The sequence below is a fragment of the Megascapheus bottae genome, chromosome 5, assembly GCF_031878675.1.
Source record: "Megascapheus bottae isolate mThoBot1 chromosome 5, mThoBot2.hap1, whole genome shotgun sequence".
NCBI lineage: Eukaryota > Metazoa > Chordata > Mammalia > Rodentia > Geomyidae > Megascapheus > Megascapheus bottae.
The window spans coordinates 81,607,599-81,676,593 of NC_143513.1; the positions used below are offsets into that span (position 1 = coordinate 81,607,599).

The 68,995-nt window shown below is 51.6% G+C and overlaps 4 protein-coding genes across 9 annotated transcripts in view; all 4 read left to right on the forward strand.

Moving 5' to 3' along the window:
- The window catches only part of Repin1 (replication initiator 1), a 4,923-nt gene extending 4,839 nt beyond the window's left edge, over positions 1 to 84 (forward strand). For all 6 annotated transcript variants that reach the window (XM_090333508.1, XM_090333509.1, XM_090333510.1 and 3 more), the window contains one exon: positions 1 to 84. This exon is cut by the window's left edge. In XM_090333508.1, the coding sequence (XP_090189634.1) occupies positions 1 to 24 (24 nt within the window). In that variant the 3' untranslated portion in view covers positions 25 to 84.
- Positions 85 to 10,799: 10,715 nt separating this feature from the next.
- Positions 10,800 to 21,629, forward strand: Znf775 (zinc finger protein 775). The gene is made up of 2 exons (XM_090333512.1): positions 10,800 to 10,882; positions 19,389 to 21,629. Exon 2 carries the CDS (start codon positions 19,487 to 19,489, stop codon positions 20,816 to 20,818), a length of 1,332 nt encoding a protein of 443 aa, XP_090189638.1. The 5' UTR covers positions 10,800 to 10,882; positions 19,389 to 19,486; the 3' UTR covers positions 20,819 to 21,629.
- Positions 21,630 to 30,389: 8,760 nt separating this feature from the next.
- LOC150063787 (uncharacterized) lies at positions 30,390 to 35,692 on the forward strand. The gene is made up of 4 exons (XM_090333518.1): positions 30,390 to 32,550; positions 32,769 to 32,899; positions 33,026 to 33,905; positions 35,199 to 35,692. Exon 3 carries the CDS (start codon positions 33,057 to 33,059, stop codon positions 33,666 to 33,668), a length of 612 nt encoding a protein of 203 aa, XP_090189644.1. The 5' UTR covers positions 30,390 to 32,550; positions 32,769 to 32,899; positions 33,026 to 33,056; the 3' UTR covers positions 33,669 to 33,905; positions 35,199 to 35,692.
- A 16,132-nt stretch (positions 35,693 to 51,824) lies between these two features.
- Gimap8 (GTPase, IMAP family member 8) lies at positions 51,825 to 61,015 on the forward strand. The gene is made up of 5 exons (XM_090333520.1): positions 51,825 to 52,040; positions 53,179 to 53,809; positions 55,360 to 55,405; positions 57,053 to 57,676; positions 59,370 to 61,015. The coding sequence occupies exons 1-5, from the start codon at positions 51,976 to 51,978 to the stop codon at positions 60,047 to 60,049; spliced, it is 2,046 nt and encodes a 681-aa protein (XP_090189646.1). The 5' UTR covers positions 51,825 to 51,975; the 3' UTR covers positions 60,050 to 61,015.
- Positions 61,016 to 68,995: the final 7,980 nt, after the last annotated feature.

The window sequence follows — 68,995 nt, forward strand, 5'->3', positions numbered from 1 at the left end:
CACCAAAAGAAGCACGACGTCTGAAGGGCCGCCCGCCGGGGCGCGGCCGGAGCAGGGGGACCGGGCCTCGGGCCGGCCGGCCAGCCAGCCAGCCGTCGGCGGCAGGAGTTTCCCAGGGTCCCCACTAACCGGCCCTGTGCCCCCGGAAAAGTAGCAATAGCAGCTCTATTTACCCTTAGAGCCCTCGGCTAGAGGAGCCACCAGCAGGAAGGGAGCCCCCTGTCCTCTGGTGTTAACGCCTTAATGTCCCAGTCTTCACTATGAGGTCCTTCAGGTCACTTTTGGAAGTAGGTGTGGTAGAGTCCTTAGGAAATGAGTGTTCAGGGAGGGAACCTGCTGACCACCTTAGGCCGCAGGGCTGGGCAGGGGGGCAGCAGAACGAGGAGGCAGGGCTGCCCTTACTCACCCCCTTCCCAGCTGCCTCCTTCCTAGTGCCCGGGCGAAGAGACCCAGCCATGGATTGTAGTAGGCAAACCAGTGATCCCACTCTCGTCCTCCCCAGGCCCGCCCCCAGGCCATCCTCTTCTTCTTGGTCCGTTCTGGCCATTATCCAAGGTCTGTCCCTGACACACCTTGTCTGAGTCCTTCCCTGGCTGCTTTATCTGAACCCCAGTGCCCTCCGCTGGGTCCACTGGACAGGAGCAGCGCCCTGCTGCTGGAGGGTTAGCCAGGCAGGGCCTGGGTCAGCTTCCATTCCACAGCTATCAGAGATTGGAGGCCAGCTTCCATCTGCACTCCTGGGGTGGCAGGGAGCCCCTGGTTCTGTCCTAGGGTGACTCTAATGATTAGACAGTCTCCCTTATAATGGTCAAACTCTCCTTCCTGTGATTTCTACCCACTGGGCCTTGTTTTGTCTCTGGATCAAAACTGAACAACCACTCACCTTCCTTTTCAAACTAGAGAATAAAGATTTGGTTTTAGAAGTGGTGGCCTGGGAGTGTTCCTTTGTTGAGGGTTGTGAGGTTGGAGGGAGGGGTGGGCTGGGGTGGGGTAGGGGATGTCCTGGACAGCCTTATACTTGTCCCAGCCCTTTCCTTGGAAGGGACCAGGACTCACTGGAAGCTGGGATAATTCTCAGGGTGGTGGGTGAAGGGTTCTGAGAACTCAGAACACTCTCATCTTAGAACCAGAGGCTTGCTCCTTTCCTTGTCATTTGATTTTGAAGGGCAGACCAGGGCCACCGCTGTCTTTTCTTTTTTCCTGGGCCTTGAACTCAGGGCCTGTGCACTGACCTTGGACTTTCTCAAGGCTAGTGCTCTACCACTTGAGCCACAGCACCACTTCCAGTTTTTTTGTTGTTGTTGGTTGTGGGGCTTGAACTCTGGGCCTGGGTGCTGTCCCTGAGCTCTTCAGCTCAAGACTACTTCCTTACCGCTTGAGCCACAGCACCACATCCTGTTTTCTGGTGGTTAATTGGAGATAAGAGTCTCACAGACTTGAGTGCCTGAGCTGGCTTTCAACCTTGCTGTCGTCTTTCAGAGAGGTGAAGTGATTTAAGGAAGCCAGAAAGAATTCAATGTCTTTTAACATGGCTGACAGGTACAGCTGGAAGTCGAGGAGCACACAATCTCAGGAGATGTAAGTACCAGGAGACTAAAATAATAATGAAAAAAAAAAGGACTAAATGGTGACTGGTTACAAGATATAGAGACACTTTTTTCTTTTTCTTTTTTTTTTTGTAGAGAAAACTCCTTTCTCTCACTCAATGACCTGAATCTAGAGAAGATGAATATAGGTATGAAAAAAATAAGGGTAGGTGGGGCTCAGTGTGGGATAAACACCAGACTCCTGTGCGTTTGTAAGGTTATGGGATTACTCATACCTGTGTAGGCCAAGGAAAATTGTCTTTTAGAGCCTGGGGCAGAAGACATGGTCTCAAGAAAGCCTTGCTCACATCTGTTCCCTTTGAAGATCTTGTCTTCCATGGAAGAAGGAAACTTGATTAGCAAAGAGCTGGTGGATTTCTGAGAGGAAGGATGGACGAGAAAGGATACAGGTCGTGAGGCATCTGGGTTAGTGGAGAGGTTAGGGAAAGGAGTGTCCTGATCTTAAGAAAAAAATCATTGTAGCCGAGTGTCATGGCTCACCCCTGTAATCCTAGCTACTCAGGAGGCTGAGAGCTGAGGATCAAGGTTCAAAGCCAGTCCGGGTACAAAAGGACCTGAGACTTTTTGGGGGGTGGGTCATGGGACTTGAACTCAGCCTGGGCACTGTCCCTGAGCTCTTCAGCTCAAGGCTACTGTAATGCCCAAGTCTCAGGACAATCACCAAGGAGACCACTGAGAGTCAGACGCTCTGAAATGCAAAAGCAAGGCTTTATTCAGGCGGGCTGCAGCTCGGGCCTCTGTCCTACACCCCGACATAGCAGAGCTTAGGAGGAAGCCCCCAGCTGAAATTTTACAGGGCTTTTAAAGGCAAAGACTGCAGATTTACAGCAACACAGCACCCAGGTGTTTGAGTGAGATAAAGTGGGGGTCAGGGACATTCCAGGAGCTGACAGGAAGTTCCACGCTGGTTGAGTCGTAGTCAGCTGTCTGAGGTAGTTTTGTGGCTTAGAAAACAAATATCCTTGGATTTTACGTGAATTGTAATTTTAATGCAGACAGGTCAGTTCCTAGAACTTATGGACACCACAATCCTGTTTCTTTAATTTATGGGGGCTCTGGGTCACTCATAGTTTAATGTAAACAGCAAGATGGTTGCTGCTTCAGAATGGGGGGTGCTTCTTAGCTCCTCATTCCCTCCTCTGATTTATGAGACCTGAAGCACACCCCTGTGATTCAGTCCCCAAACTAAACTCCAGCAGCTCTCTGTCCGGAAGAGGTATATACCTATTTTGCTGTACCATCAGTTGTATAGAATTCAATCTGTCTTTCATAATTGTACCAATCTATTCAGAATGCAGGGCCCAAATGTCAGTAACAGAATAATAATCACCAAGGGTCCCAATAGAGTAGATATTAGAATAGTAAGCCAAGGAGAATAATCGAACCATCTTTCAAACCAGCCTTGTCTTGAGTCATACTCTATAGGATTTCTGCATTACATTTACTAAGGAATTCTTATTATGGGGTAAATAAGTAGAAATATACTTGGGTGAAGGCTTGGGACCCAGGGTTGGTTTATCAGTGGGCTTGGCAGTGGGTGGTTTTGGCTTTCATGCTGAGGTGGGACCCATAGCCACGTTCGTTATAGCTTTAGCAATTAGCTTGAGAGTAAAGAGAATGCCCGTGTTTCCCATTGGGATATATCCATCTCTTCCCAAATAACATCTATAAAGCCGGAGACCCCATGTTTTACCCAATCCCCAAGTCTGGTGCTTTTTTGTTTCTTGATCTGTAAACTTAAGCTTGATCTTTGGTCCAGTCCTAGTTATATCTACTAGGTCTCCCCCTTTTGCTTTCCAGTCTGTGGCAAAAGTCTCGCATCCCCAATGGGCCCAGTAATATTCCTGGGGCCCTCTGTGCACAGGTTGAATAGCCACCCCCGCCCTTGGGGCAGACATAGAATACACAATATGCGCATCTAGGGGGAGGGAGGTTACCGTGGCCAAGCCCGGAAGTAAATGCAGGTTTGGTGCCCTTTCCTAGCTGGCATAAATCAAAACTTAGGTCAGGGAACCAAGGGAGCTGAGGTCCAGTAGAGACTGGAGGACCTGTCGCCCCCCAATCACTGGATTGTCGATTACCCATGTCCAGTTAAGAGGGGTGTGAGGGTTGGTATTAACATTAGTCAAGGTAGCAGGAGAAAGAGGTAAAAAGAAAATAATCATAGCAATTATAACATTCAGTCCAACTTTCTCTTCGCGAGACGAATATGAAGCGGCTGGGTTGGATGCTTGGAGATCTCCCATGTTTCCCCACGGTAGTCTTCGTCCAGGGCAAAGGGGTCAGCTGGTCTGGCGTGGGAGTAATGGACCCAAGAATGTCAAAGGCCATTTCTCTGGGAGTCTGAAAGTCCAGGATCCTCACCCAGTAGCTGTTCCTGCTTCCTTCACAGTGGTTGGAGTGCTGGGAATCACAGTGTAGGTTCACTTGAGTGCCAGGGTACTGGAAACCAGACGATGCACATGTCCCCAGATCAACTTGCAAGGCCGGTAAGGACTGGATTGAATCATGGTTAACAGTGCCAGCCGAGATAACGCATGGCTTGGAGGGCCAACAACTGTTATCAGACTTGGGCAGACAGCATTCTTTGGTTTGGATGGGCATATAGCGTGCCTTCCCTGTTCTGCACCCAAGAAAGCCCTCACAACTGGGAAGCATGCTTAACAATCCCTCAGGTGGACACAAAGAATGGTTCCACATCACTGTACCAATCCTGACCCAGCTTGCATCATGGCTAACTCATTGCATACCAATTCTACTTGTAATCTCCATTCTTACAATATGCTCATACCATCTACTACATACAGGAACCCTAGGATTTGTCTTTCTCCCTTTTTGTAGAACAAAGAAATCATTTTTTTTCTACTCCTCTCCCCAAACCTTTACTAACCTTTCTCTATTTTTCATTTGACTGTAGCCCTCATTTACATTTGCACCTCTCACCTCTAGACTGTTCAGCACTGGATGGAAAATTCCCTTCACCCATCCAGAGTCACCATAATGGCTGCAAAAACCTAGGGGACCTTGAACTTAGCACAGATAGAATGTCCCACGACCAAAGGTTTAGTTCCAATCCCCTCAGGAAGCAGCTGCGGGGTGGTGGTGGAATCAGGCAGGACAGAACGTGTGGCAGCAGCCTCATCTCTCAGCAGCTTCAATGGAATGTCACACCTCCTGCTGGGTCGCCGGCAAATTTCTGCACAGACTGGTTAAAGAAGCATAAACTAAGGACTGACTTTGATGAATTCTCCCAATGATTCCCTGGTTTGCTTTACCTGAGCACATTCATTTTTGCAGGATGGCACCCCATTGGTTTTTAGGACAGTATAGGGTTGAGATTCCAAAGTAATACCAGGGTGACAACTTTTGGTAACCAGATTTCCTTTAAATGAGGCTAGGATTCCCTAGACAGGCACAGAAGACTTGAACCTGTAGCCATTTCACACAAGTACAGTCTCCACTCTTGCACATCTGTTACTACTCTTTCTTATGCCTCTAACTTATCCTGTCTTATTTTCCAAAAATAACTCTGGTCCCTTCATCTTAAGGGGGTTGAGGGGCGAAGATCCATCTTCTGTAACTTCTTCAAGATGACTCAGGGACGTTGTCTCTACACCTAGCCAGGGACCCTAAAAGCTTAGCCTATTTTACCAAGAGGTGGCCAAGATCACATATCAGGAGCAATATTTTACTCCAAATTGGAGATCATATAAAGCATTTAACAACTGCACAAACTTTTTCTTTGGCTATAACAGTGTCGCTTACTCAGTACCCATTTGCAAAGGCATTTTCCTGATTGTCTGGAGAGCTTAATCTCTGTGACTCTAACTATGCTTCAGTTGCCAGTGTAGGTCTAGACAGACCAATAGGGACACGGCCTCAGGTCCACAAATTTTCCTGAATTTGTGGCTGGTGTCAATTCAAAATTCGCTCAGTTAGGGCTTTGAGCAAATACAGGGGGGGCGGTCAGGATTGGAAACTACCCATTATTACAGATGTTTGACAAGTTCCTGCCCAGTAGACATGGACATTAGTAAGGCATGCTTACAAACTATTCTATGACCTGATTAATTTTGAATGGCCAAACACAAGTGACTGTAGGATCCTCTAGGATCTGACATCATCTCTGCCATCCAAGCAGTGGCTTACTGCATCTGGATGCTTGGAGTGTCTCTTCACACAGGGATAAATGTCCCAGTGGCATTTCGCTTGGTTGGTTGCTGGACTTGAACTCAGGGCCTGAGCGCTGTCCCTCAGCTCTCCAGCTCAAGGCTAGCACTCTGCCACTTTGAGTTTCAAAGCAACTCTGCCTTACTAGCACTCTGCTGCTAGATTAGACACCACAATCTCACAGGGACTTTGCTTTGCCTGGGCAGGCTCAGAACTGTAGCTTTCAGATCAATGAGTCCTACAAAAGGCCACTTTACTCTAATTAGAAGCAACAAGGTGGTCAACTCAGAAATAGTCTCTAAGCATGATCGTACCTGGAATTTGGTAAGGGCCAAAATTACATCTGAATAAGGATCTGCTGTCCTCCATGGGTCAGCTGGGAATTGCTATAAAGAGACTTACAAGGGCAAGCTAAAATAGCAATTAAGCAATCATTTTGGTAGTCCTAATTTTCCTTATTTCTCTTTCTTGAAACAAACATTTAGGACTTCACTTTCAAATTTTGTTCAGAAACCCATTTCTAATTTTCTTTAAAACCTTTACTGATGTTTGCTTAAACACTTAACACTTTAGCCTTTATTTGCATTTGAAAAACCTTTAAGGGCTCAAGGCACTCCCTTTGCCTCCAGGCCTCCTTTTTAGAAGAGGCATTTTTTTTTTTCTCTGCAGTTTAGGTTACTGCCCTAGAACTCCAACAACAGTTTAAACTCAAATGAACTTTTCCTTAATGCAAGAACTACAAACATCACCAGTGCATCAAAAGTCCAGACTTAGTTTGCTTCTTTTTCTAAAATTCATCCAATTGCGAAGTAGCATGAAACCAAATCATAAGGAGATAAACTGTTAAACATTCCTTTTAAAACCCTTTTCCCAAATTTAATACATTTTAGGGGGTAGTTTAAGGAATACTAATCACATCACCCACATTTTACCATCAGATTTTCAGTGTCAGTTTGCAAGGAAAAAGATAGGATGAAGATGGCCCACTCTGCCAAGTTTAGATGAACAGCCTTTGTGCCAGCTTAATTTTTTTTCACCATGCTTGGACCCTCCCTAGGGCCTGTCCCACCATGGAAACCCAGAGCTGCACCTTTGCCAGTTCACCTCTCACCCCCAAAGATGGCCACACAGGAGTATCCTAAGTTTTCCCTGTCCTTTCTCTTGGCATTTGATTACTAAACAGTTATTTATTTATTTATTTATTTATTTATTTATTTATTTATTTTTGCCAGTCCGGGCTTGAGCTCAAGGCCTGAGCACTGTCCTTGGACTTTCTCAAGGTTAGAGCTCTACCACTTGAGCCTCAGTACGACTTCCAGCTTTTTTTCTATGTACATGGTACCAGGGAATCGAACCGGGGTATTCGTGCATGCTAGGCAAGCACTCTACCACTAGGCCAAACTCCCGGCCTACTAAACAGTTTTAAAAAACAGACAGGCAAAGTTCCTGACATTGATAAACAAATTCACATTTAAATTTCTGATACTTGTCTCCGAACTTTAACTCAAGGTAATAAATTCCAAATTCCCTTACACCTCTGTGCTAAACAGGATACGATATTTACAATGTAAACAGCTCTATGCACTACAATACCAGATTTTTTAAAATGCAGATTTCAGAACCTTTAGAAAAATCCTATTAACCAGTTCCCCTTTAAAATAATGCAATAATCCTCTGAAACATTGTAATACATTCAAACCTAATAATTTTCTTGAAGTTTAGACTTAGATTTATCCAGTTGCCTTTGTGTTTCAAGTATGAGCTCATCCATTATTTTACATAGCATGCTGACAATTTAACCTTGAACATGTTCACTCACACCCATTCATACACACTTTCATACTCAAAGATCTTAAAATGCGCAAAATTAATATCGGCCATTCATTTTCCGGAAGCTTTAGTGTCAAGAGAGTTTTACCAATCATATTCTTGCAAGTGAGAACCAGGTTTAAAACAAAACTTTTTTACAAGAGAATTTAGCTGGAATTTATTTTTCCAGGGCTCGTTACAACTGCAGCCATGCGGGAGCAGCCATACCAGGCCCAAGACTTAGAAATGTTCAAATAAATAACAAAGACATACACACACAAAAATCACAGGATCCATATTTAGGACTGGTACCAATTTTGAAAACAAAACCAGACAAAACAAAACAAAAACAAAAACAAAAAACACCTAACAAAACAAGACAGAAGCAGAGGCCTTTAAGTACCCCCAAATTTTGATGTCATGCCTGGCAGCAGTCAGAGTGCAGAAGACACCTCAGGACCCTGAAAACTTTCGGGGGGCGCCTCTCCCGTGGAGACTTCCATTCTTTGGCTGCCAGCTGGCCAAGGCCATCCTATCTGCAAAAATTGCTATCAGCGGAGGCAAGAGTTTTTGGTTTCCTTAACCTTCCAGTGAGCTACAGTCACGTCTAGGGGCTGGATGGGACATCACCCATGGCTATCAGTCTCGTCAGTTGTTCAGTCCACAAAATAACAAGGGGTAAGACAATTCCAACAAAACAGAAAATACAATACACACAGGCCTGAGTCTTAAAAGACTTACTAGATGGAGATCTCCCAAGTTGGTCTGCTGACTCCTGTGGAGAAACAGGAAGAGCAGACCCAAGAGCAAGTGGGCCAGTTGAGGCTCGGTTAGGACACTTCCTGGTCAGTGCTGGTCAAAAAACAGACTGACTTCCGTCCTACGAGTATGAGTATGAGCAGAAGGTCTGGGACGTCTCCAAGTTCTTCCAGGGTTGCGGTACAATTGCGTCCGCTTCGGCAATCCCTTCGACAAATACGAGAAATACGAGTCGGAGCGGCCGTCCTCAAGCGAGAGTGAGACAGACAGACAGACAGACAGACGACAGAACAAGACAAATCAACAGCGCTGTTTCCTTACCTTTGGGGTCTGGGGTCTCGGGCGTCTCTGGGGGTATTCAGGACGAGCCCCCAACTGTAATGCCCAAGTCTCAGGACGACCACCAAGGAAACCACCAAGAGTCAAGGAAACCACCAAGAGTCAGACACTCCGAAATGCAAAAGCAAGGCGGGCTGCAGCTCGGGCCTCTGTCCTACACCTGACACAGCAGAGCTTAGGAGGAAGCCCCCAGCTGAAATTTTACAGGGCTTTTAAAAAGGCAAAGACCACAGATTTAAGGCAACACAGCACCCAGGTGTTTGAGTGAGATAAAGTGGGGGTCAGGGACATTCCAGGAGCTGATGGGAAATTCCATGCCGGTTGAGTTCTAGTCAGCTGTCTGAGGTAGTTTTATGGCTTAGAAGACAAATGCTATCCTTGGATTTTATGTGAATTCTAATTTTAACGCAGGCAGGTCAGTTCCTAGAACTTATGGACATCACAATCCTGTTTCTTTAATTTATGGGGGCTCTGGGTCACTCATAGTTTAATGTAAACAACAAGATGATTGCTGCTTCAGAATGGGGGGGCATTTCTTAGCTCCTCACTACCACCCTACTCCTGGGTCAAGCCTCCCTTCACTCAGATTCTTTTGTGCCTAGGCTGGCTTGGAACCTTGATCCTCAGATCTCAGCCTCCCAAGTAGCTAGGATTACAGGCCTGAGCCACCGTGCCCAGGTGACTTGAGACTCTTATCTCCAAATAAACTCAAAAACAGGAAGTGAGGCCTCACTCAAGGGTAGGGTGGTGGCCTTGAACTGAAGAGTTCAGGGACGACGCCCCGGTAACCTTTAGCTGAACAGCTCGGAAACAGAGCCCAGGCCTAGTTCAAGCCTCATGACCCATGAAATATAAATAAATAAATAAATAATCATTGTAGAGGCACTAGTGGATCATGCCTGTGATCCTAGCTACTCTGGAGACAGATCTGAGGAGTGCAGTTCAGAAGAGCATAACTCAAGGCCCTGAATTCAAGCCTCAGTACAGGCACAAGACAACAAATATATATATATATATATATATATATATATATATAATTTTTTAAGGGACAATACCTGGGTATAGGTAATGGTGTCCTCATAAAAAGTGAAGAGCCACGCAAAGGAGACCCTAAAAAGTTGAGGGCTAGTGACATATGGACTTCTCCGGGGGAGGTATTGCTGGTATTGAGGCTTGAATTCAGGCACTCATCATTGTACTGGCTTTCTTTTTCCTTAAGGCTGGTACCCTCAGCTTTTGGTGGCTAATTGGGGATAATAGTCTCATGGCGTCGTCTGCTTGGATTGGCTTTGAACCCACATCCTCAAGTCTCAGCCTCCTGAGTAGCTAGGATTACAGGCTTGAGCTGCCAGCCTCATCTTCTATAGCACTTTGCAGGCAAAATGGCTGTCAAGCATGCAGGTGTGGGCCACTGGCCCTGGCCCAAAGGCAGTGTCTAAGCAGCTCTGGGGGATCCCGCAGGTGACAGCCCCCGCTCAGCAGAAGTGAGGGCCTCCCGTCCCGTCCCGTCGAGGGTCTTTCCTGGAGGGCGCCGGCGGCCGGCTCTGCTCGGGCCCGACGCCGGGGCCCCCAGGGTTTCTTCCAGGGGGCCGGTGGCCCCTGCCACGCGTGCACCTGCCGGAGTGCGTGCGCATCACCGCGGGGTGGGGGGAGGTGGGGAGGGCCACACCCCGGTGTGCGGGTCAGAGGAAGGGCCGCGCCGCGGGAAGCCGAGCGAAACCCCCGGAGAAGCAGCAGGAACTGAGGTTCACCCTCGCCTCCGGTCACGGCTCGGGTCTGCTCGGGTCTGGGGGGTGCGCGGGGAGCAGCCGCAGACAGCTCCGAGCGGGGAGCGGTGCCCCACGGAGCCTCCGCCGGCACCCCGGCCCGCGCGGCCCGCACCCGGGCCGGGGAGGCCCGCAGAGCCCCGCGTCCACCGCACGGGACCCCGGCCCGCCGGAGAGGTCACTCCCGGCGCCTGGCGATTGGCTCGAGAGAACAAAGGAGCCGCCCCGCGGGCTCTTCTGATTGGACCGAGCGGGTCATCTGAGTCACGCAGCCAATCCGCGGGCCGGGCGGCTCGGCGGACGGCCAGGCCCGCCAGCCAATCAGGCCCGCGCGCCCGCCCCGCCGGCCCCGGGACTGGCCGGGGCGGGGAGCCCTGTGCCCGAGGCGCCCCTGGGGCGGCCGTTCCGTTAACCTTAGCTTCCGAGTCAAAGGTATTTATTCATCCCCGCCCCCTCCCTCCGGGCCCTGCGCGTTCGGGGAGGGGAGGGGACGGGCCGGGCGACGATGGCCCGGTGCCCGGCCCCGCCGTCCCACGGCTCCGGGGCGGGTGTCCGAGCCCCGTGCGCCCCCCGCGCCCGGACCCCAAACTTTCTCCGCCCCCTGAACAGCGCAGCGCGAGCGACCCCGGCCGGGGGGCGGGAGCAGGGGCGGCGGGGCCGCGAGGGCCGCGAGGAGGACCGGGCCCGCGGGAGGGGGCCGAGGGTCGGCGGCGCGCGGCCCCCCGCGCCGCCCCGCGCCCGCCCGGCTCTCGGGGGCAGGGGCTCCGCGGCTGGCTGCAGGTGATCAATGAAGGTGTGACCTCAGGAGCTGGGAGGAGGAAGCCGGGGCGTGTGGAGGGGCGGGGCGCCTTCCTCTGCAGTGGGGCGGTGAGAAGTAGAGGGGAGCCCGCAGAGCAAGGTGGAATCCAGACTGGGGTCCAGAGGCCGAGGGCGGTCACAGCCGGGCCCACGGTCTCATTCACGTACCGCAGGACGACAGGACGTGGTTGTTTTCTTCCTCTGAGTGCCAAGGTTCCATGGTTCTTCCCTGCTTCTTCTTGTGGTGGACTGACATTTAATTCCCTTTACACCCATGTCTAGGAAGGGCCACTGCAGTCCCGGGCCCAGGAAGGGATTTGTTAACAGTCTGGTGCATCCAAAAAGATGTCCGGGCGAAGTGGATCCCTGGTCTGGTCTGAGAAAGGACAAGTTGTACAAGGCCCTTTCAAGATTTGTCATGGGGTGGTGTACACTTGGGTGCATCAGGGAGAGAGGTGGCCAGGTTTTGAATGGTCCCACCCAGACATTTTTTACCCAAATCGGTGTGAGGGAGTTCGTAAGTAAGAGTTGTATGTCCATGTTTCAACGTCAGAAAAACCGGTTTGTGTCTTTGGTGGCAGATGGATTGGAGAGGAAGATAAACCATAAGACTGTTAGTCATCTAGATGAGAAGTAGATCTGAGCCCGGATGTGGCCTCTAAGAGATCTTGGCATTCAAGTAGTGCATGTAGGGCTCAGTGGCTGTTGAGCTGCTTGCACTCTATGGAAGAGAGAGGCAGCAAGGTTTGGAGATGCAGAGTGGGTGATGTGAAAGCACAGAGAAGCCATCTGGAAGGATCCACGCCTGCCTGATGGCTGGGGAGGGGAGGGCTCACCTGGTTAGGCTGGGATCTCCTGGGGGTGGGAATAAACAGCTCTGCCAGGTGAAGGGCCCTGCAGTCAGGCTGTGGCCAAAGCTCTGCCCCCCCCCCCACAAAGCTCCTCAGAGCCCCTATGTGGCTTCTCAAGATCCCAAAGGAAAGTCTGGGGGTGGGGGAAGGTGGGGAAGCCCTGAGTGCCAGGCCCTGAGTTCAAACCCCAGTGTCATACCAAGGTTGGCCATGGAGAACTAAAGCTACAGAAAGCAAACCATGGCTGAAGGGGTTTGCTGGGTGTAAGGAAAATGGAGAATGGAAAAGGAATAGGCTGGACTCAATTGTCAACAGGTGGGGACTATTTAGAAACAGCGAGGGGCGCAGCCCTTCCCTGGGGATTGGAGGTTGTGCTGGGGACTGGATTTGGGAGTAGGCCTATATAGGGCTTAACAAGGAAAATGAAAATGTGGGTTCTGGTCTCTTGGGGGCCTGTTCTGAGGGGCTGTCATCACCTGGGGACTGAGGGTAGTTTCTGTCCAGGTTGGAATAGCCGGCTATGGACCTTGTCCCAGTGCATCCGCTGTCTTGCTTGACCCCGGGGAATTGGGCCAGACTCAGTTTTGTACCGGGCAGCCGTCAGGCGTTCTCATGGGATGAAGCTGCGTTCCTGCAGCTTTGCATTTTTTGGTGAATTTGACTGTTTGGATGTGATTGAATCGGGTGTGTTTGTGTGTGCATTTGGTGTTTATATTGGTTTCCCATATGCTTTCGGTCATCTATTTAAAGTGAAAATATCACTGCTACTAACTGAAAAAAAAATCCTTTCCCAAGCATAGGCAATCAGCTCTTCCTGGGGGATTTGTTGTAAGAGGCAGAGGACAGGGGCAAGAGGTCCCCTTCAGAGACCTCCGCTCGTTTAACTGATCACTGCAGCATGCACTGAGCACGTCCTGTGCCTCACATCCTGAAGCCAAGGTTCCAGCCTTCCTGGCAGTTACCTCCAGAAGACACTGGTGACCGCCGTCCATGACAGCTGGGCTACTAGCCACACGTGGTTGTTGAGCATTTAAATATGGGCAGTCAGACTGAGAAGCTGAATGTTAAATTCAACTTATCTGGACTTAAATGATTCTGAGGATCTAAAAGCCAAGCTTCTGAAACTGAGGTCCTGGTAGTTTAAGATTGTCTTGGCTACCAGGGCTGCCTCAGCAATCATGCACCTTCTCTTAGAAGGATACCATTGCTTGTGTGCAGTGGAGGGGTGAGATCAGGACTGGGGTTAGGGCTCTGCTAGTGGATTAGGCTAGCTTTGGTGTGGAGTTGGGGGTGGGGGAGGGGGAGGGGCTGGGCATCTGCTTAGCACCTGTGTGGAATTTGCTTCCTGAGTTGTTTTGTCTACTAGATAACACATTAGGACGGGGTGAGGAAGGGCTATCAAAGTGACATCGGCTGAGCCATGACAGTAAGAACTAGAAGCTTGGTGTGGAGGGCCTGCAATGTGGAGTCCCCAAGTGTGGGGACTGTCCTGGGCATGTCCAGAGTGTGTCCACAAGAAAACATTGCAAGTATCAGGAGTATGAGTGAAGAAAAGTAGCTGGAAGGCACACTCTTATTCAGAATGAAAACCTGGGAAGGGCACCAAGCCTTCAGCTGGGCTGAAGAGAATGTCTCCCCCCAAAGAATGTCCCCCTTCATCTGCAGAAAAGCCAGTTTAGTCAGGCAGAGGTCAGGGCTGGGGGTTTGTTCCCTCTGGGGGGAGTGAAGATTGGGATCAGGAGGAAGGGCTCTTTGTTCAAAGATGGAGTTGGGATGGGAGAGCAATCTTAAGTCACAGGATGGGGGTTTTAACAGCATCTGGCTTCACAGATGCATTAACACTCAGTATGGCCCTTGGTGACAGGCTGTCTCTTTGAAGGGTATGTTTGGGGAGGAGAGATGATTCAGCCAGGTTGGTAGCCAGGGCAGTTCTGGCATTTCTGTCAAGGGGGAGATGAGTGTTTTTATTTTGGCCAGTTCTGGGGCTTGAACTCAGGGCCTGAGCTTTGTCCTTGGGCTTTTCTCAAGGCTAGAGCTCTACCACTTGAGCCACAGCACCACTTCTGCCTCTCCCTCTCTCTCTCTCCCTCTCTCTCTCTCTCTCTCTCTCTCTCTCTCTCTCTCTCTCTCTCTCTCTCTCTCTCTCTCTCTCTCTCTCTCTCTCTCTCTCTCTCTCTCTCTCTCTCTCTCTCTCTCTCTCTCTCTCTCTCTCTCTCTCTCTCTCTCTCTCTCTCTCTGTGTGTGTGTGTGTGTGTGTGTGTGTGGTACCTCGGAAGGGAATCCAGGGCTTCATGCATGCTAGGCAGGCATTCTATCACTAAGCCACAGTCCCTGCCCAGAGATGAGTGTTTTAATTCCGGTTATTTGACATCAGTGTCTTTACATGCCAGCAGCACAGAGCTGGAAGTAGATCCCCAAAGACAAGGCCTGCCTCTCCACTTCTGTGTTCTCCATGTCCTCCTTACTTTTCACTGCACCCCGTCCTCCTGTTGACACTCCCCCTTCCTACTTGGAGGTTGGCTGCCCTCGCTGTCACCCTGGCACCAACAGCACTGTAGCACTGCTCTGGGTAGGTCACCAGGAATTAAAGCCCACCAGCTACCTGAGAGACACTGGGTCTTAACAGCTCTTGGGAGGCAGAACACCACTCTGTTGTGGCTTGGGGGCCCAGGTGTGTGGCTGGTGCTGTCTTGGTCCTTGTCCTAAGTTTGTGGCTCTAATGCCCTTGGTTTGTGCTCCCATAGGCCTCTCAGACTGTGGACTTCATAGCGCTCTCTCTCCCCCCAACCCTCCGCCTCTCTCTGCTGGTCCTAGTGTTAGGGCTTGAACTCAGGGCCTAGGTGCAGTCTCCTAGATTTTCCAGGAATGTTGGACACTCTATGTCTCTGGCACTCTATTACTTCTGGCTTTTGTTGTTGCTGTTTTTTGTTGTTGTTGTTGTTGTTTTGCCAGTCTGGGCTTGAGCTCAGGGCCTGAGCCCTGTCCTTGGGCTTTCTCAAGGTTAGAGTTCTACCACTTGAGCCTCATCACTATTTCTGGCTTTTTTTTTTCTTCTATGTACGTGGTACCAAGGAATCGAACCCAGGTCTTCATGCATGCTAGGCAAGCACTCCACCACTAGGCCAAACTCCTGGCCCTGCTGTTGTTCTTAATTGGATATAAGCAGCTCACAGACTTTCCTGCCCTGGCTGGCTTTAAACAATGATCCTCAGATCACAGCCTCCAGAGTAGCTAGGATTGCAAATGTGAGCCACTGGAAACTGGCCCGAATCTCTAGATTAGACATTAAGTCCAGGCAGTAAGTATGAATGCTGAGTCCACATAATGGGCCCGGAGGTAGCCTCTCTGGTGGGCTGTACTTCCTCTTCCGCTGCCCCCTCTTCTCAGCCCCCAGCAGGCTTCAGCTGCCAAGAAAACACCCTAGGAAGACCTGACAAAGCATTGGTGGGGGGATAGTTGAAAATCAAATCTACTTCACACCCTGGGACCCTGGGAAGGTGAAGGTATTGAGAAAGAGAACTGGGTTTTTTGAATGAGCATTAGAAGAATGTGGTGACATCATGGAAACCTACAGAGACTGCCAGCCAGGGGGGCGGGGGGTGGGGGGCGTGCCTGTTAGAGCTGACAGGATCCCTCATTGCACACATGCCTGGTGACTGTGGCTTGTCCTCAGGTGACATGCAGTTCATCCCACGCTCATCAGGTAATTGGGTGACCACCTGTTCCTTGTCCCTGTCCAAAGGAAAATTAACTCCCATTTTTATGAGGCTAGGCACATCGGTGAGTCCGGATCCTCCGGTCCTGAGATGTGGGCCCCCTTCCTCTAGTTTACGTCGTAAGTAGATGTTCTCTGGCCCTTGAACTGTAAAACTGACTAGATGCTTGTTTAGCTTTCCACAACAATTCATGTGTCTCAAAAGCCCTAAGCCAGAACTTTCCAAAAGGAGGCGTGTTTTCCTTCTGTGCTCAGAGAAAATGATTTTTCGTTGGAGTCAGCATGTGCTCCCACACCTGCCCCTTGCTTGTAGGCCAGTGGGCGTAGGGCCCCAGAATGAATTCGGGAAGAAAGCTGAGGTACCCCATGGGAGAGCCCCTTTTCCCAGCAGCACAGGTCCAGACTTGGACTCTCTTTGGGGCACTCCCCACTGACCTGGCCATGCTGAGGGGATACAGGTGGGTGAGACCAGATGCCACCTGTAGGAGAGGCAGTCTCTACCACAGCTCTCAGCCAGGCAGCGTGCCTATCCATGCCATGCCCACTTAAGGCACAAATCACACATACTCTCTCCCAGCTGTGCTGCAGGTAACACAGAACTGGTCAGGAATGTTCCAGAGAGGAGCACAAGGTATGGATGAACTGGGACTGGCCAGCTGCCATGTTCCCCGTGGCAGGGGCTGGCTGTGAGATGCCCTGGAAAGATTTTGCTGGCTTATATATGGGGGTTTGGGAAGAGGGCCCAGTGATTTAGGAGATGTGAGAGCAGGCCTTCCTTCGAGATCTTTCTCTGTGTGTGTGTGTGTGTTGCTGGAGATTAGATTCAAGGCTTGCACATACTTGTGCAGCACTTTACCACCAGTTCCATCCACAACTCCAAGTAATTTTTTTTTTTTTGCCAGTCGTGGGGCTTGATCTGCAGGGCCTGAGCACTGTCCTTGGACACTTTTTGCTCAAGGCTAACACTCTGCTCTTTGAGTCACAGGACCACTTCCAGCTTTTTCTAAGTATGTGGTACCAAGGAATTGAACCCAGGGCTTTATGCATGGGAGGCAAGTACTCTACCACTAGGCTATGCTCCTGGCCAACTCCATTTTGTGTGAGTGGGTGTGTGTGCGTGTGTACTGGGGGCTTGAACTCAGGCCTGGGCGCGGTCCCTTAGTTTTTGTTTGTTTGTTTTTTTAAATCAAAACTGGGGCTCTACCACTGCTACTGTACTTCTGGCATTTTGGTGGTTAATTGGAGATAAGAGTCTTAGGGACTTTCCTGCCCTGGCTGGCTTCAGACTGAGATTCTCAGATTTCAATCAGCCTCCTGAATAGTGAGAATTACAGGCATGAGAGCCACCAGCTCATGGGTCAAGTTGTATTTTAGCTGCTAGAGCAGCATGTTAATGTACTTCTGTGGTCAACCTGGCACTTGCAAGTGGGATAGTTGGTTGGACCAAGCTCTGCTGTCCAGAAGTGTCTTCCAGCTACCAGAGCTCCCTGGGGTCACCAGGAGTTCAGGGCTCAGCAGCTGTGCTGGCTCCGGGGACACACTGTAGGAATTTTTGGTATTTCCAGCCAGGCAAGTGCTACCTGGAGTGGAAAGTTTTCACACTTACTCATGTGCTCTTGGCCAGAGCCTTGCACTCGGCTGGGGCAGCCTGGCACCTGTGGGCAGTGCCCCCAGCTCTTGGTACAGCCCCCTTGTATGGTAGAGCTGCTGAGTGTCTCTGGGTCTTCTACTTGAAGGACCTGGTCTGAGGGCAGGTTCAGATGGCCAGGGAGGCCTGCCCCTCCCCAGTGCCACGGGGGTTTCTGTTTCCCTCCCCTCTCGCAGGGGAGTTGCTCCTCCCCATTGCCACCAGCCCCCCAGGAGAATTCCCCAAGACCCAGACAAAAGTCAGGCTATAACTGGGTGAAAGATAAATGTTAGCAACAAGCCCCAAAGGGAGCTTTTTGGGTGGAAGGAGAGCACCGTGATGGGTGCAAAGGGAACACTGTGTGTTATATTCCACTCTTGTTTTCTTGAGTATGAACTTTTTATTGAAATATGACCCAGGGCTTGGGGCTGCACATACATCACAAGCTCGATAAAATCTTCTGAAGTGAAGAAGCACACGCCGCTGTCACTGACACCCATACCAAGAGAGAACACGGCCACCCTTCATTAATGAAAGGTGACGCTGCCAAACAGAGGAGGTATTCCCTCACAGTGGCTCCTGCCGTGGAACAGTCACGGACCGACATCTAGACTCCAGGAACTCCACCTGTCAGATCTGGTCATCCCCCTGTGCCACAGAGAGACATGGAGAATGGTAGAGAAAGGAGGCTTATTACATCCTTGCATGGGAAGGCAGCACGTTAACCCATCTTCAGTCATTTTCAGGAGGCAGACATGAGCTCTAGGGTTAAATGGACAAAGAATCAGGGGCAGGGAGTGGATGGTGTGCAGTTAAACAGACCCAGTCATGTGCATGCATGGTCGATCTATCAGGAGGGGCCTTCTTACATACCTGGTGTCGTGGCGGTCATGTCGACCTGTTTGCTGTCTGGATTTCAAGATAACTTCAATTTGTCTCCAAGACAGAATGGCTCAGGGTGAAGGACAGAGCAACAAAATGGGTACTGGGATATCAAGCTGCATCCTGCTTTTAATTCATGGGCCTAAGTAAGTAGGGTTTTTCAGCAAACACAGGTTTTGAGCACCTGTTAGAGTATGAAAATGATTCTTTCTTTCTTTCTTTCTTTCTTTCTTTAGTTTATTTTTTTTTCTCACTATATTTGATTTCTGAACCCTTTGTCTTGTATATAAGTCTATCTGATTTGGGGAGGAGATGGGAAAGCAAAGAAACAGTGGGACAAAGGCTGAACCAATTCAGCAGTAACAGTCACTGGGCACTATGTTGGAAATGAGCTATACAATTTGGGGAGGGGAGGGGAAAAACTGGGAGAGAATGAGGGAGGGGTGACACTGTTTAAAAGGAAATGTACTTAATATCTGACTTATGTAACTGTAACCTCTCTGTACATCATCTTTACAATAAAAGTTTGTTAAAAAAGAAAATTGGCCAATTGAGCACTTGTGGCTCACACCTATAATCCTAGCAACTCTGGAGGCTGAGATCTGAGGATCGGCTCGAAGCCAGCCCTTGCAGATAAGTTTATGAGATTCTTATTTCCAATAAATAACTCAACAGTCAGAAGTGGAGCTGTGGCTTAAGTGGTAGAGCACAAGCCTTGAGGGAAAAGATAAGGAACAGTGCCCAGGCTCTGAGTTCAAGTTCCAGTACTGGCCCACAAAAACAAACAAAACAAAAAAGGGGGGAGAGGGAGAAAACAAGCCGGCTGAGGTCTTCCCTGGGGTCGGGTGTGCCCCTGGGTGATCCCTCGGGAAAGCCCACCCTCAGCCTTACAGAGACGACAGAGGGTCAGGCTGGAGGGATTCCATTTGCTTGGCATCCTTGGATTTTACTTTTCTTGAACTGAGTCCCCCCCCATCCTGCCCTTATCCCGTCCTTTCTGCTCTGCCCAGCGACTCCCCAGATCTCTTCCCTTCATAGACATATCTCTGCTTCCGTTCTTTGCAGCTCTTCTCTGCCCTTCCCGCTGCTCTTTGGCTCACCCCGGAGCGCCGTGACCTCTCCGTCTTCCCCTCCCTTTGCCTCTGGCGGGAGATGAGCCGGGGATGATCCAGCGGGAGAAGCTGCCGCAGACGCCGGCCCCGCAGGCCGAGCTTGCGGAGAAGGACAAGGAAAACATCTTCCAGCGGCCTCGGGGCGTCCGGCCATGCCCGAGTCTGGGGCGGCCTCGCGCGCCGCGGGCCCCGGAGCCCGGCGGGCCACGGCGGGCCGCTCCTGAGCCGCTGAGCCCCGCGCCCTCCGCCGGCGAGGCTCACTTCGTGTGCGTGGACTGCGGGAAGAGGTTCAGCTGGTGGTCGTCCCTGAAGATCCACCAGCGCACGCACACCGGGGAGAAGCCCTATGTCTGCGGCAAGTGCGGCAAGCGCTTCAGCCAGAAGCCCAACCTGGTGCGCCACCAGCGGCACCACACCGGCGAGCGGCCCTTCTGCTGCCCCGACTGCGCGCGGCGCTTCAGCCAGAAGCAGCACCTGCTCAAGCACCAGAAGACCCACGCCCGCCCCGCGCTGCACCCGTGTCCCGAGTGCCAGCGCTGCTTCCGCCACCAGGTGGGCCTCCGCATCCACCAGCGCGCGCACGCCCGGGGCCGCCAGGGTGCGCGGGCCCCGAGGCCAGGGTCCCCGCGGGGGCCGCCCGAGTGGGCCTGGCTGGGGCTGTGCCGGGACTGGTGGGGCCGGGCCGGGGCCCGGGGCGCCGCGCAGGGCCGCTCCGGGGCGGGCGAGCCGCGCCAGTTCATCTGCACCGAGTGCGGCAAGAGCTTCTCGTGGTGGTCGTCGCTGAGCATCCACCGGCGCAGCCACACCGGCGAGCGGCCCTACGCCTGCCCCGAGTGCGGCCGCCGCTTCAGCCAGAAGCCCAACCTGACGCGCCACCTGCGCAACCACACCGGCGAGCGGCCGCACCTCTGCGCGCTCTGCGGCCGCGGCTTCCGCCAGAAGCAGCACCTGCTCAAGCACCAGCGCACGCACCTGCCCGGGGCCCATCCGCGCGGCGCCCGGCCCGAGGCCGCCCCACCCCGGCGTCCCCAGCCGACTCCGGGGCCGGCGGGCGCACGATGGAGCCCGGCGGGGCCCGGCGAGCAGCGCCAGTTCATCTGCAACGAGTGCGGCAAGAGCTTCTCGTGGTGGTCGGCGCTCACCATCCACCAGCGCATCCACACCGGCGAGCGGCCCTACGCCTGCCCCGAGTGCGGCCGCCGCTTCAGCCAGAAGCCCAACCTGACCCGACACCGGCGCAACCACACCGGCGAGCGGCCCTACCTGTGTGCCGCCTGCGGCCGCGGCTTCCGCCAGAAGCAGCACCTGCTCAAGCACCAGCGCGTCCACGGCGAGGCCGCCGCGCCCGGGGCGGGCCTGGAGGAGGAGGAGCAGGCGCTGTAGTGCGCGCACGTGCCCTGCACGCCGGACCGCGGGGCGTGCGTGTGCGCGCGTGGATGCAAGGCGCATGTGTGTGCAGATGTGTGTGTGCAGATGTGTGTGTGTGCAGGGTGCGTGTGGGAGGAAGGAGAATGGCCCCAAGTGTTGGCCCTCGGGCACCGTCAGAAGGCTGAGAATTGCAGAAGCATCCTGAGAGGCGTCTGGGGCAGGTGGGGGAAGAAACACGTTCCAGGGGCACTGAGGAGGGTTAGATCCGCGCGGGGCGTGTCTGCGAGGCGCTGCGCCCATCTGCACCACCTCACAGGATCCTCACTGCTCAGGGGCAGAGCAAGGGCCTACGGGGCCCCAGAGCCAGGCCCGGTGAGCTGCGGGCAGCCTCCACCTGCGGCTGCGGGCCGGCCAGGGTGTCCCCGGGGGAGGGTGGTGACCGGTGGGTTACCTGGGAAGAGCAGAGGCTGCCTCTAGGGAGGGACCGCATGTCCCCAGCACCACGGACAGTGCCAGCGCTAAGTGACCCTTCAACAGCCACTTCTGGAAGGCCTGGGCGGTTTGGTGGTCCTTGTCCAAGCCTGAGCACACAGCGTCCAGGGACTGGGCCTGCTTGGGCGGGGACAAGAACTGGCCTGGGTGGAATGATTCCCGGGGGCAGACTGGTGGGCCCGGTTGCAGCGTGTCTGCTCCAGGAGATGACGGGGCAGGATGGCCCAGACGCTGCTGCTTCTGCTTCTGCTTCTGGCCCCAAGCAGTGGGTGGCTGTGGCTGACTCAGCTCCTTACCCATCCTGGTACCGTAAAGGAGAGAAATGAAGGACTGAATATCCCACGTGGTGTCAGTGTCCTTTCTGAGCCACCATTGCTAAAGCCGTGTGTGTGTGTGTGTGTGTTTGTGTGTGTGTGTGTACACATGCATCCAGGCTTGTATCCACACCACACACACAGCAGTTCCTCACTCCTTCCTGAGTGTAGATGGCCCTTCAATCTCCGCATCTTTAAGTCTCTTCCCATGGGTGAGCCCTGAGCCTCTTCCCTCCCAGGGATCACTGCTCCCCTTCCACAGCAGGGCTAGCTGAGGTCCTGCTCCTGGTGCTGTCAGGACTCCCAGCACAAGCTGCAGCCTGAGATGGAAACCTCTCAGAGGGGAGGGAGTTATTGAGAATGAGGGTGGGTATTGAGGAGTGGGGACTGGGTAGCAGGTTGATGGGAAGATGGGATTCAGCATGGTTCTAGAGGGATAAGAGTTGTATCCCCTGGGCCTGGGTCCTTCTGTGCATTCAGAGCTGCCCTGTTCAGCCTGGCTTCTGGTTACTACTCTCTCCAGATCCAGTTTATGTCTCTTCATCTGGGAAAAGCTCTGGCTATGCTCATATTACAAAAGGGTGCATGGAGTCAGGCTCACACCTGTAAACCCAGCTACTCAAGACTGAGATCTGAGGATGCCAGATTCCTGGAATGAATAAGATATGGTCTCTACCCTTGTCCAAGAAACTTCACAGAAGATTATTCTGATACCATGCACTATTTGGTACAATCTATATGGTCAGCTCTTGGGCAAATTATTACCAGCCCCAGCCTTCTTAAGTTTCACATTTATTTATTTAGTCTCTATGGTTCATAATGTAGGCAAATCAATGATATTGTCATTTTACCCACTGGAAAAGGGGTTATGGTTTGTCCACAGACTGTGATGCAGGAAAACAGCAGGTCCTGGCCTCCTGCTAGCCTAATCTATATCCAATGTCGCAGCCACAGACTTCTCCAGAGATATCAAGTTATTGTCAATTTCAACTTCCATTGCCTTCATTTCAAAGCCATAAACCTACGTCAGAAAATATTGGAAAGAGACAAATCATAAAACCAAACACAAGGAAGTCAGACTTGTTTACAGTCCAAGATGGTGTGCAGCCTTGCAGAGATGAGGGGTGTAGAAGGGAGCAGTCCACCGTGTGTAAGTAATGAAGATGGGAAAGGACTTCCGTCCTGTCCTCGGCCAGGTGAGGGCAAGTTTGCAACCAAACCCACATGGGCTGGCTGGGGTCCTGATCTTTCATTATAGGAGCAGGCTGATTGCTAAGAAAGATGACCGAAACAAAGACTGCTTGAACAGTGGCTGTCCTCTGCCAAGCAGTGTGAGCATCAAGTGTGAGGTGAGCAGGCTCTTTGGGAAGATCTGGTGTTCACTGCTCGGGTTCAGGGCTTGCATGGGAGAGGGGTCTGCAATGGCCAGAGGATCCTACAAGCTTGTCAAGGAGGGGACAGGCCCAGTGCTCGGCAGGGTCTTGGCAGGGAATCTGGTAGAGGTGCTTCAGAGACATTTTGAACATGGCTTGAATTTGGCAAAGAAATACTTGGACCTTTGGGAGCCAAAAATTGTATGTTGTCTCATACTGCTTGTTTCTGAGTGCAGGCGTGGGCAGGGCGGAGGGAGATAAATGACATGGGGTTAAAGAAGGCCTGGTTCTGGGCTACCCAGGTGTGGAGGGGAAAGTCCTAGGCCAGTGCCATCCAGCAGCAGCACATCCTGTCATGTTGAAATGTCCACATCTGATAGCCACTAGCCACATGCAAAAGATGGCAGAGAAACAGAACTGTAGCTTGTTTCTAATTAAATGGGTGCACACTGCCCTATGGCTGTAGATAGAGGGGTCGGCCAGCTGTGTGCAGAAGTCCAGAGGATGGAGTCCTGTGAGGGAGCAGCTGGTGGGAGGGCCAGCTGTGGTTAGAGCTGTCCCAGGGGCCACTTAGGGTGGGAACACAGTCCCTAGATGGGACTTTTTCTTTTTTTTGTCGATTGTGGGGCTTGAACTCTGGCCCAAGTGCTGTCCCTGAGCTCTTCAGCTCAAGTAGTCCACAGCACCACTTCCGTTTTTCTACTGGTTAACTGGAAATAAGAGGCTTGGATTTTAGTGCCTGGGTTGGTTTTGAACCTTGGTCCTCAGATGTCAGCTTCCTGAATAGCTAGGATTACAGGCGTGAGCCACCATGCCCGGCCAGACATCTTTCTAGCAACAAGGGAGAGAGCTGGGTGAGCTTCTCTCCAGAGGGCAGCTCAGGCTGTTAGTGTCTTGAGTCCCGCTGCCGCCCGAGCCTCACAGGATGACAGGCATCGCACGTGGGCCACTGCCCTACCTGGATGAAAAAGCATGTCTATGTCTGCAGAATATGGCCTTTCTACTGGAGAAGCGAAGGGAATCAGAGCAGACGCCTGTGCCTGGGCTTTCTTCATCAGTGCCCACGGGCACCCACCCTCTTAGCTTCTCATTTTGTTTCTCTATTTTGGTGCAGCTTGACTAGGAAACGCCCCAAATATGGCTGTCATTCTCAAGTATAAATACTACTGAATTTGCTTTTGAAAACCTAACCTGCAGAAGACAGGAAAACTAGTTGTTCTTGTAGGTGAGGATGTCTAGGACAGGAGCTGGAGAGCTGGAGAGCTGGGAGGAGCTGTCCGGGGCTCAGAGGGGTAGGTGTGACCTGCTCCCACCCCTGCTCAGGAGGTCCTGAAGTCCTGTCCCTGCCCAGGGAACTGTTCATGCTGTAAGGGGTGAAATCAGCTCTGTGCTCCATGCCCTTCCCCCTTCTGTTTCTGTTGAAGACACCAAGGTCTCTTGGAGGGGACCCAGGGGCCCAAGAACTTCACCGAAGTGTTGTGAGAACAGTTGGAGTGGCTTGGGTCCTCCAGAGGCCTGGGAGAAAGCTGGGAAAGCAAGATAGCTTCACCTCCAGGCCCAGCATCCTGGACAAGGAGCTGCCTCATGGCGCCCCCCTGCCCATCCTTCAGTTCACCAACTCCAAAGACACATGGGCACCTGTGGAGTCATCGGAGAAACGGTGATAGCTAGAGGCTTGCATGTGTGCCAGCCTGTGTGCCTATAACCCAAGCAGCTAGGGAAACCCCGGCTACTCCCTTCACCTGGTGGCTGCTCACAGAAAGCCTTTTAATGTGCCTCTGGCACCGGTCTACCTCCATCAGCTGCCTCTGACAGGGTGTCACTGTGTAGTCTGAATCGGGCTCCAACGCAGTCTTCCTGCCTGGGCCTCTGGAAAGCTGGGGTTACAGGAGTTCAGCGCTATGCCTGGGGCCTGCCTGTCATTTCTTTTTGGGGGGCAGAAGGGCTGGGACTGAACTCAAGGCCTGGGTGATGTCCCTGCGCTTCTTAGTGCTCAAGACTAGTGCTCTACCACTTGAGCACAATGCTACTTCTGGCTCTTTCTGAGGAGTTTATTGGAGATAAGGGTCTCATGGACTTTTCTGCCTGGGCTGGCTTTGAACCGTGGTCGTCTGAGTTCAGCATCCTGAGTAGTTGGGGTTATGGAGGGTGAGCCTCCACTTGTAATTTTAAATCACTTTTCCAGTTATATGTGAATTTGGAGGAAGTTTCTCTTGGACTCTGCCCACCTCCAACTGTGGGTCTTGAGCTCCCCCTCCCGCTCCTTTAAGTTCTTGCCATAACCCAGGCTCTAGCCTAAAACTCACCATCCTCCTGCCTCGGCCCCTCCGTGCTGGGACTACAGAAGGCACACAACACACCTCCTTCTTTTTAATGTCCATCTATAAAATGTATAATAACACCTGTGCAAACTGGGCTGCACAGGGTTACTGCAAGTTCCCACGGCTCATCCCTGGGAAAGGGCTGGGAAAAGGAATCTAAGGCACTTTGTTATTATCCGGTGGGGTTCCTCCCGGCCTCTCGGCCCAGCGTCGGTCTCCGGCCCAGCGTCTGGTCTCCGGGTAACAGATCGCCCCGGGGGGGGGGGGGGAAGCGCGGGGCCGCCTCCCTTCCTCGCCACAGCCCGCGGCGAGGCGCCTGCATGCGCCCCCTTCCCCTTGCGCCCCGCTCCCCGTGCGCCCCCTTCCCCGTGCGCCCCCTCCCCGTGCGCCCCCTTCCCCGTGCGCCCCCCTCTCCGTGCGCCCCCTTCCCCGTGCGCCCCCCTCCCCGTGCGCCCCCTTCCCCGTGCGCCCCCTCCCCGTGCGCCCCCTCCCCGTGCGCCCCCTTACCCGTGCGCCCCCCTCTCCGTGCGCCCCCCTCTCCGTGCGCCCCCTTCCCCGTGCGGCCCCCTCCCCGTGCGCCCCGCCCCCGTGCGCCCCCTTCCCCGTGCGCCCCGCCCCCGTGCGCCCCGCTCCCCGTGCGCCCCGCTCCCCCTGCGCCCCCTTCCCCGTGCGCCCCCTCCCCGTGCGCCCCCCTCTCCGTGCGCCCCCTTCCCCGTGCGCCCCGCCCCCGTGCGCCCCGCTCCCGCGGCCCGGGCGGGAGGGCCGAGGGGCGGAGGCGCGGCTGCGGAGGGGCGTCCCGGGGCGCGCAGGCCCGGCGCTCGCAGCCTCCCTTTTCCCGCCAGCCGAGTCGCTGGCGAGTTGGACCTCCGGGCCTCACGGGGCTGCTGTGCGGCTGCGGCGGCGGCGGCGGCGGCTCGGGGCTCGGGAGGCGGCGCCACGTGAGTCTGCGCCCGGGCCGGGCCCGCGGGCCCCCGCGGCGGGCACTGCGGCCGCTACCGTATTTGCGGGCGGCGCGCGGCCCTTCGGGGAGGGGCGCTGCGGGGCCGCGCGTGCCGCGGGCGAGCGGGCGGAGGAGGCCGGGCCGGGTGGGTGGGGGCGCTGGGGGGCGCCCCGCGGGATTCCTCGGGGGTGGGGCGGCGGCCGCGCTCCCCGCGTCCCCCCGGGGCTCTCCCGGCCGGTGCTCCGGGTCGGCCCGCGCCCGGCGGCGGGCGGCTTGGCGGCCCGGGGAGGAGGCGCGCGGGAGGCGCTGCGGGAGCGTTACCGTATTTGCCTCGGGCGGCGCAGCCTCCGCAGGAAAAGCCGCCGGCGGAGACCGGGAGGAGCCGGGGCGCAGCGGGGCTGTGAGTGAGGCCGGAGGAACTCGGGGGGAAGGACGGGGCCGCGGCGGCGGCGGCCCGGCGGCGAGCGGGGCCTCGGCCCGGAGGAGACCCGCGAGGAGGTGGGGAGACCCGGCCAGGCCGAGGTTGGCCAGGGGGACCGGGAGGGCAGCCGCCTGCCTGGGGACGGACTTGTGCGTGGGGACGAGGGCAGGGGTCCCCGTCCCCTCCCTTCCCCGGGGCAGTGCCGGCTCCGGCCTGGCCTGCAGGTCGGGGAAGACGCGGGGTGTCTGTGAAGCCCCACTCAGGTAGATTGAGCTGAACGTGTGGAAGGCCTGACAGGGAGGGAGGTCCAGGGAGGACCCCGAGGAGCTGGGGGTGCGGGACGAGTGGAGCCTGCCCACGTCCTGCGGCAGCTTGTGGAGGTCATGGGAAGGGAGGCAGTAAACCATGTCCCCACGGGGGCAGGGGCCCCTTGAGAATGGATGGATCTGCGGTGGCTGGGGTGGTGTGCAGGCGCACGTGTGTGTGTGTGTGTAAAAGGTGTTTAGGTGCAGAGCAGCTGGTATATTGAAATTAGATTTGCACACTGAGTTGGGAGACTTAAGGCCTAGGCTTGGCTCCCTTGCTGTGTGACCTTGCTTCATGACCTTCCAAGCCTCAATTGTCCTATATAGAAAATGGACCCCTGTGAGGACGGAGCATTTAGAGAAAGAAGGTGGTCTGGGGAGAAGGCTCAAGGGAGGCAGTGCAGAGGGGACGGGTCTGGGGATGGTAGTTGGACATGGAATGCATTGCTCAGCCTTTGGGCCAGGCTTTTCTCTGGGGGTGACCCAGAGGAATCAAGCTGAGACCCTGGCCCCGAGCTCAAGCTCCGGATCAGTGGCTTGCAACCAGCACTTGCTTCGTTTTCATAAACAAAGAGGCACAGCCTTTAATATTTAACCTATTGAGGTCACTTTCAAGTTTCAGGGGTTTTTGTTTGTTTCCTGCTTTAAGCGTTGCTGGAATGGCTTGGGTGCTGGTTTGGGGTGCACTTCCTTTACCTCCTCCTTGGGAACTGGGTTGGAGAGATGGAGTACAGCCGGGTTAGGGTTGGCTCTGTTCCCCAGCAGCGTATATCCTGGGGCTGGTGTGTGGTTGGGAGGTTTAATGTCCAAGTTACAAGAGGGGAGCTCTGTCCTTGAGGAGTGGGGACAGGGCAGAGGCCTGTGGTGCCCTTCCATTCAGGGCAGCAAATGAGGTCACAGGATGAGCAGCATGGTGCAGGGAGAGGCTGCAGAGGCTGCAGAGGTGCCCAAGAGAAAGGCATGCTGTGACAAACAGGTAGAGGAGAAAGGAGGAGGACTTTGATTTAGCGCTGTTCTAGAAGGGTGACTGCTGGGCATTGTGGAAATTGAGTGGCCCCTCAGCTTGGGGGTGGGCTAACCCCTGTAAGTTTTGCTGAAAGGGGCCAACCACATGTTTCAGGCAGAAAAGATTTTATTAGGGGAGAGCAAACTGCCGGCCCACCCGGCCCACGTTAGGTGGAGGCAGGCAGAGAGAATTGATGGTGGAGAGATTCTCTAGGGAAAGGTGGAGAGAGGCTGTGACCACAGGTGATGCTGAAGTGATCTTAGAGCCTGGGGAACCTCGCACTGTCTGAAGGAGGCCTGACCGGTGTGGGTCAGGAAGTGACCTCAGAGAATGAGGAAGTGACCTCAGAGCCTGGGGTCCTTTGCTGACTTACAGTCAGGTGACTGACAGTTACAGGTGATTACTGGTTTAGGACTGATGATTTCTAGCAATACTATGTAATGTCCTTATGAAGAGGAGGGGGAGGGGGCTGTTCTCCTGGGCAGCATTCCAGCTTTTTGATGGCTATAAAGGAGGTCCTGATTGGCTACTTCCTGCTAGCAGGGGGCATTGGTTTTAAGGGGTGAAAGGTGGAACTGTGTCAGCCAACCTGGGAGAACATGTGTATGTGCCTTTGGATGAAGCCTGAAGCAAGTTTTATGAGGCAAGGACTGAATAATAACAGAAACATTAGAGGACACATAAGTGGCAGAAGGAAGGGTAGCCATCTGTTTAGGGCAGAAAAGAAACAAATGGATCACTTGGTTAGTTGTGGTGTCTTGTGTTCCTGGCGGTCCTGGAGTTGATGGATCATGCCCCTAATTGACTGCTCCTGCCTGGTTAACATCTAGTGACTGGGCAGGGGAGAGCACTGTGGATGGGGTAAGAATAACCTGTCAGAAGCTGGGGCTGGGTTGGCCAGTGGGAGGCCTTGGTAGAGACTGGATTATAGATGTCTGGACTGTAAAGCGTGGATGGAAGTTGCAGGAAGGTGCCAAGGCAAACTATCCTGAGTCCAACACTCACAATAAACAGAAATAGCAGGACACAAAGGCAAGAATGTAAGGTCCTGGCCAGTTGGAAGGTAGACAGGTATAGACATTAGATAGGCATGCTTGTTAACTATTTTTGTTTGCCCTTCCCGATCTGGTTAATTTTGAAAGGGCGAGCACAAAGTGACTCCATTTAGGATCTGACATCCAACTGCCTCTCTGGATGGACTCTTGTTGATAGTACAGGCTTTTCCCCAGCCGTGTCTGCTTCTTGCTGGGATAATGTCCCATTTGCTCATTGCTAAGATGGCTTGTCCCATGTTGGAGGGGTGACAGAGCAAGTGAGAATCAATGCCAAGAGACCCTTTTTTATTCCCAATTGAAGCAACAAGGAGATCAATAGAAATAATTTTTAAGCAGGGCTTACTGGTAATTTGTCAAGAATAGAAGTTTAGGCAGACCAGTAAGTGCTTGTAAGCGTTGTTTATCCCTCTGGGTCTGACCAAATGCTGCAGAGGGTACAATCTCTAATGACAAAGCTGCCTATTACTGACTTTTGAAATAGCAGCTGATTAAACAATCATGTTTTCTTAATTTTTAAGTAAACATAGCACTTCAGGACACTCATTGAAACCATTGTTACTAAGTCAAACCTTTGTTATTATAATAATGCAGAAAAGTGACTCTATCCAAGGTAGTCTACATCCTTGGGAAACAGACATTAGAGAGTAAAATATAGCATTCAAGGCAAAAAGTGTTCATTGAAAGCCTTGACATAAATACTTAAGTGAACTTTAATAGTCTTAATTTTCTCTTTTCTCCACTTTGAAACAAACATTTAGAACAACTCTTCCCAAATTCTTTTTTTTTTGCTAGTCCTGGGCACTGTCCTTAGGCTTTCCTCAAGGCTAGTGCTCTATCACTTGACCCACGGTACCACTATCACTTGACCCAGATTTCAGCAGCTAGGATTCAGGCGTGAGCTACCAGGCTTGAACCACCACCCAAAATTTTTTTATCCAGAGGGAGCAAGTTTTAATTTCCTTTCCAAAGCCACTCTCCTAACTTCCCCTTTTTGTTTTTATACTCCCTTTGTTTTTTATTTGCATTTAAAGTAACCCTTAGTTGGGTGTGGTGGCTTACTCCTGTAATCCTAGCTACTCAGGAGGCTGAGATCTGAGGATCAGAGTTCAAAGCCAGCCCCGGCACTAATGTCTTTCAGCCCGTTATCTGTAGTTAAACACCTGAAAACCGAAGTGGCACTGTGGCTCCAGGGGTAGGGCTGAACTAACAAAAATAAAATAAAAGTAATCCATAGAAAACTAAGTTCCTCTTTAATGAAATATAATAATCCTTTGAGACATTTGGTAATGCCCAGATCTGCTGACCTTTGTAGTTTGAGTTTAGCACCACCCATGTTTCTAACCTTGGCTGCTGGTCACAAGCAGCACAGATACTAGTTACAATTGAAATAAAGCAAATTATTTCAAGAAATGTCTGCACCAAAAATATCCACAAGACAGAAGCACTTTAGTTTGGTAGGAAAGACTTTTTCTCATATTATGATGACAGTTTTTTGTTTGTTTGGTCGTGGGGCTTGAACTCTGGGCCTGGGTACTGTCCCTGAGCTCTTCAGCTCTAGGCTATCATTACTCCTTGAGCCACAGAGCCATTTCTGGTTTTCTACTGGTTAATTGGAGATAAGAGTCTCAGGGACTTTCCTGCCCAGGCTGGCTTTGAACGGAGATTCTCAAATCTCAGCCTCCTGATTAGCCAGGATTACAGGCATGAGCCACTGGTGCCTGGCTTATGATGACAGTTTTGATGCAATAAAATGAGGTTATTTAAAACATGTTCACATGTTCATCATGCATACACGCTTGTGCACAAAAGTTTTAAGGGATGCTTGTTTTGTTTTGTCCCCCCCCCCCTATTTAAATGGGCCATACATTTTCTGGAGTTCAGTGGCAAGAAGTGCTTTTGCCTATAGCACTATAGAACCATGTAGTGAATGCTAGAAAAACAGGCAAATCAAACAAAATATGAGGTGAAACTCAATGCACAAAACTTTTGCCAACAAACAGAATCTCTTATGGAGAACCACGACCAATATGGATCAGAACAGAATCTGTTTAAATATCTTTGCTAGCAAAGCACATTTGATGGCAAGCCTCCATTTCCAGGGCCTGAAAAGAGTGATAGCAACTTGGCAAGGCACATTAGCATCTGAATTGATCACTGAATACTTCCCGGCTGGGGGGAGTAAGCTTGGTGGAAAGGTGCTAGTCAGAGGAAGCTAAACCCTTTACCTACCACGTGGCCAAGATGGCCAATTTCTGGACTAGTCAAAATTGCAAGAAAACTTAGCAGCACTGTATTGAGTGAGTAAGCAAGAAAGCAAGTAGACCGATAAACACAAAGGAAGGGCACACTCCAACAGAGTTGGGGTGCTATCAAGGAGAGACAGTTTTAATTAAGAGAATTCAGGGCTAGTAAGCAAACCTTCAAGAGGGAGCCTAGAGGGGGTCCCGGGACCCAGTGTGCATCTTTCTCTGAAGGGCACCGCTAAAGAGCTGTTGACTGGAATGGAGGTGATCCAGTGGCCAATGATCTCCAAGCTGTAGGTCCTCAGAGAGAGACAGACAGACAGACTGAACTACTACAATACAAGGAACGTTACCTTTCTTCCTTTTTTATTTTTGGTGGGTCATGGGGCTTGAACTCTGCACCTGGGCTCTATCCCTGCGCTCTTCAGCTCAAGGCTACTGCCCTACCCTTTGAACCACAGCCCCATGTCCCATGTTTTAGTGATTATTTGGAGATAAGAGTCTTACACGTTCTTTAGTGCGCTGGCAGGGTTTGAACCTTGATCCTCAGATCTCAGCCTCCCAAGTAGCTAGGATGACAGGTGTGAGCCACTGCCTGCCTGGCTGGAACATTACCTTTCTAGAGATGGCTGGGAGGCATAGAAGGTTGACAGAAGGAATTGGCTTAGAGAGACAGACAGAAGGACCCGCGAGAACAAAGAAAACCTGAATGTTTGGAATCTCTGACCATTTGCCGTTGGACTGACGGAAATTGTCCACATCTTGCCATATTATGGGGTCAAAAGTGCTATATTCGGGTCAGTAATTGCAATTATCCAATTGGAACTGAAGCCAAATTTCCAAGTGGTTAAGGTTTTTAATTTTGCGACTGTACGGTTGACACTGTGGCCAAATTTCTAAGTGGACAAGCTTTTGATTTCAGAACAGCTAGCCTTTGAGAGGGGACTTGGCAGGGGTCCCTGGGGCCCAGCCTGTGTCTTATGGTCAGGGCCACATGCCAAAGGGTTGGGCCTTTGAGACTCGACTGGCCCGGGACGCGGCCTCGTGGCTTCAGGGAGTTGTGGGGTGAGGATGTCGGAGTCCGCGATGAGGCTCCAGAGGGGCTCCTCAAAGACGCCGAGTCGAATTCCTGCTTCAGGCATGCGCAGGAGACCGGACCCGCCCGAAGGGCCTAGGGGACCCCGCTAGCATGGTGGTACGTCCCCGAGGATAGACAGCCCCGAGACGAGAGACCGGGAGGAGATGGTGTGCTGGAGGCCTCGCCGGCAGCGGTGAAGGTGAGCAGTCTGCGGAGGGGCGGCCGGGGGGCCGCGCGGCCCGGGGAGGAGGAGGAGGAGGAGGCGGCCGCGGCGGGATCCGGCCCCACCCGCGGCCCCCGCCCAGGTTCCGCGCCCTCTAGAAGGTTCCGGGAGAGGAGACGAGCGCGTGGGGTAGGCCGTCACGACTGCATGGCTCGAGGGAGGGGGAAAGACCTAACCGCCGACAGGTTCTACAGGGCAGGCCCCGGCGCGAGCGAGCGACGCCTCTTCCCGCCCGGAAGAGGCGCGCCGGGGGCGGAGCCGGAAGTGACCTCAGCGGAACCGGAAGTGACCTCAGAGCCCGGGAGCTCGACGCTGCCTGCCGCAGGTGACTGCAGCTCTGGGCCCGTGACTTGTGGTAAGGCCGGGCGCTGCTGCCCCTCACGGGAGCCGGGCGGTTCTCCGGGGAAGACGCGACGTGACAGCCCCTCCGTGTCCCGCTCTGCCTCCCCAGGAGCTGGTGACCGCCGCCGCCGGCCGTGCCCATGACCGAGCTGGCGTCTCCCCGGGGCCGGTCCCCACCGGGGGACGGGGACGAGAGCCTGGGCGACGAGCAAGGCCTGGTCATCCACCAGCCGGCCGAGGAGCAGCCCCACCGCTGCCCGCTGTGCGGCCAGACCTTCTCGCAGCTGCCCAGCCTGGTGCGGCACCAGAAGGCGCACGCCGGGGCGGGCCGCGCGGCCGCCTTCGTGTGCCCCGAGTGCGGCAAGGCGTTCAGCGTGAAGCACAACCTGGAGGTGCACCAGCGCACGCACACCGGCGAGCGGCCCTTCCCCTGCCCCGAGTGCGGCCGCTGCTTCAGCCTCAAGCAGAACCTGCTCACGCACCAGCGCATCCACAGCGGCGAGAAGCCCCACCAGTGTGCGCAGTGCGGCCGCTGCTTCCGGGAGCCACGCTTCCTGCTCAACCACCAGCGCACCCACGCGCGCATGCCCGCGCCGCACCCGCGCCGGCCCGGCGTCTTCGGGGAGCGGCGACCCTACTTCTGTCCCCGGTGCGGCAAGAGCTTCGCGCGCGAGGGCTCGCTCAAGACCCACCAGCGCAGCCATGGCCACGGGCCCGACGGCCAGGCCGCCCATTTAGGCCGCGTGCTGTGATGCTCGCCGGCGGCCCGTCACCATCCACCGTCGCTCGCGCCGCAGTCACATGCCAAGGCCCTGGGAAGGGCCCTGTGCTGCCGGCTTCCAGGAGAGAGGGAGGGGCCAGACTTGGGGTGTTGAAGTGGCTCGGGCCTTCTCCTACCCTTCCTCCTCCAGATCCTCAGGCTGGCTACGCGCAGCTGCTTTGGGCTCCAGCATTGATTTTCCTCTTCAGACGTGTGCGGCCTAAAGCAGGTGAGACCCCGCAGAGCTGGTCAGCTTCCCCTGACAGAGGTCAGAAGTGGTGGGACCCTGTTGTCAATGTCAGGATTGTAGATCAGTTTGTAACTACCCATTTCCCAGGTTTGCATTCTCGCAGTGTTAAAATTGCTAGCATCGGGGAGAGGGCTCCTTTCTGCAGTGCTTGGCCCCAACCTCAGCCACCCAGGGCCTCAGCCTCCCTCAGCCGCCATGACTCTGAGAAGTCATTTCACTTCATGTCTCAGTTTGCTCATCTGTAAATGGAGCTTAAGGGTGGTGATTCTTAGCCAGGCGCAGTGGCTCACACCTGTAATCTTGGCTACTCAGGTGGCTGAGATCTGAGGATCGAGGTTCAAAGCCAACTCTAGCACTAAAATCCGTGAACCTTTTTTTTTTTTTTGGTGGATGGATTGTGGGCCTTGAACTGGGGCTGGATGTTGTCTCTGAGCTCTTCAGCTCAAGGCTACCACCCTACCCTTGATCTAAGCCCCACTTCTCCTTTTCTAGGTTAATTGGAGATAAGAGCCTCAGGTCCTTTTGTGCCCAGATTGGTTAGGGGAGGATTCTAGCATGTGGCCAAGGGCCATGTGATGGGCTGTGGTGGGTGAGACAGGCCTCTGGGAAGATGGAGGTAGGATGCTGAGGGCTCTGAAAAGACCTTTGCTCCCAGATCTCTCTCTACTGCCGGTCAAGGCACAGGAGACTCATTCTTTTCCTGTTGTTTTTTTTTTTTTTGTGAGTTCTGAGACTTGAACTCAGGGCCATGAGCTTTTTGCTCAAGGTTAGTATTCTACCATTTGAGCCACACTCTCATTTCTGGCTGTTTTGGAGGGAGTGGTGGTTATTGGAGGTTAGATTTTAAGAGACTCCTCTCTGGGCTGGCTTCAACTACCGATCCTCATATCTCACGCTCTTGAGTAGCTAGGGTCACAGCAGTGAGCCACTGGTGCCTGGCTCTCTTGGTTCTTTCTCTTTGTGTCGTGGTTCCTCAGGGATCTATTTCTGCCTGACTTCTGACCCCCAAGGCAGTGGCAGTGTGAACTAGTACTTGGTTAGAGGAGATGAAACAGCACGGAACATCTGGAGCTTGTTACTCACCCGCCCCCAATGCACAGAGTCGTGTCTGTAAATGAATGACCTTGGCGGTGCTGGGTTGGGGACTGAGTGGGCTTGGCCTACTTAAGCCCTAGATAAGTTCAGCCTGAAGTGTTCTCTAGCCAGAGGGCTGGGTGTAGAAGGCCATTCCGCAGTCTAACACTCACTCTGATCTCTGTTTCTGTGAACAAGATGTGAAGTGGAAAGACGCAGGGCACACCTGGCGCAGAGACTAGATGATGATGGAAGCAAGACTGGCACTGCCCCAGGCTTCCTTAAGAAGACCTACCTCGGAAGCGCCCTGCGGTGACCTGTATAGATGTCCCAGGGAAGCCTGGCATCAGAGGCCATTCCACATCCCTGTGGGAAAGCAGCCTGGTTTGGCCTGGGCAGTCCTACGTTCCTAGCTGTCTGACCTTGAACTTCAACTCTCCTGAGGCGGTAGGGACAGTGCCTGCCTGGAGAGCTAGCTTCTGCTTGGCCGAAGTTCAAAGATGAGAAGTGACTGATCTAATCAAGTGCAGCACGTTGGTGGCAGATCCGGCTTTAGAGACCAAATACTCCCCCAAATATGAAGGACATCTGTGGGTTTCCTGAGCCAGGAAGGTTCTTTGCAGGCAGGGGCGGGCTGCCCTTGGCAAATCTGATGGAGTCCTTAGACTTTCATTCCAGAACATGCGCCCTCGGGCAGTTTCAGGAAGATTCCCAGCCCTAGGAGCCTCACTTTCCTCACCTGGTGTTCACAGACACCCCCGCCCCCCTGCCAAATTGAAGTTTCCATACAAATAGTGTTTCTCTCTCCCCCAGACTCCTTCCCTTTCTCTTGTTTGGAAATAAAGAATTCTGAGATGGAAACCCTTTCAGCTAATCCCTCCTCCCAAACCCATGATTAGATTTCTGGAATGGAGTCTCTTTCCTGACTTTGCTGAGCGGGAGGGGGCCGCCCCCTGGGTTGATTGCTTGTTCTGCCTGGAAGCCTGCTGGTTTTCACAGCTGGACTTTTTGTTTGGGCGTTGGCTCTGATTTCACTGAGGTCTCTGAAGAGACCAGACTGCTGAGAGGCTGGTGGAGGCTGGAGCTTGGTCTGTCTGCCCATCAGCTGTGCCCAGACTGCCCTGTCATGTGCCAGTCAGATGTGGAGCCCCAGGCAGGCATCCCATGGGAAGGCCAGGGAGGATGAGGACCAGAGCTCTGCTGGTTCCTGTGGCTCTGATGCGTGGGAGAGGCCTGCGGAGGAGCTGCGAGTCCTCGGGTAGAAGTGGGTCCCAGGATGCACAGGTTTGTGTGTGACTCTGGAGCTCCTCACAAACAACTGCCCAGCAGGAAGGGGGTGGATTCCTGCCCTGGGGTTTACCAAGGGAGGCCAGAGACAGGGGAGACACTTTGTGCCCCACGAACTTCCATTCAGTGTTGATCTTTGGCTAATCTAAGGAAACCTCAGCATACCACCCTCTGCTACTGGCCCAGCTTTCCTCCATATCCTCACTGTGCCCTGCCTCCCCGTGTTGCTCTGAGAAGCCCCCCTGACTTCCCTCCTTACCGACAGGGTAGGTTGAACTTTCCAGTCCACATAACGCCATGCTCCATGCTGCTGCGAGCAGTACTATTAAAACATCCTCCGGGACTGTGTGCAGTCTAATCTCCACTCACTTCTTCCGTATGTATGTGTGTCCAGGCACAGGCACATGGGTGTGCAAGTGCCCAGAAGCTCCTTGAAGGCAAGAAGCAGCGGGGCTTCTTCTGGAACTTTCTTGAACTCCATCTGGGTCTAGCACAAAGCTGGGCGCACAGCACTCAGGAAACGCTTGTCCACTGACAAGGAAGCAAATGTTGGAAATTGGTGGGGGGCTGGGATGGAAAGTGTGCAAGAGAGGGAGTGGACCCATGAATTCCCTAGTGGGTGTGTTTTGCTGGGCTGGGGGCTGGCTCCTCTGGTCACTAGTGGACATGGAGTCAGGTCCTCTCCTTTGTGGGGGCAACGGAAGCAAGAGAGTCTGCCATGGACATAGAGTGCACAGAAATATTTATCCAGGCTGAATATCATTTGGGGTCTCTGACACCCACGGGAACTAACAGAGGAATAAATGTTCTGTCACTGTCAGCTGTCCTGAGGTGTGGTCCTGAGGCTTATCGGGGAGCAGGGGGGCAGCTCCTATCTCAGCCTCCTTGCTGAAACATGGCCACATAACAACCAAAGACAACAGGAAACAAAGCACACACATTGCTTCTTGACTTTCAAATTCATTAATGTTTATGTTTTCATTTTTTGTTTGTCTGGGTCTTGAACTCACAGTCTGGGTGCTGTCGTTAAGCTTTTCTGCTCAAGACTAGCTCTCTACCACTTGAGCCACAGCTCCACTTCTGGCCTTTTATGGTTTATTGGAGATAAGAGTCTCACAGATTTTCCTGCTCAAACTAGCTCTGAACTGTGATCCTCAGATGTCAGCCTCCTGAGTAATTAGGATTACAGGTGTGAGCCATCAATACCTGGCTTTTATTTTTATTTAGTCAGTTAGTTGTTGGTCGTAGGGCTTGAACTCTGGTCCTGGGTGCTGTCCCTGAGCTTATCAGCTCAAGACTACTCCCCTACCACTTGAGCCACAGTGCCACTTCTGGTTTTCTGGTAGTTATTTGGAGATAAGAATCTCAAGGACTTTAGTGCTTGGGCTGGCTTTGAACCTTGATCCTCAGATCTCAGCCTCCTGAGTAGCTAGGATTACAGGCATGAGCCATTCCCCTGGCTGGCTGGCTGGCTGGCTTGCTTTATTTATTTATTTATTTAGTCAGTCATGGAACTTGAACTCTGGGCCTGGGCACTGTCTTTGAGCTCTTCAGCTCAAGGCTACTGCCTTACCTCTTGAGCCACAGCCCTACTTTGAGTTTCTGGTGGTTAATTGGAGATAAGAGTCTATGAGACTTTTTAGTGCCTGGGTTGGTTTTGAACTAGGATCCTCAGAACTCAGCCTCCTAAGTAGATAGGATTACAGGCATGAGCCACTGTGCCCAGCTTTTATTTTTATTTTTTATACTTTGCTGTGCCTCATGCTTGGCTTGCTTACTCACATGGTCTTCTACCCCTTGAGCCAGTCCTCTAGCCCAAACTTTTGTTGGTTATTTTGGTTTGAGAAGTCCAACAAAACCCAAGAGACTCTTCTCTCCAGTTAGCAAGAAAAAATCCAAAGGTGGAAATGAGGCTCCAGCTGCAGAGCTCCACCCTTGAGGGAAAAAGCCAAGCAAGAGTTCCAGGGCCTGAGTTCAAGCCCCAGTTCCTACACCACCACCACTACCACCACCAGAGTAAATGTGGTAGAACAGCTAACATGGCCTTCACGCATCTGCGAGGTGATCTCTGTTTGGATTTGGGTAATGAATATCAGGGTCCTTCCAATCCTACAGGGGTCCCAGCTGCTTGCTCAGTCAACAGTGGGGACCTGCTGAGCAGATTTGGGGTAACTCCCATATGCACCAAAGTGATGTTCCTTCAAGATGGCCCACATCAGGAGACCACGTTCCAGGCCTGGATGGCCCAGGCCAGCCTTGCTCTGGAGGGAAGTCCTCTTCCTTGTGACAGGAGGAAAACCATACCTTGAAGAGTTACTTTAGAAAGCAAATAGGAGAACAAGCTATTGATGCTAGGTAAGTATCAGACACACCGCTGTCTCCTGCCCCGAGGCACCTTCTCTCACTGGAAGTTCTGAGCAGAGGCCCGCTGGCCACGGCTTGAGTGGTTCCCTCCAGTTTTGTTTTTGTTTTTTTTTTTTTGGTGGATCATGGGGCTTGAACTGGGCCTGGGCACTGTCCCTGAGCTCTTCAGCTCCAGGTTACCGCCCTACCCTTGAACCAAGCCCCACTTCCCATTTTCTAGAGGTTCACTGGAAATCAGACTCTCATGGTCTTTAGTGCCTGGACTGGCTTTGAACCTTGATCCTCAGATTTCAGCTTCCTGAGATCTCACAGGCGTGAGCCACCGCACTGGGCTGGTTTCCCCGGGTTTATAAAGGGACCGGGCCCCACTGCGGCTGAGGTGTGCTCCAGCGCCTGCCTTCTGCTCTTCCAGACCACCTGGGTGTGTGGCTCCATCCATGGCCTCTGTGAGTCCAGGACGGTCCTGTGTCATGAGTCACTCCGGCGTGTTGCAGCACTGGAGGTCACTGCTGGGGGTGGGGAGTGGGTCCCTTTCATTCTCTTTCCATGAAACCTCCCGTGGGGCTGCAGGTCTGGCTCTCAGCCTGCTCGGTGGTCCATTACCTGACCAGACACTGCAGTAAGGGGAGAGGTGGGGGAAGCTGGTGTTTCTGATGAACGTCTAGTAGACGGTGTCTGGATCCAGGCAGCAGTCCAGCACCCTGCTCTGGACAGTGGGTCCAGACATGACCAGTGTGTCCCCTGGAAGCTGCAGATAGATGCAAAGCCATAGGTCCTCCCCAGAGCCCTGCCTGAAGCTGCATCCAACACCCTGGTGCCTGGAGTAGGGTTTTTCTCTAGGGCAAATTTTTGGGGTACAGAGAAACGAGGGTGCTTCTTTCCAGAGGGTCTGGATGCCTGTGGCACATCACCCTCCAGTCCCCAACAGCAGGTGCAGGCCATCAGCCTGCCCAGCAGGAATCTGCTGAAATACAGGGCCCAGGGCCGAAGGAAAGGCTAAAAGCTCTCCTAGAGGAGCCCCTACCCCTTGTCCGTGCACCCCCATTCTCACCTCCATTTTCCTGATGCCTCCTTGTAACACCCCAGAACCTTTCCCCACCAATGTCCAAGTGAGAGAGTGTCTTCTGTGGATGCTTTTGTGTCCCTCCATCTCCTTTTCCAGCTGTTGTGGGAACTGGCCACCAGTGTGCACAGCTGCCCAGCCTGGCCCTGTCCCTCTGGCCCTGTCCCTCCGGCCCCGCCTGCTCTGATGATAAGTGAGTGGTGATGTGGAGAAGTGGACGTGTGCTCAGGGCTACCTGCTGGGGTGCAACATGGGATTGAAGCTAGTCCTGGCTGAGGCTTGCCCACCTCCTCTTCTTTGGAGTTCCCCCCAACAATTGTCATCCTGTTCTGGTCCCCCGCGTGTGGATTGAGTTTTGAGAGGGAATAGCCTCTTACTGCGATGGTTCTGTGAGGGGCTGGCACTGTAGGAGAAGGCTTGCCAGGAGGCTCATGGACAGTGACCATCTCCCCAGTACCTGAAGGATCTAAACGTTGGTATGGTAGCACCTTCAGCTTCATGAAAGCCCCCCTCTCCTCTGGAAACAAGGGATAAGAGTCTAGTTCACAAGGCTTTGTGTCCAGCCTGTTGTTTGGGCTTGGCCAAGGTCCTTCCGCTGAACTGAGTGGGGTAGACCAGTTGACTCTGAGGTTTCTTTTGGGTGTGTCTCTGACTGCTTGTCTGAAATGTGCTGGGCGCTGAGGCTCACAGCCCAACTTGGAGCAGCAGGCTGTGCAAGGCATGAGCACAGACCCTGCAGCCAGGCCACCTGGAGTGGGCAGCAGAGGCCTCCCCTCCATCTTGACAGCATTTCTAAGACCTGGCCTGCTCTTTCCTGACACAACCACAGTATCTGTCGGGGAACAGGTGCAGGAAATCTGCAGTGGCTAGCAGTTTCTAGCAGCCACAGACACAGAAAATCACCTTGGAGCAGTTCTTCTTTGTTTCTGGAAAGTCGTCAGTCTCGGGAAATTAAACACACTGCTGCTGTTCTTGAACTAACCTGGGACTTCAAAGCATTTCAAATGCAGATGTTCAGACTCAGGCCAGCTGTGCCACCTGTAATCACCACTGTGAAACTTTATTGAATGCAAAACTCTACCGGGGTCTCCAGGTGTGGGAAGGACGTGGGATTCTCCCCACTGCAGTGGCTGAGCTGACATCTGCTGGAGGTCAGACCAAGGCCCGGGAGGTGGATGTTTATGTGGAGAACAGAACCCACCCAGGCTGACACTTATTTGAAGTCAGTTTGGTGGGGCTTCTGAAAACACATCAATAGGAGCGTAGCGCCTTCTAGTGCACATTTTAGGAATGGATTTCATGGACCTTGTTTGTTCAGTCATGGCTATTTCAGCTCTCAGTCTCCCCCTTTATGTTGGAATGGGAATGCCACCAAGTCAGGGGCCGTGTAGGTGTTCAGTAAATATTAATGAAATGATTTAATGTGGAGAGCCTTAAGCTTTTCAGAGTGTCCTGAAGACAGGAGCTGGGAGTACTGACAGGGGTGTGTGAGTGAGAGGAGGAGAAGCTTTAGGACATCAGGAGGCCAGGAAGACGTGGGTGAATGTCCAGCAATTGCTCCTGGATACTTCCGGGTAAGATAGCTGAAGATCAGACTTGGAAGAGGGCCTGGCAGGAGTCATGGATGATAAAACTGAACAGGGATGCAGTGTTCACACAGCTGCCCTGGGAATTGAAGCGGGGCAGCTATGGTCTGTTTCCCCTGCCAAACACATGCCAGGGACAGCCCTGAAGTACCTGCCTGGCCCTGAGCCTCAGAGCTGACCAGCACGTTGAGGAGCCAGGTCCCCAGACTGCCACAAGTTTGAACCCCTTATTAACCTGAGAAAACCTGGGAAGTGCTGACAAGCTTTCCTCATTTGAAGAGTTGTCATGTGATTTGCTCTTGGTCAGAGCAGTGTCTCCCATCCAATGTGAACAGATGGCCTGGTAAAGAGTCTTGCTTTCATTTGTCTGGGTCTAGACTCTATCTTCTGGAGTAATGTGGCTCTGGGGCCACTGGGACGTGAGTCCAGCTTTGTCTGGCCCTGAAGTTCCCAAATTGTGTGGTTGCTTGGGAAGAGACACATTTCTGATTTTAATTCTCATAATCCATCAACCTCTGAAAAGCCTGTCATCAAACAGAATGTGATGTGCAATATTTACTGGGCCAGGAGTCTGGTGTGTGTGTGTGTGTGTGTGTGTGTGTGTGTGTGTGTGTGTGTGTGTGTGTGTGTGTGATATGCATATGTATCAGTACTGGGGCTTGAACTCAGGGCCTAGTGTTTTTGCCTAACTTTTTTGTTCAAGGCTGGTGGTCTCTCTCTTAGCGTTGTGCCTCTCCTTTTAGCTTTGTTTTGCTGGATAACTGGAGAGAAAACTTTCTCAGATTTCTTTGAACTTTGATCCTCAGATCTCAGCCTTCTGAGGAGCAAGGTGTGAGCCAGCCAGTGCCCAGCTTGTGCCAGGAGTCTGGCGCATGTGTGGTATATTTTACAGTCCACTTTTGCCCTTCTTCCCAAAGAAGTCAGTGGGGCTTGGTCCTTGGTGGAGAAGAGTGAGCTCCTGGAGGGAGTAGTCTCTAGGAGGAAGTCTGGGTTTTAGCTTCCAAGTTCTTATGAGCGGTAATTAGTCTTCATCACACACACACACACACACACACACACACACACACACACACACACACACACACACTTCTCTAAGGTGCCCAGGCTGTGGAGCCTCTGATCCTGGCACAAAAAGCATCTTGGAGGGTCCCGCTGCTGTGGCCAAGCCAGGCCTGCCCCATGCTTCGGCTTGCTTTTCCTGATGACCTCCCCATGGCTCTGTCTCCTCCAGTGGGCTGCCTCGCAGATGTCCCATCCCCGCTGTTGTCCCTGATTGCTTCAAGGTGGCTCTGCCATGTTACCAGGAAGGAGTCCCATACACTAGACCCCACTGCAGAGGGGGAACTCTTCCTGTGCTTTGATTCCTGGGAGATAAAAATCTTTGTGAAGTTAAAAAAAATGTGGCCAGGGTACATGCTGCCTGATGGGTAAACCATGCCTCTCAAGGCACCCCAAGGAAAGACAAAGACCCCCTGCCCACGTCCCCTGTCATAGCTCCGAAGCAGAATTGCAGGGGTCCCAGCCTCACTGGCTATCTGGCCTACAGCCTTGGGGCGGTCTTAGCTGGGTGACGTTAGTAAGCGTCATGTGACTCACCACTATTGAGGCCACAAGTAACAGTACTGAAATTGGAACTCAAGGCCCTTTGCTTGCTAGGAAACCACTCTAACCACTTGAGCAATAACCCTGGTCAATTTTGCTCTTGTCATTCTCAAATAAGGACTCACTTTTTACCTAGGGTAGCCTGGACTATGATCCTCCTATGTATGCTTCCCAAAGAGTTTGGGATGAGAGGCGTGATTCAACACATTTAGTTCAGTTTGTTTGTATTTTTTTTGTCCATTGTAGGGCCTGAACTCTGGGCCTGGGTGCTGTTCCTGAGCTCTTCAGCTCAAGGCTACTGCTCTACGCTTGAGCCTCAGCCCCACTTCCCCTTTTCTAGTGATTAATTGCAGATAAGAGTCTCAGGACTCATGCCTGGGCTGGCTTTGAACCCTGAACCTCAGATCACAGCCTTCTGAGTAGCTAAGATTACAAGCGTGAGCCACTGCGCTGGCTCCACATTTAGTTTTTTAAAAATTAGTTCTGATGAAACCGGGTCTGGTGGCTCACGCCTGTAATCCTAGCTACTCAGGAGGCTGTGATCTGAGGCTCGTGGTTCAAAGCCAGCCAGGGCACTTAAAAGTCTTTGAGATTGTTATCTCTGATTAACAACCAAAAAACTGGAGGTGGCGCTGTGGCTCAAGGGGTCGAATACTAGACTTGAGCTGAAGAGCTCAAGGCCCAGAGTTCAATTCCCATGACCATCACCACTACCACCACCACCACCAACAACAAAAATTAGTTCTGATGAGGTCTTGCAAATGGTTTTGCCAAGGTTGGCCTCAAACCAACCTCAGTCTCCCAGAGATTACAGGCATGAGCCACCATGCCCAGTTTGATCCCCTCTCTACTTTCTTAGTCTTACACTGCAAAATGCTAAAATGTAGCCGGGGATATTGGGAGGGGTCCTCGAGCTCAGCGATTGGTGTGCTTTTAGAAGTTGTTCTAGAAATTAGCCTGCCCCGGGTAACTCTCCAGTGGTGGGCCTGGACGGATTTTGCTCATGAGGTCATCAGTGACACTGATGGCCCGATAGGATGGACAGGCGGTCAGGCTGTCCCTGCGTCTCATCCCATCTGCATGAGTAATGACACTCGAAGTGGAGAATGCATTCCTGGCTTACGTTCTTTTTTGCTGACTGCTGGGGCCCTGTGATTCTTACTCTGCTTGTCACAGGAAATCTGTTTGGTGGGGCCTGGGGGTCGCCTCATGAAAGGGGGCATTGTGCGCGCGCGCGCGTGTGTGTATGTGTGTGTGTGTGTGTGTGTGTGTGTGCATGCGCAGGTGCACTAGGCTTTGAACTGCAATCCTCCCATCTCAGCTTCCTGTGTAGTTAGGATTACAGGCGTGAGCCACCACACCTGGCCCAACATTGTTCTCTTAAACTGATATATTGAATTGAAACCCCTTTGTAAAACTACTTAAAAATAAACAAAACAATCCCCCACCGTGGTGCTGTGTTCACGAAGACCATTGGAACATGCTGTCTCTTAGCCTTTTCATTCAAGCCTGGTTCTCTACCACATGGACCACAGCTCTACTTATGGATTTGATGGTTTAGTGGAGATGAGAATCTCACAGATTTCCTACCCAGGCTGCCCTCACACTGAGATCCTCAGATCTTGGCCTCCTGAGTCAGAATTACAGGCATGAGTCACTGGCAGGACAGAAAGTAGGTTTTATTGAGGATACAGCAACCCAGGAGAGGGGCCTGACTTATGTCCCTCCTCTGGTGTTCTGGCGGAGGCATAGGATATGGAAACAAAGGTCAGAGGCTGCATGAAGAAATCAACATTTCTCAGGAACCCAAACCTGGACACCCTGCCCTGACCTGAGCTGGTTACCACTGCTGCGGGCACTGGCTTATCTCGGGGCAGGACGCTTCCTTTCCAGTCTATTCTCGTGGTCAATGGCCCATCCACAAATGAGCTCAGAAAACAAACAAGAGCAAAGGAAAGCCAAGCCAAAGTTGAGGGCGAGAAGGGGACAGGGCGAAAGCAAAAGGGAGTCACCAAGCAACAGCCTGTTCCCTATCGGAAGGAGACCAGAAAGGGGAGAGAGGGCTTCCAGGGCCAGTGGGCCCTGACAGGAGCCGGGGGTGCTGGGGGGGGGGGTCCAGTCCAGCAGTCTCAGGCTTGTCCAGGGTGCCTGACACCCGTGTTGGTCACACTTGCGGATCCCAGCCTCCCATGATTTCTGCTCTTCTATGGGCTTCAGATAGTAAGCTCAAGAGCAGACATGTGGGGTGGCGGCCATGCTGACAAGCTTTACCCCCTCCACCCGAGCAGCCAGGAGTGCTTGGGCCCTCAGGGACCAGCCTGGGGGCTGGGGGCCAGTGCCTGGGGGCTCCATCTCTGAGCAGCAGGCCTTTTGCTTCTGGGGGCCCAGAGCTTGGCTTCCTTGGCCTGAGGAAAGGGAGTCATGTGGGTTCCTTTTCTCCCTTGGTTCTCTTCCTCCAGACCCTAGTTTCCATCTCCTAGGTGGAGGTCTGACTCAACTCGCCCAGTCAGCTGCCCCGTTCCGGGCAACCTCCTACAAAGCAAGGGTCTTTCCCTGACATGGTCAGGTCCCCTGGGGTGGGAAAATAAACACACTCAAGTTTCAAAAGGAGCCAGGCACAGGAATGAAGACAGTGGCACTCCTTGTTTTCTGGTGCTTGATTGGAGATAAGAGTCTCACAGACTGTTCAGTGGCAGAGCTGGCTTTGAACTGCAATCCTCCCAGCTCAGCTTCCTGTGTAGTTAGGATTACAGGCATGAGCCACCACACCTGGCCCAACATTGTTCTCTTAAACTGATATATTGAATTGAAACCCCTTTGTAAAACTACTTAAAAATACACCAAACAATCCCCCACCGTGGTGCTGTGTTCACGAAGACCACTGGAACGTGCTGTCTGCTCACAGCCTGGCTCCCCACACCTAAAGCCTGGAGTCAGAAAGGAGGGAAAGTGTGTTTATGCCTGAAATGTTGTTATGTAACAATTGTGGACTCGAGTCCAGGGTTTCTTAAATCCATCAGAAGATTGTCAAAATACACAAAATGAATTACAAGACACTTCCCCCCACCATCTGCCCAAGCTGTAGTAAACACATTTTTCATTTCGGAAACGAAACAACATGTAATAATATTTTCAAAATAAAAAAGCCATCTCTGCTGTGAGTAACATTCCCGTCAATATGGCAACTGAACAGCAACCCCCAATTTTAGCTTCTTCCAGCCAGGTGCTGGTGCCTCGCACCTGTTATCCTAGCTACGCACGGTCTGAGAAGATCTGAGAATCGTGCATCAGCCTGGACAGAAAAGTCTATGAGATTCTTTTTGTCGTTGTTGGTGGTGGTCCTGGGGCTGAACTTAGGGCCTGGGCACAGTTTGTGGGCTTTCTCAAGGCTGGTACTCTGCTGTTTGTGCCACAGCACCACGTCTGGCATTTTCTGTGTAGGTGGTACCAAGTGCATGCTAGGCAAGCACTCTACTTAGGCTATGCTCCTGGCTCCTGTGAGATTCTTATTTCCAATTAGTCAGTAAAAATCAGGAACCTTTGAAGGTGTGGCTTACATGTTGCAATACTGGCATTGGGCTCAAAAGCTAAGGAAAAGCATGAAGCCATGTGTTCAAGCCCCAGTATTGGCATACACACAACAATTCCAAGCTGGGTGTGGTGGCTCAAGCCTGTAATCCTAGCTACTCAGAAGGCTGAGATCTGAGGATCGTCGTTCAAAGCCAGAGTGGCACTAAAGTCTAAGAGACTCTTATCTCTAATTAACTACCAGAAAAGTGGAAGTGACGCTGTGGCTCCAGGGGTAGGGCGGTAGCCTTGAGCTGAAGAGCTCAGGGGCAGCGCCCAAGCCCCGAGTTCAAGCCCCATGACCAACCAAAAAAAAAACAAAAACAGAAAACAAAATCCACCCCCCCCAATTCCATTACTCCTATTTCCTGAATAAATCATAAATGTGCTTCTATTTCTACTGGCACCGTGTTTTCCCATGTCCTCTTCATTTCTCGTTCGGAACATTGCTCTATGCTGTTTCTGGGCCTCCTCCCTCCAGCCTGCACCCTTCCCTGATCACGTCCAGCTCTTTTCCTAAGCTTCATTATTCATCTCCCCAGGCGGCCTTTTACTCCATTACTGCCAGTCATTTCTTCCTGCCCTCAAGACATAGCTGAAGTGTTGCTTTCCCAGGTGGCCTTCCCTCTGGGACTTTAAAACTTCTTCGCATTGGTATTCCCCATGTAAATGGCAAGTCTGTGGCTATTTCTATGTTTCTTTCCCCATTTGGTTATTGCACATTGTACTACAGGCCCTGCCTTTGTCTCTTAATGGTAGGTTTGGGCCCTTACGGGTCCTTAGGGGGAGGTTTGTGACTGCTAATCTTGCATCCCTGAGTCTCACCCGTGGCCTTGTCCTGGCAGAGGCCTCCTTTGCAGCACACCACTTCCTGGCTGTTTCTCTACCCATCTCAGAGACAAGGAGAAACAGGGGTAGCTGCCATACCTGTCATTACTCCCATCGCCACGAGGGGGCAGGCGATCTGCATCTCTTCTCCAACTACACTTCCAGGTAGCTTTTTTGATTTTTCCAAGGGAAAAATCAATTCTCTTAAGAGCTCATTTGTTGAATGATCATTTCAAGAAATGGTCAACTCAGTGGATAATCATTTTGCTGAACCTTTGAGGAGTTACTTGAAGCTTTGGTTTTATTCCAAGTGTACCTCAAATGCTTAATATTTTATTTAAGAATATATTTTTCTCTTCCCTCACTTTTCTGTCTCCTCTCCTCTCTCTCTCTCTCTCTCTCTCTCTCTCTCTCTCTCTCTCTCTCTCTCTCTCTCTCTCTCTCTCTCTCTCTCTTTTGTGGGTCATGGGGCTTGAACTTGGCCTGGGCACTGTCCCTGACCTCTTCAGGTCAAGGCTACTGCCCTACCCCTTGAACCACAGCCCCACTTCCCGTTTTCTAGAGGTTAATTGGAGATAAGAGTCTCAGGTCCTTTTGTGCTGGAGCTGGCTTTGAACCTTGATCCTCAGATCTCAGCCTCCTGAGTAGCTAGGATTATAGGGTGAGCCACAGAAGTACCTCTCCTGTTTTCCCTGTTTTCAAGAAAGAATACCTTGCTAGGCCGTGAACTCTGCCTCTGTGTCTCGTAATTGTTGCCTTTGGAAGTATCTATACTGAGCTGGTTTGAGATTTTTGGCTCATCATTTGAATGCATTGGTTTTATGTGCATTGTGTGGTGGGCATTGTTTCTGGAATGGGTCTTTTTTGTTTGTTTGTTTTATTTTAAATAAAGGAAGTAAGGAGGACTGGGAGAGGTTTTGTCAGTTTTTTTTTTTCCAGAAAGATGTAGATTGTGTGTCCTTCAAAAGCTTCTTGGGCCAGGTGCTGGTGGCTCATGCCTGTAATCCTAGCTACTGAGATCTGAGGATCACAGTTCAAAGTCAGTCCAGGCAGGAAAGTCCAGGAGACTGATATCTCTAATAAACTACTGAAAATTCAGAAGTGAAGCTGTGGCTCCAGCAGCAGAGTGCTAGACTTGAGTGCAAAAATGCAGTGACAAGGGGCTGGGACTTTGGCCTAGTGGTAGAGTGCTTGCCTAGCATGCACGAGGACCTGGGTTCAATTCCTCAGTACCACATACATAGAAAAAAAGCTGGAAGTGGTGCTGTGGCTCAAGTGTTAGAGCATTAGCCTTGAGAAAAGTCCAAGGACAGTGGTCAGGTCCTCAGTTCAAGCCCCACGACTGGAAAAAAAAATTTTAAAAAATGCAGTGATAACACCCTGGTCCTGAGTTCAAGCCTCAGGACCAGCATCAAAAAGAAAACAAGTCTACCCTAACACCTTAGGCTCACAACAAGGAAAAGGAGTCCTCGAGATTCACCAAGGAAAATAGTGTGTGTGAGTGTGTGCATGTGTGCTGAGTGTGCATTGTGGGGGGTGTGTGTGTATGAGGAGGATTCTGAGAAGACCCCCAAAGCCTATGACTGGCCACTTTGGAAGCATTGTGATTGTGTATGTGCATATGTGTTGTAAGTGTGTATGTGTATGTGTATGTGTTGTGTGTGTGTATGTGTGTGTGTGTATGTGTGTGTGTATGTGTGTGTGTATGTGTTGTGTGTGTGTGTATGTGTGTGTATGTGTGTGTATGTGTGTGTGTATGTGTGTGTGTATGTGTATGTGTATGTGTTGTGTGTGTATGTGTGTGTGTATGTGTGTGTATGTGTGTGTGTATGTGTATGTGTATGTGTATGTGTTGTGTGTGTGTGTGTGTATGTGTGTGTGTATGTGTGTGTGTATGTGTGTGTGTGTATGTGTATGTGTATGTGTTGTGTGTGTATGTGTGTGTGTATGTGTATGTGTGTATGTGTGTGTGTATGTGTATGTGTATGTGTTGTGTGTGTATGTGTGTATGTGTGTGTGTATGTGTGTGTGTATGTGTGTGTGTGTATGTGTGTGTGTATGTGTGTGTGTGTATGTGTGTGTGTATGTGTTGTGTGTGTGTGTATGTGTGTGTGTATGTGTGTGTGTGTATGTGTGTGTGTATGTGTGTGTGTATGTGTGTGTGTATGTGTATGTGTATGTGTGTGTGTGTATGTGTATGTGTATGTGTGTGTGTGTATGTGTGTGTGTATGTGTATGTGTATGTGTATGTGTGTGTGTGTGTGTATGTGTATGTGTATGTGTGTGTGTGTGTGTGTGTGTAGTTCTGAGAGCAAGGCCTATGACTGGCCCTCTGGAAGCTTCTATGGAAGGCTTCCTCCCACACCGTGGCAGTCCTCGCTGCTCATCCTTCTGGGGAATCTTCTGGAAGCTTCAGCACCATGCCAGACACTGCGTTGTAGAAGTTCAGGTTCATGAGACAGGGCACAGGGAGCTCTGCCTCTGGTGTGAGCATCCAGAGGACAGAGCGGAGGACATTCTCGGGGACCAAGTCAGTCACGCCCGGCAGGTGTGTGAGTTCACTCACTCCGGGCATCTGAAGTCGAGTGTTGCAGGAGCCGCAGGCGAGGCGCTGCATGCTTGACTCCCCCTTACCTGGGAGACAGAAATAGGAGGTTCTCAGTGATGGGCCAGTCTAGCTCCAGACCCTATGTGAAGAACAAACTACAAGTGAAAGGACAAGGGCCGTGGCTCCTGTGGCAGGGAGCTTGCCTAGCACATGCAAGGCTTGGAGCTCACTTCCCAGGGCCAGCGTAGGATTGGGGGAAAATCATGGAGATGGAAGGCAGAAAGGTAGTGGGGGGGTAGGGCAGGAAATTGGAGTCACTGAGTCCCTTGTTGCAGGATGCAAAGCTCTAGAACTCGGCCCTGTGGATATACTCAACTCTCGGGTACAAAAGTCTAGAGGTAATGATGGCAATTTTTACATGACGTGCGTTTCATGCTAGCCAGCTGCCAAACAACAATGGTGCTGTGCTCGGCCCTGTGCTGGGCGTCCACTTCCTCAGGAAGTGCAAGGCCCGGTGTTTCCTGTGACAGACTGCCACCACGCTCCCACTGTGACAATGGCAGCCTCAGTCCCGTGTCCTGGGCTGTGCGGGGCCCTGGTGTTGACCTACGAGGCTGCGCTGCTGGCAGAGGGAGGGCTTGGCAACACACGTTTTTGTTTTTAATTTTTTTTGTGGGTCATGGGGCTTGAACAATTAAGATTTAATTTTCTAGGTTTCCCATGATTTTAAGGACAACATAATAAATGCATATTGTTTTTAGTTTTGCTTTTAACATCAGTTAGTTGTACAAGGGGGAGTTCATTTTGATATGTCCCTATGTGCAAACAATATAACTTGATCACTCACCCTCCACTATGGTCCCTCCTTCCTTAATCAAGCTCAACAACCTCCCGCCCTCCCTCCCTCCCTGCCTGCTGGCCTGCCTGCCTTCTTTCCTACCTTCCTTCCTTCCTTCCTTTTCTTCCTTCTGCCTTCCTTTCTTCTTCCTTCCTTCCACCCTTTCCTTCCCTTCTAGCCTTCCTTTCTCCTCCCTTCCTGCCTTCTCCCTCCCCCTCCCCCTCCAGTATGGAGTATTTTGATCATAGTCACTCTCTTTTACCCTCTCCCTTTGTCCTCCCTCCTCCCACTCCTACCCACCTCCCAGACACGACCTGGTTCACTTTCCTCAGTGTAGAAAGATGCTGCTTCTGTGAAGGTAGAAGGCAAAACTAAGCTCTCTGTGGGTAACAGTGGGTGGGGGCTTGGGGAAAGCGGGAGTAAGTGAGGTAATGGGTCTGATTGGAGCATGTGGGAAATACCATGAGAAGTCCTGCGGAACAACTACCAGGCATGTGTGGGAGCGGGGGGCTTCACTCAGGGTCCACATACTGCCCCGTAGCTTTTGTGCTCAAGGGCACCTCCCTACCACTTAAGCCACAGCTCCACATCTGGCTTTCTGGTGATCTAAGTCTGGTGAGCTAAGTCTCATGAACACTCCTGCCGGGCTGGCTTTGAGCCTCCATCCTCAGATCCCCTGAGTCATCAGGACGACGGGGTGGCCACCACGTCCCGCTTAGCACGAAGCTTACTCAAGAACGCTTTAAAGGCAGCTTCCAGGTCAACCAAAGCTAGGCAGTTAATGGGAAACAAACAAACAACAGTCTTCCTACTTTTACCCAGACCTTGGCGAGGGGAGGTTCAGGGCGAATGGGACAATGGCAGGGACAGGCGGGAGGAAGAGGCCTGCTCTGAGACACCCCTCCAAGGGCCCAGCTCCAGACTCCCTTCTCTGTCTTGGCCAGACAGTGCATCTTGCCCCTTGGAGACTGCATGCCGTAGCCACGGCTGCTCTCTGCTGCCCGGGGCCTGCAGGGGGCAGCTGGAAGCAGCTGGGAAAGTCTGGTCTGGTGTCCAGTGCTGGCCCCTCCCTGGGACTCTGCTGCGTGCTTGTGCTATGATCTGGCATCCTCAACTTCCTTTCTATTTCTAGAAACCTCTTCCTCCCTCAGCAACAACTCAGAAACCCTCCTGCCAGGGGAATCTGGGCCTTGGAAAGCAGGTGGCTCCTCTTGGGTCCTCACTGAGCTGCAGCTCCTGGTTTCACTCCTGCTGGCTGGAGGGCAGTCAGCAGCTGCTGTCCAGAGCCAGGGATGGATGGACGGAGCCCAGTGGAGGATGGAGGCAGTGAGGCTAGAGATCAGCAGATGGGACCAAGGTACGGGTGTGTGTGTGTGTGTGCATATACGTGTAGACACACAGTGGGGTGGATTGGTCGGCTTGATGGTGGAGGCTCTGGCCCTGGAGAGGTTTCTTCCTGGTAGCCACCCTCCACAGATCCCACGGGAGGGCGGGGGCTGCCTTCCTGGAGGTGGGAGGTGAGGGAGGGCTCAGCCCCCCCTGGGGAAGGAGATGGAGGCGTGGTGAAGGGGAAGCACGAGAAGGCAGGAAGTCTCCCATCTTTGGGGCACCAGGGCAGCACAGCTTTAAGGCACTAGGGACGGCAAGCCAGCGCCCAGCCTTGTGATTCTTATTCAGTAAGACAGGGCCGGGAGTGTGGCCTAGTGGTAGAGTGCTTGCCTAGCATGCATGAAGACCCAGGTTCGATTCCTTGGTACCACATACATGGAAAAAGCTGGAAGTGGTGCTGTGGCTCAAGTGATAGAGCTCTGACTTTGAGAAAGCCCAAGGGAAGTGCTCAGGCTCTGAGTTCAAGGTCTAAGACAGGCAAAAAAAAATCTTAAAGTCTCTTATTCAGTAAGACAAATAGCCTGTGTGTGTCGGGGTTCTTTTCGACCATTTTGTGTCATGTTCTGTGTTTGCCACACAAGATGGAGGCTGTGTATTACGTCGTTCTGTGTTTTAAAATGACCTGGTGCTTCAATGGCTAACTCTACCTATTCAGGGGGTTGAGATGGGAACAATGTGGAGTTAGAAACCAGACAGGACGAAACACGCACAAGACCTCTTGTCAAAGACTAACCGGGGGTGTGGGGGGCAGCTCCCACCTGCCACCCCAGCTTTGCAAGAGGCTAAGGAAAGGACAGCTGCCAGCTTGGACACACCGACATTCGTGAGGCTGGGCGTGAGGGGCGTCCGAGGCCTCTGTCCGTCCTGCACCTGCAGCAGGAAACACGAAATAAGAGGATGATGGTCTAGGCAAAGTCGCAGTGATCCACAAAACCTCATCTCCGTGCAAATCAGTGCAAAAAGGCACGGAGAGAGTCTCACATGTTCCAAGAGGAAAAACCCCTGGGAAACTGAAAGGGTTTGGGGGAGCACAGAAAGCCACACGGCACAGTGGAGCGAGCTTCCACGTCTGTGGGTGGACTGACCGCTCCCCTGTGTCCCTCCAGCCCAGCAGAGCCCCCCAGCGGGCCCCAGCTGCGCCTCCTCCTGCTGGGGAAGCGGGGATCAGGGAAGAGCGCCACTGGAAACACCATCTTGGGCAGAGCTGCGTTTGAGTCTAAGTTCAGCGACCGCATGGTGACCAGGGTGTGCCAGAGGGAGAGCGGGGCCGTGGCAGGCAAGGGGGTCGTGATCATCGACACCCCTGCCCTCTTCATCCCCTGCCTTGGTGCTCAGGACCGGCAGCAGAGACTGCAGCAGTGCTTGGAGCTCTGTGCCCCCGGCGTCCATGCGCTGCTGTTGGTCGTGGCCATCGGCCACTACACAACCGAGGACGAGGGCACCTTCCAGGGCATCCGGGAAGTGTTTGGCGCAGACTCGGTCGGGCACATGGTGGTTGTGTTCACGCGGAAGGACGAGCTGGGGGACGATCTGCTGGAGGACTACATCCAGGGCGTCCCCTGTCTCAGGGAGATGCTCCAGAGCGTCGGCGCTCGCTTCTGCACCTTCAACAACAGGGCGAGCGGGGATGAGCGCCACTCCCAGGTGGCAGAGCTCTTCTGCCAGGTAGAGGATCTGCTGCTGAAGAATGGAGGAGCGTATTGTGAGAGCCTCAAGATTCCGGCCAGTGGATTTCCAGTAAGACCTCCCCCCCCCTTTGGCTATTCTAAAGATGGCTGAGCTCTCCAATCTCAGCCTCTAAAGTCGGTGTCTCCAGGCCAGCATTCTGGCCCTGCCTCAGTTCTGCGATCTCATCTTTTGAGGGCTCTGAGATACCCTCACTGCCGACAGTTCCCAGATGGATGAGTCTAGGTCAGCTCTGTCCTCGGGCCTGACTCCCTCACCAGGCGGCACAGTGTGGCCTGTCCCTGAACTCTCTCTCATGCACTCACACTTCCCACACAAACTTCCCATTTCCTAGAAGCCTCTCAGACTTCTATTTTCCTCTTATCTCAGCACATGGTGTGTCGTCCACCAAGTTTTCATATTCAACCAAAAAGTTCAGCTTTGCTACTTTTGCTCACTCCCATCCAATGACCCAAGGCATCACAGATTCTGCATGGTCACTGTTCCAGAAGCCATCCCCACGCCAGCATGCTGTCTATCTTGCACTATTTTAATATTTTCTTTTAGCTTTCTCAGGCCTTCACCTTTGCTCCATTTTTCACATAACAGTCAAAGTGATCTTTGCATTTGTTTGCTTGTTAGTTTGCCCCGGTACTAGGGCTTGAACTCAGGGCCCAGTCGTGTCTCTTAGCTCTTTTGCTCAAGGCTGGTGCTCTACCACTTGGAGTGGAGCTGGAAAGATTCTTAATTTCTGTAGCAATCACACTGAAATGATCTCTTGCATTTAAAGAAAATGTGAAATGCTAAAGCATTTGAGTGTTGGGATTGCTTTGCTATACATACCTCTCATGGCTTCTCCCAACTCTTCTTACATAGACCAAGATGTATTGTATACATACAGTACTTTGCTAAATGACAAATCATTCAATATATCACCTAAAAATTAAGAAGAGTAGGGAAGGGGTGGGCTGGGAAGGGTAGGTGAGAATGCTGAAGGGGTGGCATTGATCAAGATGCATTGTATTCATAAACTGCTTTGTTGAATGGTAACTCCTACTTAAAGATAATAATAACAACAACAACAACAAAATCCCCAAAAGTACATGCCAGTATCCCAGAGATAGGTTGAAGTCCTCTCTCTCTCTCTCTCTCTCTCTCTCGCTCTCTCTCTCTCTCTCTCTCTCTCTCTCTCTCTCTCTCTCTCTTTTTCTCTCTCTTTTTGCCAGTCCTGGATTTGAGCTCAGGGCCTGAGCACTGTCCTTGGACTTTCTCAAGGCTAGAGCTCTACCACTTGAGCCTCAGCTGGTACCACTTCCCGCTTTTTCCTATGTATGTGGTACTGAGGAATGGAACCCCAGTCTTCATGCATGCTAGGCCACACTCCCAGCCCTGAAGTCCTCTCTTTCTTCTTACAGTGTCTATGTCACATGCCTCATCTCCTTTCTCTGCTTTCCACCACTTCTTTCTCATTCATTGGAATTTTGGGGTGACTGGCCAAGACCTGACATGTTGGGACTTCCAGAGTTGAACTTCAAAAACTCTGGATAAAACTTTATTATTTTGTGAAAAAAAGGAGATTTTTTAAAAAAAGATCTGTGTGGTGTTTCTCCTTTATTTTCTAGGATTGTGTGAAGGAAGCTACATGTCCAGAAGGAGCTACTCAATGCGGTGAGTCAACCCTTTAAACATTCTGGGTTCACATCGGCATCCTTTTAGTGCAGTGGGCAGCCAAAGGGAGAGGGAGAGCTGTTCATAGGAATCAAGCAGAGGACACCCGGGGAGCAAGCTTGCATGTGCTCCAGAGCTGTAGCAGAAATCCCAGCACTCGTGAGTTGGTGCCTTACCAGGCCTGAACTCCATGTATGCATCCCAGCTCCTCTGGCATGTGTGCAGTCAGACTTGCTTGCTATGGCTTCTTTTCTAACTCAGCCCCCTTTTCCTGGTCCTGTGTTCAGCAAAGGCCACATTTTTTTCCCCCAGTCCTGGGGCAGAAACTCAGGGCCTGAGCACTGTCTTCGGGCTTTTTTCTCAAGGCCGGCACTCTACTACTTGAGCCACAGCACCACTTCCGGCTTTTTCTGTGAATTTGGTTCCAAGGAATTGAACCACAGTCTTCATGCATGCTAGGCGAGCCTCTACCACTAGGCTACATTCCCGGTCCACGGCCCACATTTTGGCTACGAATTCGAAGCTGAAAGCACTCATTATGAACAGCCCCGGCCTGTTGCATTCACAGTCCAAAGGTACTTCACGTGCTGATGCAGCAGCGGGTACTGCTTGCTCTTCGTGGTCAGGGCTGTCCCGACAGCCAGTACCTATTAGTCACTGACAGCCATTGATGCACTTCTGGGTTGTTTCTGGGCCAGCTCTCTGCAAGAACGGAGTGTTCAGTGGTGACCAACACATTCCACAGGAGATGTGCAGGTGTGGGTGCAGAGTTAGTATCAGGGCACAGGTATGCAGATGTTAAAGTGATCTACAGTAAAACACACAAATCAGAGGTAGCCACTTGATGATCTTTTCCATTTTGACACCGTGTGGACAAAAGTATGGAGCATATTAACTACCTCAGACCCTACGTCTTACCGACCTAGATTCATTTAGTCTGTTCTGAACTATGTACAGTGAGTCATGTGGTGTGCAGGCTTTGGATCTGGGTTCATGGTTCTGAGTTCCATCCATGTTGTCCATCAGTAGTTTTGCTTTTTCCTGAGCAGCAATTTATTTATTTATTTTTTATTTATTTGACAGTTGTAGGACTTGAACTTTGGGCCTGGGTGTTGTCCCTGAGCTCTTCAGCTCAAGGCTACCGCGCCACCCCTTGAGCCACAGCACCATTTCCGGTTTTCTCCTGGTTAAATAGAGATTAAGAGTCTCAAGGACTTTAGTGCCTTATCCCTCAATCCTCAGATCTCAGCCTCCTGAGTAGCTAGGATTATAGACGTGAGCCACCACACCCAACTAGCAATTTATTTTTTTTTAATATATTATTTAAGAGAGAACATTTGAAAATCAGGTCTTCTGTCTCTCACCTGAGTTCAGAGACCTCATGCTCCCTTCTATAATTACCTTTGAAGGACAGGGGTCAGTGAAGACCATTCAGCATCTCGGCCTGTCTGGGAAGTCTCAGGCTCCCTCTGTAGCCCCTGATTTCCTTTTGTCCACTTCATGTCTCCACCTGCTGGCTGACTTCTGACCAGGTTTAGAATTCTGGGGTCAGGACACCTTGCCATTCCCAGTACACGTGGTCAGGGAACAGACACGCTTACACCGAGCCCTAAGAGGAGCCTCTGAATCTGTCTTTTTATCCCTTAGATCTGGGAGACAGACCTCTGCAGGCGCCAGGACATGAGCAGGCCCCGGGGGTGCAGGAACTCCAGGTCCTTCTCGTGGGGAAGCAGGGTGCTGGAAAAAGCACCGCAGGAAACAGGATTCTGGGGAAGCAGGTGTTTAAGACTCAATTCAGCAAGCAGCCGGTAACCCCGCGGTGTGAGTGTGAGAGCAGGATCTGGAGAAAGAAGAAAGTTCTGGTCATCGATGCTCCAGACCTCTCAGCTCTGGCATCTGCTGCATCTGAGCTTAGGAGAAGCATGGTGGCCGGGCCCCATGCCTTCCTGTTGGTGATTCCGCTGGGTTCTTTTGAGCAGAGGGATATGGAGGTGCTCCGAGCCATCCAAAAGGAGTTTGGAAACAAATACATTAAACACACGATCATTCTCTTTACTAGGACAGAAGATTTACAGGGAGAAGACCCAGAGGCATTCTTAAGACAGAATGAACCTCTGCGGAAACTCATCCAGCAGTGTGAAAACAGATACAGAATCTTGGAGCACTGGGCACCCCCAGGGGAGAGGCAGAGCCAGGTGGACCAGCTCCTGCTTCAGGTGGAGAGCATAGCGCGGCGGGACGGGGGCAAGCCTTGCGTCTTCAGAGAGAAAGGTAAAGCTGCTCGCTCCAGGACATTATTTCCTCTGCAGGGTGACTTGGCCAGTGCACAGCGAGGTGTCAGGGCGCCTCCCGAAGAAATGTAGAAATGGGAAATAGTGCTGTGGCTCGAGTGGTAGAGTGCTAGCCTTGAGCAAAAGGAGCTGAGGGGCAGCGCCCAGGCCCAGAGTTCAAGCTCAGGACTGGCGAAAGAAAAAAAGAAATATTGAAGTGTAGAGCAAAACAGGGGCAGCTGGGCACGGTGGCTCACTCCTGTAATCCTGGCGGCTCAGGAAGGTAAGATCTGAAGGTTACAGTTCCAGACCAGGCCAGAAAGTGGGTGAGACGCGAATCTTCAGTTAAGCACCAGAAAACACAAAGCGTTAGAGCTTGAGCAAGAAAGCTCAGGCCCACAGTTCAAGCCCCAGAACAAGCAAAAACAACCAACCACCAAATAAATACAAATAAACAAGCACCAGGAGAAGTTCTGTGAAGAAAGCTCAGTCTGAAGCAGGTTTTGGGGAGTGGGTTTGGAGGGTGGGGTGAAGAGCTGGGAGATATCTGGAGAGGTCAGGGCTCAGGGGAGACTGCAGTTCACAGAGCTGGAATTGTGGGATGGGGCCGTTGAATCAGATGTCATGGACTGAGAACTACATCTTTTGTAAATACAAAAAGAAAAAAAGTCAGGAAGCAGAGATTGAAATACAGACACATATGGGAGTGTCAAAAGGTCAAGTTGCTTTATATTCTCTAAACTGTGACATTATTGGTTTAGCATCAGCATGTTTAGTGGTTACTAAAAATCAGTTGGATAGAATAGCTATTGAATACCTCTGAGAGACATTGCTAGGATTAGCTGTAGAAATGGTGAGAGATAGAGAGAGAGAGAGATGGAGAGAGAGAGAGAGAGAGAGAGAGAGAAAGAGAGAGAGAGAGAGAGAGAGAGAGAGAGAGAGGAGAGAGAGAGAGAGACAGACAGACAGACAGAGACAAACAGAGACAGACAGAGTCAGAGAGAGATAGAGGTGGACAGAAAGACACAGAGAGAGAGAGACAGAGAGTTGGAGCAGGAACAGAAGATTGGCCCCAGCTGAGATAAGCAAAGATGAAGCCACTGGATCTCAGAGAGGGCAGGGAGTGAGAGGAAGTCCTGGGCAGTGAGCAGGCTGGATCAGAGGCAGGACCAGGCTGTGTTCATAAGAAGTGAGCTCTGGACGGAGGTTACTGTCTGGGTCCTGCTGTGGAGTCTGCAGGCTCTGTGAACAGGGACAAATCCCTCTCAGGTGTGGGGTGTGGGGTGTGGGGTGTGGGGCCGGCCTGTGGCTACCCTGGAGGCCTTGCTGCTATGCAGGGTCCTCTCTGCCTAGTGATGTTTCCTGCTCCAGAAATAACTTTGGGAGCCGGGTGCTGGTGGCTCACACCCATAATCCTAGCTACTCAGGAGGTGAGATCTGAGGATCACGGTTCAAAGCCAGCCTAGACAGGAAAGTCCTGGAGACTCGTATCTCCAAAGAGCCACCAAAGATCTGTGGATCAGAGTGGTAGAGCACTAGCCCCGAGCAAAAGAGCTCAGGGACAGCGCCCAGACTCGGAGTCAAGCCCCATGGCTGCCACCACTGCCAACAACAACAAAAAGAGGGAAGAAATAAGTTGGGAAGGTGAATTCCACGTCAGCCCATGGTCATGCGTGTTTATTTCCTCTGCACAGAAACCCTGAGCCTGGTCCTCGTAGGGAGAAGTGGGACTGGAAAGAGCGCCACGGGAAATACCATCCTGGGGAGAGCTGTCTTCCTCTCGCAGGTTCGAGCCCAGCCGGTCACCTGGACGTGCCAGAGCGGCAGGAGGACATTTGGTTGGCAGGATGTTGTGGTAGTGGATACTCCACTGTTCAACCAGACGCCTGGGGTGGCGAAAGATGCCTCCTGGGTAGAGAAGGAGGTGGAACACTGCTGGGCCCTCTGTGAAGGAGCTAAGATTATGGTCCTGGTGGTCCAGCTGGGGCGGTTTACGGAGGCCGACGAGACAGTGGTGACGCAGCTGGAGGCTGTCTTCGGCAGCAGCGTTCTGCAGTACACCATCGTGCTTTTCACTCGGAAGGAAGACCTCGGGAGCGAGACACTGGAGAATTATCTCCAGAAGACGAGTAACAAAGGTCTGGTGAAAACACTTAGGAAGTGCAGGAGGCGAGTCTGTGCTTTTAATAACAGAGACACCGGCCAATCCCAGGCCAGCCAGGTGAACCACCTCTTGACTATGGCCAATGAGCTGAAGAAGAGCCATGGTGGACAAGGGTATCCCTGTTCGTGGGAGACAGTCAGACAGTCCATGAAACCGGCCCAGGGCAAGGATCGTTACCAACGCTTTCTGAATCATTTACCAGTGAGGTAGCGGGCAGGTCTGAGGCCTCTCCAAGTTCAGAACATCGCCGGCTCATGGGGAGGGAGTGGTAGGCAGGTGATTGCTTTGAAGGCTCTAGAAGCAAATACATCTCAGCTTGCCATGCTGGGGCTATTTTAGGGAAACAAATGGCTGGGCTGGAGCCACAGCCCGATGAGGGAATCACAAGGATCGCTTCACCAATGCATCAGTGTAGGACAGGTGGAGTCAGGATGGGAACGGTGGGTGCTCCAGGGCAGCACGGGGTCAGGATGAGAGTTCCACACGGTCTGGCTCACGCTTATGTTCCTAGCTACTTAGGAGGCTGCGGTCTGAGGATCATGGTTCAAAGCCAGGAAAGTCCATGAGACTTTTACCTCCAATTAACCACCAGAAAACCTCAAGTGGAACTATGGCTCAAAGTGGTCGAGCTAAAGGAGCCTAGAGATAGCACCTAGGCCCTGAGTTCAAGCCCCCATCTGACCAGAAAAAGCAAACAAAAAAGACAATTTCACAAGAATCAGATCACCCAGCTTCAGAGCTCCGCGTACCCGTAGACGTGGTGGAATGGAGAAAGAGGCTCTGGCGGCCTCTCTGATGGCTTTTCCTTGAGTAGAGCAGTCTGTGTGCCAGACCAACTGGCTCCTCCAGCTCCCCTGATCCTCGGGCAGGCCTCAGGTGCAGGACAGCGGGCTCTTTCCTCATGTGGTGGCCAGGCTTAGCTCTCTCCTCATTTCACATCCAGGTAGAAAGTGATACAGTTACTCCTTTGTATTTCTTCCTTTTGTAAAGTATAATTTGATTGTTCTCCATATTATACTGAGAGGTTACCATTTTAAAAGGTGACAAGTTCCCCTTCCTCTTTTTGAAAATGACACCTTTTCCTTCCCTTTCCCCCAGTTTCCCCTCCTGTTCCTGCCCCTAAAATTAGGGAGTCCCTCAAAATAGATGTTTTGAGCGGGTGTGTGTGTGTGTGTGTGTGTGCTGTGTGTGCTAGTACTGGGGCTTGAACTCAGGACCTAGGCATTTTCTGCTCGAGTCTGACATTCTGCCACTTCAGCCACTGCCCCACGTCTGGCTTTTTGGTGGTTAATTGGAGATAGGAGTCTCCTGGGCTTTCCTTCTTTGGGCTAGCTTCAAAGCACAATCCTCAGATCTCAGCTTATTGAGTAGCTGGGATTACAGATATGAGCATGGCCAATCTTTGAGCTATAAAGTGATTTCATTGCTAAACATCAGCAAATTGTATCATAAAAAATTAGAGGTGAAATTCCTTAAATTAGAGAACATAGCAAGATTCCCCAAATCAAAATTGAGTTCTAGCTTTCTTATTAGAAGATATTCTTTTGCAATGTCCACTCCACTCCTCTTTTAAATCTCTGAGGATTAAAATTCAGGCAAATGAAATGATAATAACTTAAACATATCAGGGCCTTACTCTATCCCATGTCAAGAAATCTGGGAATAAGCACACAGGGGCCAGGGGACAGCTTTTCCTGTCCTTTGTCCCTGTTGGCTTTGTTCTGTCCTGCTCGGCAGACCTATGGCTTCCTGCTTCTAGAATGGGGCACCTGTCCACGGCTCAGCAGATTCTGTGGGAGCCACCTGAGATGTACATGACAGAGCAAATATAAGTGGTCTGCGAGGTAGATCAAGGGTCAGATACATTTTTGGCAGTGATCCCTTATATGCATTTCAGGAGTAGAGTCTATGTCCTTTGTTCGTTTCCCTCTGACAAGATCTGGTTATCTTCCAGATCAACTTGGTTCTCAGACTATGCTGTCACCCTCAATGCCTTTGAATGCCACCTATTTTTTTTAACTTCTAGAAGATGCATGTGTCAGTATATCAAGTAATCAAATAACTAATAAAGATGAGTAACATTGTGAAGGTGCATTGTGTTCTAATGCTAGTTTTTCTGATTTAGGGGGAACCTCCACCTCCACGAAGGGGCAGCTGAGTTGTGCAGCGGCCCAGCCATAGGCAGGATTTTTCACATTCTGGTGCTGAGGCTCTTGCAAGTGAATGGCAGCCCTGTTGAGGGGAGGCCCCTGGCCACTGGGGAATCCCTCCTGTAGATAACTCCCTCCCTCTCTCCCTCCCTTTCTTCCTCCCATCTTCCCTCCCTTTCTCTTTCTCCCTTTCCTTCTTTCTCTCTTCTTTCTTTCCCTTTTGCCAGATCCGAGGCTCCAGCTCGGGGACTCCACACTGTCCCTGAGTTTTTCGTCTCAAGGCTGACGCTCTACCACTTGAGAGTCCACTTCTAGCTTTTCAGTGGTTCATCAGAAACAAAACTCTCATGGACTTTCCTTGCCCAGGGCTGGCTTTGAGGTGCCACCTCAGGTCTCGGCCTCCTGAGTAGCTAGGGTGCCTGGTGTGAACCCTCGGCACCTGCCTGCGGGTTTCGTCTATGGCCACTCTGGAGCAGGCAGCAGGGCTGTATCAGGTGGATGAAGAGGCGCATGCGGAGAGGCAGGGCTGCGGGGGTGACGCCTGACCCGAGAAGGGCTGAGAAGGAGAGCCATGGATGGAGCAGAACTGGACTGGGGTGGCCCCTGACATCCATCACGGAGCACGAGGAGGAGGGGTTTGGACTGACACAGCCTGTGCCAGCTGCCCGGGGGTCTTCAGAGTGAGGAGTAGCCAGCAGCAGATCCGGGGATCTCTCCTTACAGGGTTCTGCAGGTTCTGAAGGGAAATGAAAAGGGGGGGAGTTCCAGGTCGAGTTTCTGTCATTGGCTCTGTGTTCCAGCCATCCTCATCTTCCTCTGTAGGGCCGGGTCTGCTCCCGATCACGTGGCAGCAGCCCTTTTCCTCCTGCTGCGCAGGGTCAGTGGGCCTCAGCAGAATGAGCCCGCTCTTCATGTCTGTTGGTGTCTGGACACAGGGATGCAGGCGGCAGCCCTAAGTCAGAGCTTAATGACATCTGTACAGCAGACTAGAATCTAACCTTCACTGCTCAGGGGCAGGAAGCATCAGGTCTCCAGTGCACAACTGGGGACGATGGCGGGTGGTGGGGGACGCTTCTGCCCCTTCTTCCTCTGGCTTCTCCAAGTCTTCCTCTTGTTGGGAACACAGAACCTGGTGGAGGTTACTGATTCAGTGAGGGTGGCAGACCAGAATCCATCTTGGGCTCTCTCAGCACGTGAGTCTTCGCCGATGCAGTGCTGGTTGCTGAGTGCCATTCAGCATTGTCACTCAGCAAGTGACATCATCCATGTCAAAGGAGAGAGGTTTTGCCCCAAGGGATCACTGAGCATTTCCAGGAAAATTTTTGTGTGTGTGTGGCAACAATGGGTATGTGCTGTTGGCATATGGGGATCAAGGAATGGACTCCAGATGGGCACACCGCAATACACGACGAGAAACCATCTCATTGCCGAAGTGCTAACCCCGAGAGGCTCGATGCAAATGTCAGTGGGTTATTTCAGAATGTCCCCGTGGACCAGGCCATCTTTGGTCAGAGAATGAGTGAAGGAACAGCTAAAAACATGGGTATGTTTTCTTTTTTACTTTTTGTCTGCTTTTGGTTTTGTTTTGTGCTGGTCATGGGCCTTGAACTCCGGGGTGGGATGCTGTCCTTAAGCTTTTTGCTTAAGGCTAGTGCTCTACCACTTGAGTGACAGCTCTACTTCTGGCTTTGGTGGTTAATTGGAGATAAAAATCTCACTTTGCTGCCTGGGAGGCTTTGCACTGTGATTCTCAGATCTCAGCCTCCTGAGCAGCTAGGATTACAGGGAGGAGCCCCAGTGGCTGAGTGTTCTTCTGTTTTGTTTTGATTAAGCACTGCAGTGGTGGGAGTTGTTTTTCGTACTGTCATCTTGTACCCATAGACCCTCCTGTCTTCAAGACTTCACCACTCCATGACTTTACCACTTTTCTGCCTACTCTTAGAACGACGTATATATATATATTTGGCCAGGAGTGTAGTCTGGTAGTAGAGTGCTTGCCTATCATGCACAAAGCCTTGGATTCAATTTTTCAATACCACATATACAGATAAAGCCAGAAGTAGTGCTGTGGCTCAAGTAGTAGAGTGCTAGCTTTGAGAAAGCCCAAAGACAGTGCTAAGGCCCTGTGTTCAAGCCCAGGAGTAGCCAAAAAAAAATATATATATATCTCCTTTAGACAGGAACTAGTGGCTCATGCCTACAATCCTAGCTATTCAGGAAGCAGAGATCTGAAGATCACAGTTTGAAGCCAGCCTGGGCAGAAAAGTGAGACTCTTACATCCAACAAATTCCTTTCCTTCCCCCAAAAATGTGGATTTGTGGCTCAAGTGGTAGAGTGCTAGCCTTGAGCAGCAATATAGCTCAGGAATAATGCCTACATCATGAGTTCAAGTCCCAGGGCTATCACATGCTTTCTGTCTGTCTGTCTGTCTATCTATCTATCTATCTATCTATCTATCTATCTATCTATCTATCTATCTATCTATCTATACCTTTCATGGAGAACTTTAACAACAGAAAATCTCATACAATCGAGTAAATTCCTACAGAGGAGGAAGCTAATTGTCAGCAATTTCTATGAACTATGAGTACCTTTATCCGAGTGACCGTGAAGCCCTCTCTTCTTACTCAAATGGAATCTGTGCTGTGTCCCGCCCCTCTTCACGCTGGTTGGTTCTGTGACCCCGCTGGCCCCGTCTCTCTACACCTTGTGGTGCTCTCCAGCAACCGACTGAGGTCTCACCCCCATTTCCTCCACAGAGGCATTCATGACACCCATGAGAAACTTCTGTGGCCTTTAGCCTCACATTTCTGAAAATAGATATGGAATGTACCTAACAGGCTGTGAGCTCTAGCTGTGAGTGTGGCTGAGTTTCCCCCCAATTCCTGTTTATTGTTTTTTTTACTTAATCCTGTCCTTGAACTGTTAGTGGGCAGGGGTGTGGCCCGTCTGTGCTTCCTGTCTGACCCAATGATTAGAGGACTGGATAAATATTTAAAGAAAAATGAACAGTAATCCTTCACAAAGACTTTCAGTAAATAGGAGAGGGCATAGGTCACTATTCACTACATGAGGATAATTCCAGGAAGATATTACAAGAAATGAGAACTACAGGAAGATAGACCTTAGTAATTTAAACCTGAAAACACCATCAAGGGGCCGGAGCATAGACTAGTGTAGAGTGCTGGCCTAGCATGCATGGGTTGCATTCCTTGGCACCACATACTCAGAAAAAGTTGGAAGTGGCACTGTGGCTCAAGTGGCAGAGCACTAGTCTTGAGCAAAGTATCCAAGGACAGTGCCCAGGCCCTGAGTTCTGGCACTGGCAAAAACAAAACCAAAACAAAACAAAAAAATCCCACCCAACAAAATACTAGCAAATTGAGTGTGGCAATTTGTAAAATGAAATAATTTAACTCAGTATGCAAGACTGGCTCCAGCAGTGATCAATGCATCATGCCTCTTTTAAGCTTCTTTGCCCATTTATTGATTAGTTTTTTGAGCTCCTTGTCCAATTTAGATATCAGGCCTTTGTCAGAGGTACTGTTGGTAAAGATCTTCTCTCATTCTGTTGGCTGTGTTTCTAGCTTAGTAACTATATCTTTTGCCATGCAGAAACATTTGTTGTTTTTTTTTTTTTGGTGGGTCATGGGGCTTGAACTCAGCCTGGGTGCTGTCCCTGAGCTCTTCAGCTCAAGATTACCACCCTATCTTTGAGCCAAGCCCCACTTCCTGTTTTCTAGAGGTTAATTGGAGATAAGAGTCTCAGGTCTTTTGTGCTGGGGCTGGCTTTGAACCTTGATCCTTAGGTCTCAGCCTCCTGAGTAGCTAGGATTACAAGCAGTGAGCCACTGTGCCTGGCCAGAAACTTTTTTTTTGTTGGTCAGTCCTGGGAATTGAACTCTGGGCCTGGGCACTGTCCCTGAGCTCTTCAGCTCAAGACAGTGATCTGTCATTTGAGCCACAGTGCCACGTCCGTTTTTCCGGTGTTTCAAGATAAGAGTCTTACCCACCTACGCGTCTGGGCTGGCTTTGAACCTCAATCCTCAGATCTTAGTCTCCTGAGCACCTAAGGATTGCAGGTGTGAGCCACTGGTGCCTGGCTCAGAAGCTTTTTTTGATCTAATCCTTTTTGTCAAGTCTCTTTCCTATTTGCTGAACCCCTGAGGCTCTTCAAAAAATTCCCATTTATGCCTATAACTTGTTTCTTCTACTCCAGCGTTTACTAGTTTCAAATTTTCAGGTCTGATCAAGGCCTTTGATCCACTTTGAGTTTATATTGGTACACGGTGAGTAACAGGGATCTACTTTTAATTTTCTGCATATGGATATCCAGTTTTCCCAACACTAATTATTGGAGAGGAACCGCCGTCCTCAGATGTGTCAGCCTCCTGGAAAGCTAGGATGACAGGCGTGAGCACCTAGATGAGTCAATATTAAGAACTCTTAGTTCAATGTCATGGACTATTCTCCCACAATCGTCTGAAAACAATCACTTTATTTATTGTGTATGCTTATAATCTTCTTTCAGAAAACAAGCCAAATCTCATTATGCCATCTCTAAATACATGCCAAGAATGCTAAATACTTGAATATGTAAAGAAGATTCTTTTGATCATTTAAAAGTGTTTTAAGAGACAATTGAGGGTGAGGCATGTAGCTCAGCAGCAGAGTGCCCAGCCCATACAGCCTCTGGGTGTGTTAGAAACAGGCAATGACTCTCCAGTGTCACAAACGAATAGACACACAAGAGATACAGGACATTTTGCCAAGCTTACAATATTATTACTCTACCCAGAGCCAGGCAGGCACACTGGATAGGGAAGTCAGCTAGGTTTTAATTCCAGTCCAATCTGTCCCTCTTCCTTTTCAAGGAGTTAGGCTCCATTCTAGGTGTAATTTATTATCAAGGTTAGAAAGAGGGCTATTCTTTATTCTCTCTCTCCCTCTCCCTTCCCTCCCTTCCTCTTTTTTGGCTAGTCTTGGGCTTGAACTCAGGGCCTGAGCATTGTCCTTGGGCTTTCTCAAGGCTAGTACTCTACCACTGGTGCCACAGCACCACTTTTGGCTTTTTCTGTGTATGTGGTGCCAGGGAATTGAACCTAGGGCTCTGTGCATGCTAGGTGAGAACTCTACCAGCCCCCTATTCTTTATTCTTAATAGAGGTTTCAGTTGTTTTTCGGCCCCACCCCATTCCATCTGGCTGAGAGCAGGGCTGGAGCATTTGCTGGTAGATGAAATTGAAGGATGTTGATAGAAAGCTCCACTCACAAGGGGTCTCATTCCTTTTTAATTCTGTTGAAGAAGATTTATCTCCCCAACCTGGCTAGCTGGTCACAAGCAGCATACCTGACAATTACAATTTATTCTTTGTGTGTGTGGTGTGGGACATGGGACTTGAACTCAGCCTGCGCACTGTCCCTGAGCTCTTCAGCTCAAGGCTACCACCCTACCCTTCTGTGCCTGGGCTGGCATAGAATCTTGATCTCAGCCTCCAGAGTAGCTAGGATTACAGGCGTGAGCCACGATGCCCAGCTACACTTTATTCTTTTAATTCCTTCCACACAAGATTCATATTCTTCACACGGCTGCTGGTCACAAACAGTAGAGATAATAGTTATAATTGAAATAAAACAAGTAATTCCGGGAACTAGCCATACCAGGAACTATCAAGAGACAACACAGGGAGGCACGCTGCTTTGAAATAAAGAGGCTGCCTTTTCTCACTGTTTGATCCCCAGCACCAGAAGAAAATGAAACCAACCAAACAAGAAGAAATAAATGACTCTTGAAAGCAGTAACCTGACTTTAGAGTTTGTCTAAATGTAAACTCGTAGCAATGATACTGCGAAAGACTGGGCGAAGAAGTAAAAGTATAACGTTTTAAGAATCATATAGCAGCTATGACAGTGTTTTGTTTTGTGTCTTAAATGACAACAACAACAAAACACCCAACAATGGACCCTTGAAGAGTCCTGGGCTGGTCTAGCACATAGCCACAAGGCAAATGTGCTGATTAAACGTTTAACTTTCAAATAAATGGAATAATTCAGTTGTGCCATCTCCTGTGCTCAGGGCCATGGAGCCAACAGTGGATGTTGCTTGCTGTATTGTGAGCACAGGACAGACCTTCTTGCAGAAAGCTCTGGAATGCAGGTGGATGGTCGAGTGGGCAGGTCCCTTACACAAACAAATTTATGCAACTCCTCCCCTGCTTCCTTTCTGCTTCTCTTCTCAAGCTCCCGGCTCACCACTGCCTGTGGAAATCAGGGGAGGGTGCTAAAGCCAGAGTTTTCAGGTAAGAGAAGAGGGGTTGGAGGGCTGGGGGAGCAGGGAAGAGGATGTAGAAAGGGGGGGAATGGCAGATGGGGGTGGACTTTAATTTGGTCAGGAAGGGACCTCTCCCTTAGTTTTACTTCCTAAACCCTCCAGAAAACTTATTGTCAGAATGTACTGGTCGTTAGTTTCTGTTCCCTGCCTTGGCTGATTTTAGGAAATTCTCTTTCAAGTGTTGCTGTTTAGAGAATACCTTTACAAACAAATGGTTTCTGTACTGGCTCCAGAGTTTAAAACTAGATTCTTGCAAGAAAAGAGTGAGGTGGGTGGTGGAGGTTTGGGGAGGAACCCTGGGAGAGGGGGTCCATGCCATGACCGGACCACAGGTCAGGCTGAGAGGTGCTGCAGGCTGAGATCTTTTTACCCCATTTTCACTCCATTACCACAGTCTTCTTATGCTGCTTCCTGCTGTCCCGGCCCAAGGGACCCTGATCTCAGGGACAGTGCCTACCTGAGTTCATGAGATTTGAGCTTCCCTAGGGAAAGCGGGAGGCACTGCTGCCCTCATGTCATTCTGATTCATGGAAATCAGAGTTGACAGGGATGGATGCTTGGTCTTAGGTGGCTGAGCGCCAGGTCAGTTGCTGCGGAAACCAGGCCCCTGGCTCCACATCTGGATGAGAATCAGTACTGAGGCACCTCTCAGAAGGGCGTGGGCTTTCAGACATA

Bases quoted from the DNA above. Each gene is read 5' to 3' on its own strand.
- Znf775 (XM_090333512.1), top strand. From the start codon at position 19,487: ATGATCCAGCGGGAGAAGCTGCCGCAGACGCCGGCCCCGCAGGCCGAG.
- LOC150063787 (XM_090333518.1), top strand. From the start codon at position 33,057: ATGACCGAGCTGGCGTCTCCCCGGGGCCGGTCCCCACCGGGGGACGGG.
- Gimap8 (XM_090333520.1), top strand. From the start codon at position 51,976: ATGGATGGACGGAGCCCAGTGGAGGATGGAGGCAGTGAGGCTAGAGAT. The intron at 53,810-55,359 runs GTAAGACCTCCC...TTTATTTTCTAG, and splicing joins TTCCGGCCAGTGGATTTCCA to GATTGTGTGAAGGAAGCTAC. The intron at 57,677-59,369 runs GTAAAGCTGCTC...TCCTCTGCACAG, and splicing joins TTGCGTCTTCAGAGAGAAAG to AAACCCTGAGCCTGGTCCTC.